Here is a 72,089-nt window from a genome sequence, read left to right as displayed (position 1 = left end):
GGCAGCTGTCAGTTCCGAGACACCTGGGAGCAGATCAGGCGAAAATACGTGTGGATCAGGCAGAGACATTTCCCCCTCTGGGTCGCCGGTCACGTCACACGCCCGGCCATCACGACACAAGGGGAGGCCATATGGAGGCGAGAACGGTTTCAGTCGGGAGGGGTGAACGTACCACCGGCGCTTTCCCCACTTTATCTGAACGCACTGGGGCCGTGCAACGCGCACGACCTCCACGGGTCCCCTCCACGGTCTCAACAATTTAGGCGACGTAGCCAAGGGTGCCTGAGGGCAATGCAGCCAGGCCCTGTCACCTGGTTTCCATTCGTGCATGGACACCTTCCGTGCCCGCAACCGTTCATTAGCAATTTGGCGAGCCCGCGAATTAAGCCGCGCGGCCTCCCTCGCCTCTGTCAGCTTGTGAATATTAAACTTAATATGTTCTGCCAAATTAGAATTAGTTCGTGGAGCGGACAGGCCAAGTTGCGTTTCTATTGGCGGGTCAGCTTCCCGACCGTACATCAAATAGAATGGGGAAAACCCCGTAGCTGCATGGGGGGCCATTCTATACGTGGCAAGGACTCCCGGGACCTGCAGGTCCCAATCTACATGTGCCTCGCACACCTGCTGGCACAGCATGGAAGTCAAGGTTTTGTGGAGTCTCTCCACCATCCCGTCAGTCTGCGGGTGGTACGGGGAGGTACGCACCTTCTTGGTACCCAACAGATCGCACACCTCTTGCAACAATTTACTCGAAAATTTTTTACCTTGGTCGGTCAGCAGGCGTTCGGGAGCCCCCTTGTCCAGGACATAGCCCTGGACGAAGGCATCCGTCACAGCCGCTGCCGACTGGTTAGCGAGAGGCCACGCCATAGGCCATCGGGTAAAGTATTCGACCCCCACTAACAAATATTTATTCCCTCTCGGCGTGACTGGGAAGGGCCCCAAAATATCGAGTGCAACGAGCTCGTTGGTACGCGAGACCTGAATAGATTGCAGCGGTGGATTAGCTGCCACGGCCGGTGGTTTACGCCTGGCGCACTCAACGCACCCCTTCAGAATATGCACCACATCACTTCCCATTCCCGGCCAGTAATAGTCACGCTGAAGCAGGGCAAGCGTCTTGTTAACTCCCAAGTGCAAGAGGCGTTCGTGTGCCGCCAAGACAACCCTCCCCCTCACAGCGGAAGGCACCACGAGTGCGTTCCGCCGGGACAAACTGTCCCATTTCAATAACACGCCCCGCTCAAGTACATAGGAGCCGGTACGCTCCTGGTCCCCCTCGGGACCCCCAACCTTGCGGCGCAATGCTAGCAGCGAGCTGTCCGCCATCTGGAGGCGGCCCCATTCGCTGAGCGACAGCGAGAGCAGCGAGTCCCGACCCTGAGAGGCAGTGGAATCATCCCCGATCGGTGCGCCCGCTGTCGCAGCCAGTGCCCCCATCTCCCCCGCAAGCGTCGGTTTACAGCGCGCCGATCCCGACAAACACGCGCATTCATCACAAGGCAACAACCGCGACAAGCAATCGGCATTCGTGTGTCGCAACCCCCTACGGTACGTAGTCGTAAACTGATAGTCCTGGAGGACTTCCAACCAACGCGACAACTGGCCCGAGGGCTGGGCGACCCTCAATGAATACTGTAGCGCCGCGTGGTCCGTTCGGACTGTAAAGTGACGACCATAAAGATATGGCCTAAACTGCTGCACAAAAAAAACAATGGCAAGCAGCTCGCGACGGGTGACACAGTAGCGCTGCTCCGCCGGAGACAACACCCTACTACCGTAGGCGACAACTCTTTCGACACCCCCAACGACTTGGGATAGCACCCCCCCAATGCCCGTGTTGCTAGCATCCGTGTCCAGCAAAAAGGGACTGGCAAAATCGGGATAACACAAGGGTGGGGCACCCACCAAGGCGTCCCGGAGGGAGCGAAACGCGGCCTCCTCCTCCGGTCCCCATTTGAACTTCACTCCCTTCGCCGTTAGAGCGTGCAAGGGTTTTGCAATAGTGGCGAAGTGCTCAACGAACCGCCGATAATAAGAAGCAAACCCGATGAAACTACGCACGTCGGAAACGGACGTAGGTGTCGGCCACGAACCGACACAATCCGTCTTCGCGGGATCGGTGGAGATCCCCGAAGAATCGACAATGTGACCCAAGTATCTAACGGACCTACGAAGGAGGTGACATTTGGCCGGTTTAAATTTCAACTTAGCCGATCGCATTCGCAAGAACACCCCTCTCAATCGCCGGAGGTGTTCCTCAAACGTTTTACTGAAAACAATGACATCGTCCATATAAATCAAGCATGTATCCCACTGCAAGCCCGACAAAACCAGCTCCATAAGTCGCTGAAACGTCGCTGGAGAGGAGTGAAGTCCCATGGGTAACCGGTTAAACTGGAACAGCCCCCCTGGAGTCCGAAATGCTGTCTTAGGTTTCGACTCTTCGTCGAGCGGCAACTGCCAAAACCCCGATAACAAATCAAGAGTCGAAAAATATCGCGCACCCGACAATGCATCGAGGGACTCATCCATCCTGGGGAGCGGATACGCGTCAGCCACAGAGATCTTATTCAGGCGACGGAAATCAACGCAGAATCGCAGGGACCCGTCCTGCTTCTTAACCAGCACAATAGGCGCTCCCCACGGGCTAGAGGAGGGCGAAATAATATCGGCTTCTAGCATATCGTTAACAGCCGACTGAACATGTTCCTTCTCCACGGGACTCAGTCGGAAGGGATTTAGCCTGACCGGCGCCGCATCGCCCGTTTCAATGTGATGGTGCAACAAATCCGTGCACCCAATGTCATACTTATGTTTACTGAATACATCAGAGAATTCAATGAGCAACTCGCGCAGCGCACCCAACTGCGCCGCCGACAAATCGTCCGAGGCGGCACATAACGAATGGACCCACTCAAGGTCTTCCCTTGGCTCAACGTTCCGCGCGGGGCTCGAGCCCACCTGCGCAACCAACCCATCATCCCCAGGGACCTGCGCCGCGTGAGCCAGCACGGTGCCCTGCGGAATGACAGCTGGTCGCGACCCCGCGTTCAAAACCATCACAAACGGATCCCTGTCAGCCCGCACCAAAGTGTGAGCCACCGATAAATCAAGACCCCCGACAGCCTTGTTAGAAGGACCCAAAAGCATACTCTGTCCCGAAGCCTCCCTCACCCATGGTTTCCGCAACCGGAGGGGAATCAACATCTGTGAACCCGGGGGCACTTGCACTGTCTGCGTCGCCACCGCTTGTATCGTAGCGCACGCCGTCCGAATGTCAGTAGGGCCCGTCAAAAATGAAATCCGGCGACCCGATGGCAGTTCAATGCATCGTTGATCGATAAGAATTTTAATGGGCATTTTAGCCAAAAAGTCAGTGCCCAAAAGACACGGAACTGCCAAAGAAGACGAAACGAAAACGGGTCCCGACAATTTGATATCTCCAATGCAAATGGACGCCCTAACCTGACCGATAATGCCCAACGATCCCCCATTAGCGGCGTAAAATGGCACATCCACTGGAAGCAGCGGACGACATTGGACCGGAAGAATATTATAAATGAGGTCCGATATAATAGTTGCCGATGCCCCCGTGTCCACTAACACCCTAATCTCAACCCCATCAATAGATCCCGTAACAACGGACGAACCCGCCGAAGCAGCCACAATTCTATGCCCCAATTCCGCCCATTCAATGTCTCCCTGGTCCCGGCCGAACCCCCCTCGCCGAACCGAATCCCCGAACCTTAACCGGCCCTCCTCCGCCGCAACGCGGCGTCCCATGTGTGCCGAATAAACAGGCCGAGCGTGTGAGGTGCCGCGACTTGCCGGGGATTGTAGAGATGACTTGGGCTCTCGGTCGTCGTCCAGCCGAGCTCCCATGGCGCGCTGCCGCGGAGCGCGGCACCCGGACGCCACGTGGCCCCGGAGGCCGCAGTTATAGCACGTGACGAGGGTCGGAGTAGATCTTGGTTGCTCCGACTTTCGGCCCGATCGCAGAGGCGACCGGGCCCCCGGCCTCCAGTCCCCTGGTCGTCCCGTGGCGAACGCCTCCTCTCGTGGGCTGACGACTTGGGGTTCGGCGACCACCAAACCCGGGGCTGCGACGACAGCAGCGTTGCAACCAACGCCTTGCTTCCGTTGTAGGGCCTCGTGCGCTTGAATACTCGTGGCGACTCTCAAAGAAGAAATATCAATCTCGTCAGCTGTGTTGATAGGGACCCCCAGGTCCTGCGCCAACTTGAGCAGCTGCTCCAAAACCATCGCGTCTTGGCCCTCCTCGTCCATCCGAGGGAACGCAGCATCAGCAAGAGCCAGCAACGCCGTGCGATAGGCCAGCGCGGTCTCCGTGGCCGCTTTCCGTCTTGCGTAGAACTGATGGCGGCACGTAGAGGGAGGCCCGTAGACCCTGGCCAACAAACCCAGCGCATCCTTCAGCGTGGAGCGGTCCGACTTCCGTGCAGCCCTGAAGGCCGCGAGCGCATCGTCGTCCAGCATGGCGGGCAATGCCCGCAGCGCCGTAGCATCGGACCACGCTGACATCTCTTGATGCGCCAAAAACCTTCGCTGAAATTGGCCCCAGTCTCCGCCTTCCGCCTTGAAGGCTGACAACGTGGGCAGGCGCTGCTGAAAAATGAAGTCATCCGCCTCGTGGTTCCTCTCCGCCTGTCCGTCGGTGTCTAAGATGGCGGCTCCAGCAGCAGACGTAAGATGGCGGACCCCCTCGCGCGCTGATGACGTCGATGCGCGCGCTTGGGAACCCACCACCACGTGGCGCTCGCCGTTCCCGCCAAAAGTAGGCCCAGGCGCAATGGCGGGAATCCCCCATTCGTTTTGGCGGGAATCTGCGGGGCGACCTTGTAAAATGTCCCCCACCGTCCCCGCTCCTCCCGACGAGCTGATCTCCGCCAAGATGGACGCGGCGGCGAGCAGCAGCTCCGCCAGTCGGGAGTGCGCCTCACGAAGCCCGGCGTCTGTCCCCGGTCGCTCGGCCGGCGCCGTCGACGGACCCTGCAGCGTGGGCAAGTCCTCTTCCTCACCCCCCGCCACCAGCGGCCCCGAGTCGTCCAGGTCTTCCTCGCGGTCAATCCCGTGGGTCCTACGGGTCTTCCTCGTCTCCATACTTGGAAGCCCGTTTCACTTCTGACGCCAGATGAAGTATTGGAAAATGACGGCAGGAAACTCCTTGACGGGAACACACTTATTTTATTAAATCTTGACTTGTAACAATACAACGCGTGGCCTCTCTTCTTCACAATGCGCTTCTCTTGACTCTGGATTCTGTGCTGCCGGCTCTCTGTGCCTCGTGTAGACTCCGCGCCTCGGCTACACTCCTCTCTCGCCTCGTGTAGACTCTGCGCCTTTGCTACACTCTCCACTCGCCTCGTGTAGACTTTGCATCTCTCTCTCTGGCTACACCGTATGCATACTCGGCTCGTGTAGACCTTCCTCTCTCGCTGGCTACACCGTATGCATACTCGGCTCGTGTAGACCGTTCTCTCTCGCTGGCTACACACTATACATTACTCAGCTCGTGTAGACCGTTCTCTCTCGCTGGCTACACACTATACATTACTCAGCTCGTGTAGACCGTTCTCTCTCGCTGGCTACACACTATACATTACTCAGCTCGTGTAGACCGTTCTCTCTCGCTGGCTCCTCTCTCGCCTCGTGTAGACTCCGCGCCTCGGCTACACTCCTCTCTCGCCTCGTGTAGACTCTGCGCCTCTACTACACTCTCCACTCGCCTCGTGTAGACTTTGCATCTCTCTCTCTGGCTACACCGTATGCATACTCGGCTCGTGTAGACCTTCCTCTCTCGCTGGCTACACCGTATGCATACTCGGCTCGTGTAGACCGTTCTCTCTCGCTGGCTACACACTATACATTACTCAGCTCGTGTAGACCGTTCTCTCTCGCTGGCTACACACTATACATTACTCAGCTCGTGTAGACCGTTCTCTCTCGCTGGCTACACACTATACATTACTCAGCTCGTGTAGACCGTTCTCTCTCGCTGGCTACACACTATACCTTACTCTCCTCTACTCTCCATTACTCTCCTCTCCGGGCTCTATCTCTGCACCTTCGTCTTCATTCTTAGATGGTTCCACTTCTGCCCCTGCTCCTCTGTGCATCACCTTATATACCCCTTCTTCCCGGGAGACGGAGCGGATGCGGACCTCAACGTCGGCACCGCTCCTCAGTTACCCAATCCCCACGCGCTATCCCTACGATCCGGTTCCGCTCAGCGCGTGTTTCCACTCCCCGACCAATCACACCGCGCTGCTACCCGATCACTCCCTCTGGGCGCGTCACCGGCACACAGCCAATCAGCAGCACTACCCCCACCCGCGCACTGACGCCTGCTCCTCCCCGTCAGCGCGCGTCACCACACACACACCCGTACATACGCGCTGGCACACGACATATACACCCAGCGTGTATCACCACTACACATGTATACAAATACACACTCTACATGTCTATGTTGTGGATGTGTTTGCGGATCAGTCATATCATGGCCAGCGCATTGTGACACTAACCACGATGCCCAAGTTAAATTTCCGCTCACGGATAACATCCGTCACGAATATCTGAAACGGTGCTGGTCCTCCCCTAGGTTGATCCAGACTTACTTGGTGCAGTGTATCAATGTTAGCACATGGGAGACACGCGGCCAAGCGTAGTGCTGGCCATCTTCATGCGTTGTTCCGGTCAACATAGGTGCATTGAGGACATCTCCTTATTTGTATTGTTGTGTACACACACACGTACATGGGGAATTTATATAGTGACACACGCGTAGAACATGTTAACAACTCTATTTCGTGTGTGAACACATGCACACATGAGGTATTTGACAATCGTGTACATGTGCACCAAATCACGACACGGAATATTAATACACAGCAGTAAACTGTACAAGCGAATTGTTACCCAATAGCAGTGAGGGCGCGGAAGTTAATTGGTTTCACTCACAAAGCAGGGTCCAGCCTAGAGCTCTGCATTTCCCAAAGTGTCGCGTTGATGGTGAAGCGGATAAAGAATGGCGAATTAAGCAGTCGGTGACTTATTTCTACGTTTACACATTCAGATTTAAAAATACTCCACATGTACCCTCCCCGAGCGAATGTAAGTAATTAGAATAAAACAAAAACAGCACTATTCTACTTTGCAGTCGCGAAAGTCTAATGTGACAAGTGTTGATAAAATCTCATCGGCGTCAAAAGTAAACATTCATGCATAAACACGTGTGTGAGTTCCAAAAAATAAACGGAAATAATCCTCCACAACTGAAAACAATTGCGTTGAGAAGAAGTGCGCACGGGAATATTTACGACAAGGCCTAAAGTTGCACGACTTGGGGTCTACAGCTGTACACGCTGCCACACAGTTGACACCAACTGAATTGTAATGTAAAGTCACGCGCGGTGGTTAAGGCCCCGTGACATTTACCTGCGATGCTTTGCGTGTGTTCGTGTACATGTGTGTGTGCATAAACGTGTGTGTGTGTAAACGTGTGTGTGTACATGTGTGTGTGCATGTGAGTCCGGCAAAACAACCCCCTACCTCCTCGCGGTGCCGGACAGGCAACTCTGTCGTGGACAGTGCTGTGGGGGGGAGGGCCAATTCTGATTGGCCCTCTCCCCTCATGGCGTCTGTGGCCACCACAGTGGCTAAATTGGGGCTCTGGACGGGTGCGAGGGGCTGGTAACCCCTCCACCTTCAATTAATATTAATTACCACGAAACCACGACTTAAACATAAATATGTAACTAATAAGCTTGTGCCGGGGGGACAGGCATCTATGACGTATCCTGGCCAAACCCCAATTGGCGGAGCCAGGAGATTGAATCTTTACCCTCGGGGCTCCTCCAGAAACAACGAAAAACCACTTCGCGTGGCCACGTGGAATGTTCGAACGCTCACTGCGGAGGAGAGGCTGCCACTCCTCTATCGGGAGCTGGACCGGTACCACCTGGATCTCTGTGGCATTCAGGAGGTCTGGTGGACCGGCTCTGGCTCCAGCCACCATGAGGGGTGGACAGTCCTCTACTCGGGGCAGGAGACTGTGAAACAACAGGGTGTGGCTCTTCTTTTGAACAAAATAATGAAGGGGGCGTGGGAGCGTGGCGGTGAGGTGTGGGAAGTTGTAAGCCCCAGGCTACTTTGGGCTCGCCTTCCCATCAACCGGAAGTGAGGAGTGGTGGTCGTGGTTACTTATGCCACCACCGAAGACGAACATCCGTGGAGGGATGCAGGCAAAGCCGATGAGATACATGCGTTCTATGACCTGTCACAGGTGCTGGCTAAAGTGGCCACTGGGATAGAGTCATCTTGTTGGGTGACTTCAATGCCCGAGTTGGTCATGATTCTGGCACCTGGTCTGGAGTGATTGGAGGGCATGGGCCATTTCAGCTCAATAACAACGGTAGGAGGCTGGTAGATTTTTGTGCAGCCCATGGGCTTGTAATTACCAACATGCTTTTCCGGCATCGGCGCATCCACACAACATCATGGATGCATGCCGGGTCCAAGCAAGAACATCTTCTGGACTACATAGTGACGGACCAGCTGATGCGAGCCCATGTTTTTAACACCAGGACCTACCGTGGAGCTGATCTGCCCTCTGACCATCGACTAGTCATCTGTAAGAAGCGCCTGCCATTCTTCCACTCCGGTGGTGGGTGTACACCCAGGACCCCATTCCAACCTAAAGTGGCCTGGTCACGATTAGCTGATGAAAGTTGCAAGCGCTGCAAGGATGGGTGGTGGTTGCGGGTTGCTGTGGAGATGGAGTCTGCCTCAGTGGCCCACGATCACAAATCACTATTTAACTCCATCAAAAAAGTAACCTGCATCGCCACACCTATTACCATCAGGGGAAAAAACGGTGATCCAATCTCCGACCCCCAGGAACAGGTTTGCCGATTTGCTGAGCATTTCTGTGAAGTCCTGGGGGAGGAAGAATCACTCAGCCTGGAAAACATCGTGGCAAAAAGTGGGGATGACCCTGCTGAGGCTGTGGTGCCTCAAATATTGGAGGAGGAAGTCACCCCCTGTGAGTGGGTGGCTGAGGTGCCATCCGTTGAAGTACTGAAGGCGATCCAAAGTCTGAAACCAGGTAAGGCACCGGGCAGAGATGATCTCCCAAGCGAAATGCTGCGGGAGGGTGGCGTTTGTGCACAGACTGCCCTACATGACATCATAACAACAGTCTAGGCCACTGGACGGGTTCCGCAGGATTGGAAGGATGCCCTGGTGGTCCCCCTCTTTAAGAAGGGGGACCGCACAGACTGTAACAACTGCAGGGGCATCTCACTCCTCAGTGTGCTGGGAAAGGTCCTGGCAAGGATTATTCAACATCGCCTTGCTAGGCACGCTGAGGAGAAGCTTGCTGAACCCCAATGCGGTTTCAGGAAAGGGCGGTCTGGCACAGATGCCATATTTTGTGTCCATCTGCTACAGCAGAGGTGTAGGGAATTCGAACAAGACCTACATCGCTGCTTAATTGGCCTGGTCAAGGCCTATGATACCATCAGTAGGCCTGGGCTCTGGGTTGTTCTTCGTGCTTTCGGAGTCCCTGACCCTCTGCTCACGCTCATTAAGAACCATAAAGATGGTGAGCAGGCCCGGGTAAAACTACGTGGCCGGGAGTCAGAGCCATTCCCTGTACACCTTGGAGTGCGACAGGGATGTCCTCTGGCACCCACATTATTTAACATCTATTTCAACCACGTAGTTCGTGAAGCCTTCAGTAGCTGTACCGGAAGAATTTCCATCTGGTTCAGATACAATGGGAGGCTGATCGACGCCCGGGTGCGGTAAAGGGATGGCTCCCTATTGGTCAACCACGTTATGTATGCCGACGACCTGGTAATTGCGGCTCACTCAGAGGAGTTGGAGGCGCTGCTGCTGAAACTGGAGTGTGCCACTAAGAGGTGGGCCTTACCATCAGCCCCACCAAAACGACGCACCTGCCTGGGTATTTTGTACCATCGGGCACTCCACCCCCACAACTCCCAATCAGTGATGGGGCAGTTGCGGAGAGAGTGGAGAGTTTCCTATACCTGGGCAGTGCGCTCATGACCGGCTCTGGTTTAACAGCAGAGGTCTCACTCCGAATCAGTCGACGGGCATTATCTTTTCGTCGGTTGCGTAATGGTGTGTGGAAGCTACCTGGTCTGTCGCTCCGCAAGAAGCTTCGGGTCTTCTCGGCCACAGTCATTCTCTCCCTTCTCTACTCTTGCGAAACGTGGACTCCCCTAATGGAACATCTTCGCCGGTGAAAAACATTTAGGCTGGCCTGCCTACGATCAATCCTGCGTTTAAGTAGGCTGTATTGTGTGAGGAGCTCACACATTCTTGAAAGATCTGGACAAAGTCCCATCGGTGAGTACCTCCGGCAGGCAAGGCTGCGTTTTCTGGGCCATGTAGCCCGCATGCCCAATCACCGCATGCCCAAACAGCTTTCGTTCGGCCGGATCGAGGGGGATAAACGCACGTGGCACGGGCTAGAGAAGAGATGGAGTGACGTGGTACAGGAGGATGTGCAGCTGAGTGGACTTGCCGATGACTGGTACCAGCGGTGTCAAGATCGGCCTCTGTGGAGGAGGCTCGTGAAAGATGCTACTGGGCAGTTGGAGGCAGTCGCCCTCCAACAACAGCAGAGTGCGGAGGAGCGATGCTCACAACAACGAGCGGAGTGCCGGGTGGATAAAGCACAGCAAGTTGGCACTGAAGGGGGCACAGGTGGTGCATCAGCCAGTTATCTCAGTCAGTCAACCCGTGGCACTTAGGTCTGCCCCGTGACCTCCTGCCAGCGGGCGTTCGACACTTCACATGGCCTCAAGGTGCACATGGCCTGGCACAAGCGTCGTGGTGACATCACCGCCACTTAGTGGCGAATGGCGGTTGTGTCGAATCAGCCTCAAATAAGTACCTGGTACAGGGTGTAAACGACGCCATTAGGGAGATAAAGGCGACCGGGCGAGGTGTTGGTCACCCAACCCATCGTGTGCCTTGTAGGCCTTCATTGGTGCTCGCTAACAGCATCCCCAGCTTTCCCAGCCTCCCACTTCCAGCCCTGCCCACTTCCCCCCCTGTCCTCACGTCCTCTCTCCTCTTAGCGCTCACGCAGTGCTCCCCCTACCCCACACCCCCCCTCTCCCCCCTTTCTTACATATATAACATCTTGCCACGGCATCTCTCTCTCTCTTTCTTGCTGTGGTTTTCACACCTGATGATGATTGCTTGTGTTGCAATCGAAACGTCGTGATTTGTTTTATTTTATTTCTAACTACATGACTTTACCGAATGAACCAAAGAGTATCGACTCAGCATATTATCACAATTGAGGAGCCAAAGGCGGCTTGGCGCGGTGCTAGCCAGGAACCCCCTCGTTTGCCATTCTCTACTTCATATATACTCACTACTCTACGGAACGTCTGTCAAAATATTACCAAGCTGCTGCATTTACAAAACTCTTTGGTACGTGTCGTGACCGGTAGTCCAAGATCTGACCATGTGTGTCTAGTGCTCGCCGATCCGCATTGATAAGGTCGCGCTCATTATACACAAAGTGCTTGCCACAAATGAACCACAATACCTTGCTGATCTCGTTAAAAGCATAAACTATCACGCGAACCCCAGTCACCATCGCAACCGTTTTTGACTCGCCATCAAACAAAGACAGTCGATGCATCTCGCGCTTTTAGATGCGCTTCTGCTGCCGTCTGGAACGCTCTTGTTTCCGATATTATGAAGCCACTGGGAGCTATACACTTTTAAGTTTAGATTGAAAACTAATATATTTAGAACTGCTTTTTGTGTTTAGTTTGTTGTCCTTACACCACACCTCTGATTATCACGGTTGGCTGCATACGGTGCAAAAAAAGTTCAACATATATACATTAACACTCACGAACTGAACTTTCTGCAATAACCTGTTCAAGTTATACGGGCTATCTTTGTCTTTTCTAAATGTTTGCGTGTGTCTAAATGAGTGAAGCGAGTTTACACTTACACCACTGAGTGATGTTTTTTGAGTTGTTAATCATAACTGCAGCTGCCCCCCGACTCCTCACTCGTGGGAGGGCTGCTGCTCCTCGACTCCTCTCCCCCTTCCTCCTCTTCCTCCCTCCGCGCCGCTGCTGCTCATAGCTTCGGCCTCGATGCCTCCGCGTCCCCCCTGTGAGACATGACTCTTGGCTGGCCCTCGGCCACCTCAGGTTATCCACACACACTCCCAATGTACATTCCCCCCCCAAATGTTCGGAGAAGACTCCTTGCACGTGCGTGCCCGTGTACGCCGCTGCCCAACCTCGGACACGCGCAGCCACCCGCGCCTATTTTGCCACCTCGTGCGGCGGAGCTCTACACACAAGCAACAACCACCACAACCACAATAACCACCACCACAATAACCACCACCACAACCACAACCACGTGCTTGAATCTCGCACACGCCGACCCACTTAACGCGCGCGTCACAACGTAAACACACTGCGCAAGGCGCGCTGTGTAAATACGCCCTCGAGCGCAAACATCGGGCACCGACGCGTGACAGCTATATCAATGAATACGCACGCTTTCCACGTACGCACGTACCCACACCGCGTCCACACTTTCTCCACCCCCCTCAGAAATCACACGGCGCTGTTATTTTTATACTAGAGGTTTAGTCTCGGCGCAACTGTAAGTAAATATTACGTGACCCAGAGCCGAAATCCGTAGGGTAACACTAATCTATCTCATGATAGACTAAACCCAACCCACCTCGCCTGTTTCGAATTACGCTCCCGAGGAGTCCTCACGCTATTCCCTACTAAGTCCTTCGTCCGTACTCACGATTTTTCCCGGCCGTGTTGGGGGTTGGAGGGACGAAGATGGTGGAGATTTCTCCCTGCCTGGGTCTCGTGTCCCAGCTGCGCTCGTAGCGTCACTTGGACGCTCGAAGGCTAATCGCGTGGCTCGCTGACTTGAGAAGTACCCGAACTCCCCATTGTGCCCTCTCGTTCGCTTTTATTGTTCTCTACATCAAAGAAACCCCTCGGCTAATCCGACGGCCTTCCCGGCCAATCAGATCGCTTGCCCGTACCGGAGTCCCTCTATCCCGTCAGCTTACCTCTTTCCATATCAAAGGGTTCACCGCTAAGCTCGGGGGGTTTTCCTAGCCAATCAGAGCGCTTTCCCCGGGTGCTCAGTCAGCGTCCCTTCAACCCCCCCCCCCTACCTGTTGTGCTGTGTGTGTCCTCACTGCGGTGGCTGAGTGGCCTCGCCGTGACCATGTAATTGCAAGGCAATTCACGGCGCCGCAGTGCAACGTAACCTGGGGGAAATCTGTCAATTCCCTGGCCCCAGGAAACCGTGGAGACATTCCTGCGAGGGGCTCCTGGGTGAAAATCTGGAGGCCAGGTGAGTTCCACACGACGTGGGGGTGTGTGTGTGTTCATGTGGGGGGTGGTGAGGGGAAAGCAGCATCGGCCAGGCTGCTTTGTTGTGGTGGCATCGCAGGCGCGGCGCCGGCATCGCAGGCGCGGCGCCGGCATAGCGCCTTCGCTGCGGTGGCATCACATAACCCCTGCCGGACAGATTAACACGAGACCCACTAACAGAAGCTCTCGCAGTAACGCTCACTAAACGCCACGCTTATAATGAGGGTTGTGAAATACGGAGATGTAAATAGCAATACATGCGATGTAACTGGGGGTAAAAATGTAACCGTTACACAGGGAGTGGTTTTGCACTGGAGTCGTGAGCTGTGCACGTGGGGGGGAATTTATAACCGTGCACGTGTAAGACGCATACACACCTACACGTATAACAGTGCACACACTCACACAGTGTGGGGGTGAGACTGCTTCATAGCCAATAACAAATCGGCATTTTGTTATAAATCGCGGTTACCGAGTGAAGGCACAATGGCCAATAACGAAAAGCGGCCAGCAACAAACAGCACGATTCAAGTTGTAATAGATGAGTTAACACGTTTCTAGACATTGACCCATGATGTATCAAAGAACTTGGGACAAAGACGATGGGAGGGAATTTCCGAGTGGAGCAATGCGAGGGAGACCTGGACTATGGTGAGGCCACGTTGGTCGAATGCAGATGACATCAGCCGGGATACAAGTTCTGTTTTGTGGAGGCACAACGGGCTCAGATATTTCACATTTAATATGTAGCATGATTTTAAATATGTTAATAATGATATGTTAACTAACTGGCCTGGTATCTCAGTAGTAGAGGAAGCAGCTTTGCAATCAGAATGTTGAGTTCAAACCCTGGTTGGGGTTGACTCATCCCATCATCGTTAATGGGTCGATAACGTGAGCACTACTTTGTGGGGAAGTCCAGTCAGGTGAAGTCAAGCTAGTCTCATTGGCAAGTCGCTCGGGGTCAGAAATATAATAAAATCTCATTGAGCAACGATCGCTACACTGCCGCTGTCTACCAGCCATAAAAAGCGCCACGTGATATCAATACTGCTTGTCTTGAAAATAAACTCATTCCCGTCATAAGAACGTGGAATTACCACCACCGGATCAGGGCTGTAAGCAGGAGATAAGCACCACCTCAATGTTTATTTTAGGAACAAATTACTTTCACTTTAGACATCTAATGAGTGTCGCAGACTGAATCAGTGCATCACACGAGTTGCGTGACAGGTGAGATGATCACATTGGTGGTTATCGTGAGTTGAGCTCACCGACGAATGACAAGTCACCTGGTGAGGAACTCGCAATCAAATTAACCAACATTGTCTCAGTACAATTCTAAAACTGGCGTGTCTCACTTAACGAGCGAGATACGTTCCGTGGAAAATGCTCGATTAGCAAACAATCATACCATGCTAAAAGGTGAGCTACGTTTCAGCCTTAACATGTTTCACTCTTGAGTAACTTTGTTACCGTGAGAGATACAACATATAATTTGAAAAATAAAGTAATAAAACAACAAATGTAACACTTACCACACATAAATAACCAGTGCTTGCAGAGTTGCAGGTGCCACCGTTCCCCTCCCTCCACCCCTCCCCCCAACCTTCCCCTTACCCCTCCTCTAACCCCTCCCTCACCCATCCCTCCACCCTCTCCTTCGTGCACCTGCTGGAGGAGACTTCTTGATGCCACTGCTACTGTCAGCCTGAGGCTGAGATAGCGGCAGTAGCGGCGACACGGGGAGCCGGGCCGCGTCTGCGTCTGTCAGGGGCGAGAGACGCGGGGCGACTCAACACTTCACAGCGTGGGTGAGTGTGGTGAGTTTGTGGTGCGTAGGGGCGGTGGGTGGTGTGATACTTCACGGCGTGGGTGAGTGTGGGGAGTTTGTGGTGCGTTGGGGCGGTGGGTGGTGTGGTCCAGACTAAACCGCCTGTGTAGTCTACACGGGGTCTTTTTATTTTGTGTTTGAATGTCTGTGTGAGTGTGTGTGCACGGTGGGCGGTAGGGAGGTCAGTGTGTGTGTAACTCAAATGAGTACCTGGGGCGGTGTGTAAACATCGCACACAAAGGCGGTCTGTCCTTGTTCTGACCACCGACCCCCTCGTGTACTATTCCGGCCTTCATTGGGGCTCGATAACAGCATTTGCCCCACCAGTCTGTGGAGCTACATGGGGGATGTTTGTGTTGGAGCTCGTGCTGTAGGTACGGAGGAGGCTCGTGAAGGACACTGCTCCTGGGCAGTTTATTTTACTATCCAGTCCCTCCAGAAAAACGCGGAGTTTTTTGGTGATTGTTGCGGGCAAAAATCGTTGATTATGCGGCACGTTTTCTTAAAAAATGCGATGGAATATGCGGGATATTTATGCAATTTTATGCGATTAAATTGCGGGAACTTGCAAAAATTGCGGGAACTTGCAAAAATTGCGGGAACTTGCAAAAACTGCGGTTTGATGAAAAAGAGAAAAAAAGTGATTCCCCCAACACCCTATTCACTAGGCTACTACTTTAATGTAAAGAGTCATTTCTTATTACTTCCTATGATAAGCAAGCATACTACATCACAGAAAGTGCTGGGAATATTTAAGTTCTCATCTTGTTTTATTTCAGACCTTAACAAACAGATGGCTCAAACTTACAAAACATTGAGTCGAACAAGTTCTGTAGCTTTACAAAATGAATAAATAAAATATTTAAAAAATGTGTGCTTCCTGTCAGTGCACAGTAACGTAAGCAATATAGTAACAGTACAGTCTTACAGTAATGTAAATGTACATACTACTAACAAAAAAGTGCAATCTTACAACTGTAAAGTTGCATAAACTCTTCATCATGGTTTCATTGGCATCGCGGGGTTTGCAGCTTTTCAATGATGTCGCGTAATGAGTGACGTCACTTCATAACGTTCCCATGGCAACAGGGGAAATGGCTGCGCTTGTGCGAAGTAAACGCAACATTTTTCAACTTTCTGCTAAGATATATGTGACTTTTTGCAACGAAAATGCGGGGATTATGAAATCATGCAAGCCCGCATATTTTGCGCGCGGAAATCTGCAATTTATGCGGCGAAAGTGCGGCGTATTTGAAAAAACGCGCCCCCCGCATAAATATGCGGACTTTGGCTGATTTTGCGTGGAATCTTGCGATCGCATAATCGCGTTTTTCTGGAGGGACTGTACTATCATATCCAGGACTGGTTGTGGATTTGATTATTTTTCTTTAGTTGTCTCTTTGATCCATATACGACTTGGCGAGATGTTTCCTGCTTCATTCTGGTGCATTTACTGCTTTTTTCAATGCGTCTGCACTGGGCGTGTTGGTTGGATTTGATGTTTGTCACGTGAGGTTCAAAACGAACAAACGACTTTATTTATTAGGTAAAATCCACTGAGCTATTCGCATTTTTAGAAGCAACCTGGCCACAAATGATAGCCCAACGAAGTGGCTTGTCATGTGGACATTTGTAACAGCCAAATAATCAAAAGACATGTTTCTAAATGTGGAGGGGAAACCCGGAGGACCCAGAAAAAAATCCACGCGACCACGGGGAGAATCTTCTTGGTTCTTTCGGTAATGTCACGTAGAAGGGAAATAATAAAATAATACAAATTAAACATAATACTATTTAATTCTCACGGGGAGAACTTGCAAACTCCAATGGAGATAACATCTCGCCACTGCGGCGTCCCATATTAATCTGACGTGGTATACTGGTACAGCGCCTGGTGGCCTTGGTCACTTTACTGCCCTTTGCATCACCGTATTATATAGTCAATCGTATTTTTAAGGAAAACTGCGTATTTAAAAGTCACGGTTTTTGTTGCAGACTCGATTGACTCCCACCTCCCTATTTACAGACATTGTCAATGGGGGCTGAAGTCTGTTACTCGTGCCCAGTCAGTCAAGTGAGGGAGTGACAGACACCCACTGTCCCGTTCACCCCGTGGTGTTGCCTACGAGACTCATTCCCACGTAGAAGCCTGAGTTTACAATTAAGTTATACTGGAGTGGAACCCACCTCGCTGTAATGTTTGAATGCAATTAAAAAGTCGCTTTTTATCAAGTGTGCCAAGAAACTGGGAGTTGTCTTTCATAGTACAGTACTCGATTTTTTTCTGTTTCCCCTCTTTTGTTGGTAAAGCTACAGTCTTGTTTATGATCCCTCGACTGGCTCCCAATTCATTTGTGGATCAAATACAAGATCGCCCTCGCCGTCTTGAAAATCTTCACTGGTCTCACTTCTGCCTGCCACCCCCTCTCTCATGGGTCCCCGTGGTGGCGAGATGTGAATTCTCTAGACTGGTATGGAGGAGGTCGTGGGGTCGGTCCTGACCCTGATGCCTGTTGTATATTTGATAGTTTGAAGTTCTCCCCGTGGATATTTGCTCCGAGTCATCCGGGGTTTCCCTCCACATTTAGAATCGTGTATCGAAATTACTTAGATTATTTCACTGCTGTAAATGTCCACATGGTAAGCCACTTCGTTGAGCTATCTTTTAGTGGCCAGGTCACTTCTGAAAAATTAGTTAATACGTAAGTGGGCTTTTATATGTTCTCTCCTCGTGGTGGTAACGTAGAATTTTCTTCTGGCCCTTCGGTTTTGCCCTCCACATATAGAAACACAAGTGTAAATTATTTGCCAATGATAAATTCCCACGTGATGATAAACCACTTCGATTAACTATTACGTGTAACGTGGTAACTTCTGAATATATCTATATAGCTCAGTGGGCCTTGCCTGCTAAAATAAAAATATTTTATCGTTTTACTTGGAGGTCTACAGCTGTGTGAACTGCCACACAGTTGCAATCCATTGAATTGTAATGAAAAATCAGATGTTATCTTCCTTGCTTAGTATGAAGGAGGTGGTGGATCAGTTCTGATCCTGATTCCTGTTCTATATTTGGAGTTTGCAGTTCTCCCCATGGTCGCGTTGAATTTTCTTCGGATCCTCCAGTTTTTCCCTCTACATTTGTAAGCATGCGTTCAGATTATTTGACTGTTATAAATTTACACGTAATAAGCCACTTCGTTGGGCTATCATTTGTGGACATTTATTCTACCATGACTATGTTTTCCCTCCTTCTGGTATAGTTCTCTGAGCCTGTCTCTCTAGCCATCCACCCACTTCTCCTGTACCCATCACTGTCTGTTCTCTCTGTATAAATGTACAGTGAGGGAAAAAAGTATTTTATCCCCTGCTGATTTTGTACGTTTGCCCACTGACAAATAAATTATCAGTCTATAATTTTAATGGTAGATTTATTTAAACAGTGAGGGACAGAATAACAACAAAAAAATCCAGAAAAACGCATGTCAAAAATGTTATAAATTGATTTGCATTATAATGAGGGAAATAAGTATTTGACCCCTCTGAAAAACATGACTTAGTACTTGGTGGCAAAACCCTTGTTGGCAATCACAGAGGTCAGACGTTTTTTGTAGTTGGCCACTAGGTTTGCACACATCTCAGGAGGGATTTTGTCCCATTCCTCTTTGCAGATCTTCTCCAGGTCATTAAGGTTTCGAGGCTGACGTTTGGAAACTCGAACCTTCAGCTCCCTCCACAGATTTTCTATGGGATTAATGTCTGGAGACTGGTTAGGCCACTCCAGAACCTTAATGTGCTTCTTCTTGAGCCACTCCTTTGTTGCCTTGGCCGTGTGTTTTGGGTCATTGTCATACTGGAATACCCATCCACGACCCATTTTCAATGCCCTGGCTGAGGGAAGGAGGTTCTCACCCAAGATTTGACGGTACATAGCCCCGTCCATCGTCCCTTTGATGCGGTGAAGTTGTCCTGTCCCCTTAGCAGAAAAACACCCCCAAAGCAAAATGTTTCCACCTCCATGTTTGACGGTGGGGATAGTGTTCTTGTGGTCATAGGCAGCATTCCTTCTCCAAATACGGCGAATTGAGTTGATGCCAAAGAGCTCCATTTTGGTCTCATCTGACCACAACACTTTCACCCAGTTGTCCTTTGAATCATTCAGATGTTCATTGGCAAACTTCAGACGGGCATGTATATGTGCTTTCTTGAGCAGGGGGACATTGCGGGTGCTGCAGGATTTCAGTCCTTCACGGCGTAGTGTGTTACCAACTGTTTTCTTGGTGACTATGGTCCCAGCTGCCTTGAGATCATTGACAAGATCCTCCCGTGTAGTTCTGGGCTGATTCCTCACCGTTCTCATGATCATTGCAACTCCACGAGGTGAGATCTTGCATGGAGCCACAGGCCGAGGGAGATTGACAGTTCTTTTGTGTTTCTTCCATTTGCGAATAATCGCACCAACTGTTGTCACCTTCTCACCAAGCTGCTTGGCGATGGTCTTGTAGCCCATTCCAGCCTTGTGTAGGTCTACAATCTTGTCCCTGACATCCTTGGAGAGCTCTTTGGTCTTGGCCATGGTGGAGAGTTTGGAATCTGATTGATTGATTGCTTCTGTGAACAGGTGTCTTTTATACAGGTAACAAGCTGAGATTAGGAGCACTCCCTTTAAGAGTTTGCTCCTAATCTCAGCTCGTTACCTGTATAAAAGACACCTGGGAGCCAGAAATCTTTCTGATTGAGAGGGGATCAAATACTTATTTCCCTCATTAAAATGCAAATCAATTTATAACATTTTTGGCATGCGTTTTTCTGGATTTTGTTGTTGTTATTCTGTCTCTCACTGTTCAAATAAACCTACCATTAAAATTATAGACTGATCATTTATTTGTCAGTGGGCAAACGTACAAAATCAGCAGGGGATCAAATACTTTTTTCCCTCACTGTATGTATGCGGTCTATACATGCCTTCTTGTTCCCCATGATGTTTGTGTCTGACTGTTGTGCAGTTTCTTGAGATGCAGATGCATTTGAGAAGCTCCGTAAATGCGTTCTCTCTTGTATTCTTTTCAACCCTGCTCCGTCGACTGCCTTTGTTTAATAAGAGTTGGACTCCCTCCACTCCCTGTGTTTGACAAGGCTGGGCTCCCTTCACTGCCTGTGTGTGACAAAGCTGGATGAGCCACATTCCGAAAGTGAAGCCAAGAGAGTTGTTGCTGCGTTAGGGCGTAAACATCAATGGATGTCCATTGGCCAGATGTCAATGTTTACTCTTTTCATAGTTCGTGTGGAGATGTGTGCTGTATGAGAGGGGAGGACGGTGCCTCCTGCGACTACCTCGTCTCCAACTGAGGTGTGCGCGACGCATGCCACCTGCACACACACACAAGCCTCAAGCGAGAAGGAAGAAGACACCTACGACACACATGTTTACGTGGGATTTTTTTAGCTATATTTACTGTAGTTTAAATTATGGCTCTTTTGTAAGAAAGATATTTAAAATGAAAAGTTTACCATGACTAAAGCTATGGCTTGCATGAGTTCTTCAGATGGGTATGACAGAGAGTGATTATGCAACTGGGAGTATAGTTATTTCTAAAGTGAGAGCAGTGCAACATCGATCACCTTACCCTACAAACTAGTCTCATTTATTATCTGTGCAATAAAAATATCAATATTTATTCCTTTAATGATTTCATTCAACCTGCAATCATGAGCAAAACAGAGGGTAGACCGATTTGCATGTGGTGATTGGGAGCCGTGCCCTCTGGGTATTTATTCTCCCCTTATTTGGGACTGATTGGGGTTTGTTGGTTTCCTTTCCCTCCTAAAGGTCGGGCTAAAGATCAGAAGAGTATTATTAGAGTGGGAAGGGTGGAGGGCATATACTAGGTGTGGGGGGGGGGATATAACCCAAGCAATGAATGGAAAAATAATATAAAGAACAATATAAGCTGTGAGTCTGCTCTGCCTTTTTCCTTTTTCGGGACAACTCTCGTTCAGAGTCTGGGTGAGTGGTGTGATTCCTGTCGCCCTTTCTTCCTCCTCATCCCCCGTTCACTGGTTACTGTCTTTCCTCATTACGTCCAAGTGTTTCATGTTACGTGGGATTCTCAAGGAATGCGGTCCATATCACCTCATATTCTCGTTTTTTGTTCCCTTTAAGCTTGTAGCTGAGGTGTTCCATTGCTCCTAAGGCATATAGAGATCTATACCAAGGTCTGCAGTTCCCAGGATAGTGTTCCTTGCCATGGTGTAGAAGGCTTGGAGTAATGTATGTGTTGGTGTTTGGATACCCCCACCAGTTTCACGCCCCACAGGGATGAATCCACTGAAGGGCTGACCTCTATGCTACAGATCAAGTTGGAGTATTTGGCAATGTTCCAGTAAAAATCTCCAATCCAAAAAGCATGCGGTTCTGTCTGTGTAGTGCATTGTGGGCATTTGAGACAATCTGGAGAAGAGTTAGATAATTTCGTACACCGTTTGTTAATTAGATAAACTCCATGCATGCATTTTAATAGGATAACTTTCAAGGGGAACAACAAAGGACCAGCTGCCAAGGCACGCTATGTCTGGGGTGGGATGCCAGACCCCAGCAGTGGTTCCCACAGTTTCTTGGTTTTTAGTCTGATCTGCTTTTCCCCTGAGTCGATGTGATGGCACGCCTTCACGCCTTTGCTAGTTTGTGCTTTTTTATCCACGAGCCAATCCATTGTGGGGTGGGTGCTCTCAGAAAGTTTTTGTACGCAGCCTTGGCGATGGTGTCCCTGGCTTGTAGCTACTTGTAGAAGTGTGACTGCGGGATATCATATCGTGTCTGTATCAGATGGAAATAATCAATTTTCTCTTCTTGGGTCAACAGGTCCCCGATCTTATCAATACCAGCAGCTTTTCCATGCTGGCCAATTAATTAATTTACCCTCTATTTTAATGGTTGCAGTGCCTCATAGAGGGCACTGTGCAGAGAGGGAAAGAACGGGATCTGTCTTTCTGTAGACTCGGAGGATGGTGGAAATGGCCTAGAGCGGCTTGAGGCCCCGTGGATTATCTTTGATGGGGGGCGAGAGAACAATTCTGGCAAGCTACCAGGGGCTGATGGAACATGCTTCTCACTCATTCCATATCACCCTCTTTTCTGAGTTTATCCAGTGTTTGATGTTCAGTTTTATCCTTAATGGTTATTTGATGAAGAATCTAATTACAAATCTCAGAGAGCATAGATGCAGAGAATCGCGTGGCAGAGAATGGCAGCACAATATTTTTCAACGACCATCTTCTGGAAACCCCTTGGGGTGGCCTCACTATCCGTAACCACGAGGAACCACACTGCCCCACACTCTGTTGTGAAATGGGTACTTATCACTAGATGGTAAAAATACGTTATAATATTTTCTATATAATACATGATGATATAATTTCCCCGAGGATAATCATCAAAGTGAGAGTGGTGTTGCAGGAGATGTTGCACTGAGCGATGAACCTGGTCACATGAGTTTGATTCCCTGCCATGGTTAATATCAGTGGCAGGTGATATCTAAATCAATCCTGCTTCCCCCCTCAACAACCCACACGGTGAAGTATGGTCAAGAAACATCCACGACTTGAAAAAACATGTGGACTCCTGCATGAGTTTCACAAAATAAATAAAGCTGTCTTATTAGTATAGGCTTCAATCACCTGCGATGTGATGACTAGACTGGTGGCCTTTGATAGGTGCTTGAGCCACATTGTTTATGAATGTTTTATAAAATCGAGCAACTGTTTTTAGTAAATTGCTGATGAATACGTTCAGAATAGATCCTATAACTTGAACCGGATGATCTCGCACAGTGGAGATGTTAACGAGAGACAATTGAGGCTCAATCCTCGCTCATTTTCCACAATGTGTGAATTGGCACTCACACGCGGCTCCTCATGGGTGGCGCCGATATCACAAATCGAGGAGGCTGAAGTACTGTGACTTAAGGGCTATTTTATTTGAAAGTGGTGTTATCGACGAATGTAAGTTTTTCTTTTTCAGAAGATAAATAATATCACGATGGGGGGAGGGGAGATAGGGGGGGGGCTATAGGGGCAGGGCCGAGGCGGCGCTGCCGATGTTGAGTAAAATGTCATCAGTGTCTTGTGCTCGAGCCTCGGGGCTATGGCAAGGGGCTAGGACATTTGGAACACGGATTAGAATGCACGTCTCATCTTGCCACATGCTTTTTTTTTTACTATCTCCATCAGTGACAGAATCAATCTACGAAGCAATGCTGCTTATAATATGGGTATAGAACTCTGAAGCATGTAAAAATGGTAACGTACTGTCAATCGTATTTTAACAGGAACATTGTCTATTGAAATGTTACGGTTTTTGTTGTTGAAACGAACTCCATTGGCTTCCACCTCCCTCTTCACAGAGATCGTCAATAGAGGCTGAAGCCTGTTACTCGCGCACAGTCAGTCGAGGGAGCGATAGCCCCCACTGTCCTCTTCAATCCGTGGTGTTGCCTATGGGACTCATTGTCCCGTAAAATCCAGAGTTCACAATGTCGATAAAAGCGACACCTTTGTTTAATAACGATCCATGACATAAGTGGGACTTTATCGAGTGTGACAGTCTTGTCTTTGGTAACAATCTACTCATCTTTATTTCTGTGGCCTGTTTTGTTAATTGGTAAAGTTGTGATCGTGTTTGATCCCTCCACTGGGACCCGATTCATTTCTGCATCAAGCACAATATCCCCTTTACTGTCTATAAGATCCTCCATGGACTAGTTCCTGCTTGCCTCTCCCATCATCTCATTCCCCTCCACTCCCAGTGTTCTCCTATATCGTCCCTACCATCTCGCTTTACTCCCCTTAACTCATTCTCCGCCCAGGAACCAAGGCTTCCTGTTGGAACTTCTAGTCAACCTTTACTCAGTCGGAGGCCACTCATTCCATTTTCTTTTGATGCAATTATTTTGGTCTGTCTCTTACCATCCACAGATTTCTCCTGCGATTATCACTGTCTGTTCTCTCTTTATAAATGTAGTCTGAATGTACACCTCCTTGTTCCCAATGATGATCGTATCTCACTGATGTGCACATCACCTTGACAGAGGCTCTGTAAAAGCACTATGATTGATTATTTTTCATTCCGCAGCCTCTACTTCCCTACCATTCCCGTCTCCCCTCATACAATTTGACTGCTCAGCAGATTATTTCAGTCATACCCCACTTTGTCGTCAAGACTTGCTTGAGGGCAAATATAGGTATGGTCCAACAGCTTCTACGACTGACACAGCACGAGTAAGACTGCATGCAGTCCAACCAAAAAGGCTTCATCATTGAAAGCTGGTTTCAAGCCTGCCCTCCACGTGTGTTAAAAGATCCTACTCACCCATGTGATGATAGTTGAGCCTCTGTGTTTCAGCATTTCTGCTCTGATTTTGCAAATGTTGGATACTTTGATTTTTTTTCATTTTTCTTAGGGTACCTCTCACTTTATCCTCAAATGGTTCAAAGCAGGTGTAGGGGCTTCGGTTGCTGTGGCTTGCATGAGCTCTTCAGAGGGATATGACGAAGAGCAATTCTGCAATTGGGAGCATAATTACTTATAGCATGCTAGTTTCTGCCTTCAACTGCTGAGGAGTTTGCCACTGGCATTTGTAATTGCGCAGGAAACATTTAAGTAGGCTCCCCTGAGCTGACTGAAGTTGCAAAGTCCTCCTTGATTTGACTGTTTTGAGAGTTATTATTCCACTGCTGCAGCTTTTCCATCAGGCCCCCTCTGGTCATGCCAGATCTGAGTTTTGCATTGCCTTCTTAGGTCCTTGTAGTCTTCGATGGGCCCTTGAAGCAGTTTTTACGTTCTTTTTTCAATTCAACATCACGTTTAATCACTAATCCATTCCTTCCGAAAATTGCAACGGGTTGTTGGGCACGTCTTGGCGGCGTTGTTAACAGAATCTTCAAATTGGTCCCAAACTGTCGGTTCCTCATTAGACAGGAGCGTACATTACCACTGCCCACCTCCACATTACAACCATCCCCACCATCAGAATTATATCCAGTATGAGCTGGATAAGCTTTTGTTGAACTTCGAGCGTACTACTAAGAAATGGGGTTGACGTTCATCCCCACATAAAACAAAGCACCTGCCTAGGCATTCTGTGTCATCGTATTCTCCCCTCCATCCACTCTCCATGAGTGGTGGAGCAGTTTTTGACAGAACAGAACAATTTTCCATACCTTGAAAGGGTGCTAATGACCAGCTCCAGTTTTGCAGCAGAGGTAATGCTCCGAATCGGTTGAACATAATTATCTCAGCTGTGTAACACACTGTGAATGCTGCATAGCCTGTCGCTCCACAAAAATATCTGGGTGTTCTCAGCTAGATATCCCCTCCCTTCTCTACATTTGAGAAACGTGGATCCCTTTTAAAGGAACATCTACACGAGTTTTGCAGATTCAAATTGTCTACGATCCACCGTGGATTTAAAAAAACTGGATTGTGTGAGCAGCTTAAATCCTTGAAAGATCTGGACAAATTTCCATCAGTAAGATCCTAAGGTAGATGCGGCAGCATTGGCTGGGTCATGTAGCCCAACTGGCCAGTCACTGCGTACCCAAACAGCTTCTGTTTGTTCAGATATAAGGGGCTAAATCTATAGGCAAGAGTTTGACTGCTGTGTAACAGAAGGATGTGGAGCTGCTTGGGCTTGCGGACAGCTCGTACCAGTGCTGTCAAGGTCAGCCTCACTGGAGGAGTTTTGTGAAGGATGCCCACCTCCAGCAATAACGGAGGGTGGGGGAGTGATGCTCACAACAACGAACGGAGTGCAGGGCGAGTAAAATACAGCAAGTTGGATCAGTAGGGAGCACACGTGGTAGATTTGCCAGTCATCCCCGTAACTCAACCCATGGCACCTTTGTCTATCCCGTAACCTCCTGCCAAAGGAGTCTTCCACAGTCCACATTACCGCAGTGTGCACTTAGCCTGGCACAAACACCTTGCTGACGTCACCAATTTTCAGTGGAGAATGGCTCTTATTGTTATTGTGTGTATGTATCCACCCCTTCATGTGCTGTATCAGCCTTCTGAGGTGCTCGATATCAGAAGTAATTCCAAAATCTTCCATTGAGTTTTTGACTGATTATAATGTCAAAAACTCTGGAATATTTGTCTTGTTTGTATCTGTGCATACCCTATGTCTGTGTGTTTTTGGCGAGCCATGCTGCACAACAAACACAGCCACAGTTATCAATAGCGCATTATATCTACACTGGTGTTGGGTCCTCTAGGTTGTCTGCATTAAATGAGTGCCTGATACAATTGTTAATCAGCAGAAACTATGAGACAAAGATGGCCAGGTGTGGTACTGGCCATTTCTACCCCTCTTTTGCCATGCCGGCCTTCAAAGGTGCTCAATAATAGCACTTGCCCCACCAGTCTGTGGAGCTACATGGGAGATGTTTGTGCTGGAGCTCGTGCTGTAGGCGTAGAAGATGCTCGACCGTGGATCCTCTGTAAGGAGCGCGCGTCTGCTGTGGGTAGCGTGGAGCTGCACGAGAGTGAAGCCAAGAGAGTTGTTGCGCCTTGGGCGTAAACATCAATGGATGTTCTTCTTAGGTTCTTTCGGTAAAGCCACGCAGAAAGTAAAATAAAATAAAAACAAAAATCACGACGTTTCGGAGGCAACACAAGTCTCCGTCATCAGGTGGGACCGTCACAGCCAGATTAGCTGTATCAAGTGAGGCAATGATTCAAGATGTAATCCCTTAAAAGCGAGTTGAGGGGGGAGGGAGAGGGAGGGGGGAGCTCATCAGACTATGGTAGCCAATGAAAGGAACGTATCGAGAGGGAGGGGGGGCGAGGCCAAAAGGGTGGGCGATGGACGTGGAAGCGCTTGTGCGCAAGCGGCCAATTACTGCACACGCCAACACAATGGAGCGATTGTGCGCAAGCGGCCAGCCACTGCACCCGCCAACACAATGGGCAGAGAGGAGGAGGGGAGGTCTAATACACATGATAGACAAAAGAACGAAAATGATGATGGGTACAAACTTAGGGGGAGCTCATCAGACTATGGTGGCCAATGAATGGAACGTATCGGGAGGGAGGGGGGGGCCGGGGGGGGGCGAGGCCAAAAGGGTGGGCGACGGACGTGGAAGCGCTTGTGCGCAAGCGGCCAATTACTGCACACGCCAACACAATGGAGAGAGAGGGGGAGGGGGGGGTCTGATACACATGATAGACAAAATAACGAAAATGCCCATGTTTATACCAATGCTGGCTGAACAATGAAAAGAGTACTGTTAAAATAACTGGGGATGTTAACACTCGGTAAAGTACAGTAAAATAGTGCCTGTCAGATAAGATGGTCCAAAAAATTTGTGATTAAGTCTTTTTTGCGTGGTTGATAACATCTTTCCAATGATTACTAAGTTTGTACCCATCATCACGGTTGAAATTATGTCTGTGTTTGTATATTTGTATGGCTTCGTGTACAAACCTTTGATGGTAGCCGGGAGGTTTGCAGAGAACCTTGGTCTCGGAAAAGACAATTTCATGAGAGCCCACCGAGTTGTAGCAATGATCGGCCACGGCAGAAGAATCAGTTCTGCCGTGTTTCAGATCTGACTTGTGCTCGCGGACACGATCAGAAACATGACGTTTCGTTTCTCCAATGTAGCAATCACCACAAATGCAACTCAATTTGTAGACTCCAGGATACTGTAAGTCAGGAACGACATCCTTCACAGATGGAATCAGATCACGGATTTTATGCACTGTACTGAATCGGACTTGGATCTTATGTTTGTTTAGAATTTTGGAGATCTTTTTGGTCACGCCAGCTATGTATGGTAACGTAATGGTTTTGGTCGGAGTTTCATGTGGCTGTTTCTGTGTGGTGGGAGAGACAGCTTGGCGGATAGTACGGTCAGAGTATCCGTTCATCCTGAGGGCCTGATGTACATGTCTTAATTCACCGGTCAGGTGGTGTTTGTCAGAAATGCCATGTGCTCTGTGGTATAGCGTTTTGATGAGAGAGTTCTTTTGAGATGGGTGGTGGTGGGAATCCGGTTTCAAGTAGGAGTCTGTGTGGGTGGCTTTTCTGTAGACAGAATGTCCCAAGGAACCGTCAGGACTCCTCTCAAACAGAATATCCAAGAATGGTAGTTTACCGTCTTTCTCCACTTCCATGGTGAATCTGATGGATGGGTGTCTAGAATTGATGTGGTCCAAGAAGTGGTTCAATGCTGGGAGGCCATGTGGCCAGATGACGAAAGTGTCATCAACATATCTCTTCCACAGGGAAGGACGCAGGGTGGATGTCTGGATGGCGTCTGATTCAAACTTTTCCATGAATATGTTGGCTATAACTGGTGACAAAGGGGAGCCCATAGGGGTACCCTCATTCTGTTTGTAGAAGGTGCCATTCCAGGTAAAATAGGTGTTGGTGAGGCAATGCCTAACCAGCGCAGGTGCATCAGAATTCAATCCATGTTGGACTAAGTCCTCAATTATTGTTAGGGTGTCCGGTACTGGGACTTTGGTAAACAAAGATACTACATCAAAGCTGACGAGGATGTCATCAGGAGATAGTACCATGTCCTTAACCATAGAGACTAATTGGGTTGAGTTGAGTACTGCTGAAGAGGTCTTGCCTGTGAAAGGGAGCAGAGTATCTGATAGAAAACGGGCTAGTTTGTACGTAGGAGAGTTTATCGTCGACACAATGGGTCGTAGCTGTACTTTACCGAGTGTTAACATCCCCAGTTATTTTAACAGTACTCTTTTCATTGTTCAGCCAGCATTGGTATAAACATGGGCATTTTCGTTATTTTGTCTATCATGTGTATCAGACCCCCCCCTCCCCCTCTCTCTCCATTGTGTTGGCGTGTGCAGTAATTGGCCGCTTGCGCACAAGCGCTTCCACGTCCGTCGCCCACCCTTTTGGCCTCGCCCCCCCCCCGGCCCCCCCCCTCCCTCCCGATACGTTCCATTCATTGGCCACCATAGTCTGATGAGCTCCCCCTAAGTTTGTACCCATCATCATTTTCGTTCTTTTGTCTATCATGTGTATTAGACCTCCCCTCCTCCTCTCTGCCCATTGTGTTGGCGGGTGCAGTGGCTGGCCGCTTGCGCACAATCGCTCCATTGTGTTGGCGTGTGCAGTAATTGGCCGCTTGCGCACAAGCGCTTCCACGTCCATCGCCCACCCTTTTGGCCTCGCCCCCCCTCCCTCTCGATACGTTCCTTTCATTGGCTACCATAGTCTGATGAGCTCCCCCCTCCCTCTCCCTCCCCCCTCAACTCGCTTTTAAGGGATTACATCTTGAATCATTGCCTCACTTGATACAGCTAATCTGGCTGTGACGGTCCCACCTGATGACGGAGACTTGTGTTGCCTCCGAAACGTCGTGATTTTTGTTTTTATTTTATTTTACTTTCTGCGTGGCTTTACCGAAAGAACCTAAGAAGATGATTCCTTGCAGTCACGAAAGCTTCAAATCTAGGGTACATATGTCCCCGGGCGCCAAGGTAAAGGGGCGCCAAAATGAGGCTTACAACGTGACATTTTAACTTATTGCGGCGGGCGCGGCAGCCTGAAATTACTGCACAAATCTACACCTCAACCTAAAAGTTTATATATCCCGCCACACACAGCCTACATGTCATGTAATTACATTTTGGTACGCCTATTAAGAACTTACATGGAAGAACGTCCCAAACAACAAACAGGCGCAGTCTTTCAGCCTTAGTCACTGGCCTGTTTTTTGGTGGCGGAAACTATGACATGATGATGAACTTGTTGACAGTAACGGGGAAGATGAGATAGAAGAATCTTCTGATAGAGACGCTGAAAATACTCATTATGATGCTGTTCCTGCTGTACTAAGGTTTCACGATGTTGGCTACTTAGAATTTGATAAAACGACAAAGCTATCGAAAATATCACAACCTCTTCGCAATGAAATGATTACTCTCGGATCCTTGCCTTTTCAGCACAGAGACAATCTATCATCAGTATCCAGAGAACGGTCAATTACATCAGCATGGTTTAAACGCCGACTAACGAACGGAGAGGAAGTGAATCGTTCGTGGCTATTATATTCACCAATCAATAAAGCTGCTTACTGTTTCTGTTGTCTATTATTTACATCATCGAGTTCAAACTCACAAGCTTCGTTTGAGTTAACAAACGGTTTCAACAAGTGGAGAAAGCCAGAAAAACTAAATTCTCATTAAAACAATCCTAGCCACAGTACGGAAGGAAGTCGAACGAAGGATAATTGATGGTACTGGAATTGACGCAGTGGTTCAAGCTCAGATTCATTTGGAAAAACAACGTTGGCAAGATATATTGCAAAGGATACTCACCTGTATTAAGTTTCTGGTTTCACAAAATTTGGCACTACGTGGCCATGAGGAAAATTTGAATGCGGATGAGGATAAAAATGTTGGAAACTTTCTCGCGCTGATCAAACTCGTTGCTCAGTATGACCCATTGTTAGCAAAACACGTACAGCACGCAGGAGAAAATCCGGGATCAGTTTCTTATTTGTCACCGGAAATCCAGAATGAATTTATCCACATACTTGCGTCGACTGTAAAGAACCAATTGTTGAGTGATATCAGGAAAAACAAGTACTACGGTATCTTACTTGACTCAACTCCTGATCTAGGACATCGGGAACAGCTTTCTCAGGTCATAAGATTTGTGGATGTGGATTTTCTAACTTAAAAAGTAACTATCAAATAATAATTTTTAGGTTATATCGAGATACATGCAAAAGATGCAGCAAGCCTAAAAAGAGTCATCGTCGAGAGACTGAAATCTGACAACATACCTCTAGCCAAATGTCGGGCACAATGTTATGACAATGCTGCTGTGATGACTGGGCATATATCCGGCCTTCAACAACGAATATGTGACAAAAATTACAGAGCATTGTTTGTCAACTGTGACAACCACAGCTTAAACTTAGCAGGAGTACACTCAGCTAAACAGGATCCACTTGTCGTCACATTTTTTGTAACAGTTGAAAGTATATATTTGTTTTTCTCTCGTTCAACAATTCGTTGGGAAGAGTTAAAAAAAAGCTGTGCCCATCACAGTAAAGCGGGAGTCTGAAACACGCTGGAGTACACAATCAGAAGCTGTTAAAGCTATCTATGAAGAACTGGATGAACTAGTATGGCTGCTAGACAAATTATCGGAGGACGTAACTATGACGCCTGAAACCAGAAGTGATGCAGACAAGTTACAGGCATGCGTATTAAATTTTAACTTCATAGTTTTATTACATTTCTGGAATGTCATTCTTGGAAAAATTTATCGTGTTCAGAAGCGCTTACAGGATCCTACTATGAATTTCAAGGAAGCAGCAACTGATCTTGAATCTTTGGAGCATGAATTTGTCAAGTTTCGTGATGATTTGAGCCAAGTTGCTGTAGAAAACGCCAAAATAAGATGCACAGCCTGGGGATCGATGTGGACAGAAGAATTAGGCGACGTCGGAAGATGCCAGGAGAACTGGCAAGAAATGCAGGACTTTCAGCAGAAGAACAAATTGTGCACGTTATGAAGAGCGTTTTTTATCGACTTCGACAAGAGATGTCAACACGGTTTTTACGACTAAAAGACCTGAACACGAAATTTGGATTTCTGCTGGACGTCAAAACTCTTCTATCCGACACAGATGTTGATGCAATTCGTTGAAATTGCACAGATTTTGGAAATTTCTAAGACACCGACATCAATGGCCGCGAATTTTTCACAGAAATTGGAGATTGCAAAATGCTGCTCAGTAACCAGAATGAAGTTCTACCAGAAACTCCTTTGGATCTTCTTGGTTTTATTGTGTTTTATGGAGACGACATATTTCCCAATTTCACTGCAAATTTTATTAACAATAGCAGTTTCAATTGCAAGCTGTGAGCAGTCGTTCAGCAAATTGAAACTTATTTTGTCGTATTTGCGTGCTTCAATGGGACAAGATCGTCTCAGCGATCTTGCTCTTCTTAGCGTTGAAAGAGAAACATTGGAAAAAACAGATTTTGATTACGTGATTTACCAGTTTGCGACAGTGAAATCAAGAAAAATTTATATTTTGTAGACTATGTCAACCAGTCTACGACAGTGACTGAGTGAGCCATGTAATATAATTTCTATGAATTTGCTTCTTTAAATACAATGTTTCATTAAAATTTTAATTGTTATTCCTTATTCGATGTAATAGGAAAATGTGATTAATGGGGGGGGGGGGGGGGGGGGCGCCAATTTTATAGTTCGTCCCCGGGCACAAAATATCCTAGCTACGCCTCTGTTGAGATGGGAGAGGAAACACAGCCCCAATACCAGTGAAATATAAAAAGTAAAATTCAACATCCTAAACAACACAAATAAATAATTGTAGGGCAGGGCAGCAATACAAATTTACACACAGATTGATATAATTAGGTTGTGATGATGCTGATGTACACCGTAATGCTAAATGTGGTGGTACTATCTTTTTCACAACCAAAACAAACAAGACGAGTGGTGGGAACATTTTTGTCAAGATAAAAAATATATTTTACAAAGGTACAGTGTTTATACAAATTGCATTTGTAGAATACACATCGGAATAACTTTCCACACAGTAATTCGTGATGTACATGATTTTGCTACATTATCCATGGTGAACGAATTCGCTATGCTTTTTTAAATTATGTAGTTGATTTCAAACATATTTGTCTGCTATAGGAATGTTTTTATAGTGTAAATGAAACTAATTTGTTCGTTAATATATTTCTGTTTAATTTAGATAACCTTGGTGATGATTACAGAGAATTCTTGCTGAAGTGGACATCATTAACACGAGACTACAACGCACGACCTGGAGAACCTGCAGTGTTTTTACTAGAGAGGATGGTGAAGCCAATTCTGGTTCCCTACTACCGCCAGCAAGAAACCAAGGAGCACGAGTTACTAGCGAGAGGCAAGCAGCACGAGGAGCTGATGAAGAGAGCACAGAGAGAAGGGATGACTTACAAGAAGCTCTTTGATCCCATTGGTTCCATTGGGAAAAAAACACACCCCCGACTTGTTATTGTAGTGGGGATTCCAGGCAGCGGTAAAACCATGTTGAGCAAATTCATTGTGCACAGCCTGCTGTCAGGTGAGAGAGTGTTTGCACAACGCTTTGAGCACATTGTGCTCATCACGTTCAGAGAGATAAATGATGTTGGAGAGGTGTCACTCGTAGAGCTGTTTTCTGTGCTGCACTCATGTTTGGGAAACAAAGCGGTTGAGGTTTTCGCAAACCAAGAGAGAACCCTTTTTGTTATGGATGGATTGGACGAGTTTGGAAAGTGCCTTCACTATGCCAATGCTTGCACTGATCCACGGAAGACAGCAACAGTAGAAGCCATCATTGCTTCCCTAGTGAATGGAAGTCTCTTGCCCAAGGCCTCGGTCTTGATAACGACCAGACCCATTGCCATGGAGCAGCTGAGGGAAGTGAATGTTGATCGAGCTGTTGAAATCACTGGGTTTTCCAACAAAGATAAAATAGCATTCTTTAACAAATTTTACCAAGATAGGAGTCTAGCAGAAAGGGCACTCAAGCTCCTGCAGGAAAATGAAACAGTGAATACATTGTCCCAGAACCCTTCATTCTGCCATATGGCAGCCATTACACTGAAGGAACATTTACAAAAGTCTGATCATTCTGAGATAATCCTCAAATCAATGACTGACCTCTTCACACAATACGTCTCTGGGCTCATGGAACACCATGGACGTGGCAGCCGCACAGCCAAGGGAATCGTATCATCTATTTGCAATATGGCTCTGAAGGGGGTTCAGCAAAACATCCAGATATTCAGCCAAAAAGATCTAGAAGAGTGTGTTGTTAGTTCTTCTGAACTCGGAAGTACATTCATCAACAAAGTGTTCACATATGAGGGCATTCAACCTGGGAGTTGTTATTCATTTTTACACTTGACAATGCAGGAATTCCTTGCAGCAATAGCCGTGCATCTGTCAGATTCAACATGGCCAGTGAGTGACGTCATCAAGGCTATTGAGGACAGCAAAGATGGGAGGTTTGATGTGTTTCAGAGGTTTTTTTGTGGACTAGCATCAAGCACTCCATGGAAGTTCTTTGAGGGTATTTTGGATCCTCCATCTGCAGATTCTCAAAAGGAAATAATCGAGTGGCTCAATCGCAGAATGGAGACTCAGAAGTTTAACAGGCTCCTCAGTCTCCTGCACTGTGTGCACGAGCTGGACGACAGCAAGTCTCTGAGTGATGCCACTCGGTCCATGACTAAGATAAACCTGCCATGCATGAGGCTGTCTCTGCCAGACTGCACTGTCATCTCCTGGGTCCTGCTGCATCGAGAGGAACCTGTGGAGAGACTCAACCTGTCAGGCTGCGGCATCGGCACCGAGGAAATGAAGAGGCTTCAGCCTGGACTGCACAGATGTAAAGAGCTATGGTAAGACTGGCACACCTCGCATTCACTACTTCACAAATTGCGTGTGTCCGTGTGTGATATCAACTCGATCAAATGAGTACCAGGTGCAGTGTGTAAAACATCGCTAATTAGGAGACAAAAGCAGTCGGTCATGATGCTGGCCACCCACCCCATCATATGCCATGCCGGCCTTCATAGGTGCTCCCTAACAGCACTTTCCCCAGGAGTCTGTTAAGGCTGTATGGCAGATCTTTGTTTATAACACTCCTCGCTTAGTAACTGTGCACACACAGTACAATGTAACGCTATACTGAAGTAAACACTCGCTCTTGCATAGCCCAAGCATGAATACAACTTTTGACAAATTCTTCCCCTTGCCACTGCCATCATTGTCCTCACTCCTCACTTCACTCCTCTCTGGGCACTCCACGCTCACCCCTCCCCTTATACCTCCCATTAACCCCCCAACCTGCTCCTGCTTTCACTTTTCCCATAACCCATCACCCACCCTTGCCCATCCCTTCACTCTTCTCCCCCCATACTCACGCCCACTCATCCATTGAGGGATAATGTTTGGTGAGTGAGTGCGTGCCTGCTTGAGTTGGTGGGTGACTTGGTGGATGTGTAGAGGTGTATTTGTAAAGGTGTATTGGCACGGATGGGTAACAAACACAAGGGGCGTGGTTATGGCCGTACACAGAGAAGGTGCTCACACCGACGTCCGCACCTGCATCCCCCACGCCCCCCCCCGGGGGCCGATTGCTATAAAAGGTGGTGAGCCGGAGGGCACGAGGTCGAGTGTTAGCTTTAACCAGCGAAGATTGAAGACCAGCTAGAGTAGGCCCCGGAACTCCCCTGGCTTGCTGTCCTTGTCAGGACCGACCAGGGAAAGCCGGTGGCGTGGCCCCGAGAGCCCAGACTGATGTTCTTATAAGAGCCGGTCTGGAGACTCAGGGTGCCGGGAATCCCAGCTTGACCAGGGCTGGGATAGATAGCCTCCCTTAGCTCTGTAGTGGAGGACCTGGGAGTAGGCTAGCCGGGGTAGACGTTGGGTCTCCCTGTTAGACGGGTGAAGGGGCCGATACCCCTTCAAGTGTTGTGTATCCCCGGCTCTGTAAATACGTTGGTGTTAATAAATACGTGTGCCTCCAACTACGTCGTCCAAGCCTCCTGCAACTTACTACAGATGGATCGATGAGTATGTTGAGTTAGGTGAGGATGTGAGTGAGTTGGTGAATGAGTGAATTAGTGTGTGAGTGGGTTGGTGAATGAGTGAATTAGTGTGAGTGGGTGAGTAAATGTATAGTAAGTAGGTGGGTCCACAGTGAATGCTGCACTCGCTGCACATTAAAGTACAAAAGGAAGAAAAAGTATGCATATGCATGGCTGCATTAACGCTTTCTATCATCTTCAGCAACATTTAATTAGCGATAATGATAGCCCTCACACTAGGTGCAGGAAGTGAGGCGACCGTCGGCCGCACTGAAAAAATGGAGCCCTGATAGCGGCTCTGCAGTGGAGAGTGAGGGTAACGGTGTGATCCACGTGGCCGATTAAAGCCCCTGGTTCACAGTGGATCATGGTCATTGATGGTGCCCCCCACTACAGAGACAGCTGATATGTAATGGGTGTCAATCTTAGTTGTAAAGCATTAAAGAGACAAAGATCCCCCAAGTAGCCCATACAAACTGTTGGGGAAAGTGAAGCTAGTGTCAGAGAACAAGCACACTACTGCACTGCACTTTAGAGCACAAAGACAATCTCCCAGTGGAGCCTGCATACACTTTTGAGGCAAGTGCTGATCGCACTTTCCTGACCAGTACCGTCATTGGCTGTCTTTCTCTACCCATTGCTGATGTTTACACACCATACCAGGTACTCATTTAAGGCTCAGTCACCCTACGGGAGTTCCAGGACCAGATTTTTTATCACTCACCACTGATGCTGTTACCAGATATTAAACCCAGGTCACTTAGTTCGTAATGTAATGTGCCAACGACTTTCCCACCATTCCCAAAAACGCATAAAAATACACAAAGACACTCGTATATACACACACAGACATGTACACACACAAACGTACACATAGTGTACATATAAACTTACACACTCCTACACATCTTCTTGGTTCTTTCGGTAAAGTCACGTAGAAAGAAATTAATAAATTAATAAAAATAAAACATAATTAAATAATTCTCAGGACGTTTCGGCCACAACGCAAGTATCCGTCTTCAGGTGAAGAACAGGTCTGTCAAGGAGACAGAATCTGAATGGAACGCCCCAGGCTTGAAGCGACTATTTATGTTGGGATGGAGGGGCGAAGAGCGTCTTGACAAAATAATTTGCATATCAAGAGGAATTTAGCATATTTATGGGAAATGCAGAAATGCGATTAGTGCTACTTGGGAAATGCGTAGGGGGTCTGGCGGGGGGTTTAAAGTCACTATGCCCATGCATTATGCAGGATTTGCAGCATCAAAGGGAGGAAGTGAGGTCAGAATTAATAAAGGGAAGGAATGTTAATAATATGGCGCAATGGGAGACTAATGGTAGGAGGCTTGTAGTGGAGCAAAGAATTCATTCCTTGCGGAGAATACAAGATATATAGTCAATGTCAGTGAGTGGACTGCGGTCTGAAAGTCACCATAAACGTGAACACAATCAGTTAAGATCCGAAATGGTTTATTACGTCCTTCCAATGATTGCTGAGCCAGAATCCATCTTCTCGGTTGAAATTGTCTCTGTGTTTGTATATGTGGATCGCCTCATGGACGAATCTCTCATGGTAGCCGGATGGCTTGCAGAGAACCTCTGTCTTGGAGAAGTCAATATCATGTGAGCCCACTGAATTGTAACAGTGATCTGCCACGGCTGAGGTGTTTGTCCTACCGTGTTTCAAATCTGCTTTATGTTCACGGATGCGGTCCGAGACATGCCGTTTGGTTTTTCCAATGTAACTGCTACCACAGAGGCAACTTAGTTTGTAAACGCCAGGGAACTACGTCTTTTACAGACGGGACCAGATCACGGATTTTGTGTACTGTGTTGAATCGGACCCGGATCTTGTGTTTTACCAGGATTTTGGAGATCTTTTTTGTGACCCCAGCAATGTAGGGTAAGGTGATGGTTTTGAAGGGCTCCTCAACAGGATCCTTCTTGATGGTTAGAGTGATGGCTTTGCGGATTGTGTAGTCGGAGTAACCATTAGCCTTAAGAGCTTGGTGTACGTGTTTGAGTTCACTGGCAATGTGTTCCTGGTCGGAGATGCATTGGGCTCTATGGTATAGAGTCTTGATGAGGGAATTCTTCTGGGATGGATGGTGGTGGGAATCCGGTTTTAGGCAAGCATCCGTATGGGTGGGTTTCCTGTAGACAGAGTGGCTCATTGAACCATCAGGTCTCCTTTTAATTAGGACATCCAAAAAGGGTAGCTTGCCATCTTTTTCGACTTCCATGGTGAATCTGATCGTCCATGAGGCGATCCACATATACAAACACAGAGACAATTTCAACCGAGAATATGGATTCTGGCTCGGCAATCATTGGAAGGACGTAATAAACCATTTCGGATCTTAACTGATTGTGTTCACGTTTATGGTGACTTTCAGACCGCAGTCCACTCACTGACATTGACTATATATCTTGTATTCTCCGCAAGGAATGGATTCTTTGCTCCACTGCAAGCCTCCTACCACTAGTCTCCCATTGCACCATATTATTAACATTCCTTCCCTTTATTAATTCTGACCTCACTTCCTACCATTTAATGCTGCTAATCCTGCATAATGCATGAGCATAGTGACTTTAAACCCCTCGCCAGACCCCCTACGCATTTCACAAGTAGCACTAATCGCATTTCTGCATTTCCCATAAATATGCTAAATTCCTCTTGATATGCAAATTATTTTGTCAAGACGCTCTTCGCCCCTCCATCCCAACATAAATAGTCGCTTCAAGCCTGGGGCGTTCCATTCAGATTCTGTCTCTTTGACAACCCTGTTCTTCACCTGAAGACGGATACTTGCGTTGTGGCCGAAACGTCGTGAGAATTATTTTATTATGTTTTATTTTTATTATTTTATTAATTTCTTTCTACGTGACTTTACCGAAAGAACCAAGAAGATGAATCCCTGCAGTCACGAAAGCTTTAAATCGAAACTCCTGCACATGTACAAGTAAAGCCTTTTGCCACTCTACTGCTGGAAAAGGCACCCCCACACCATGCAGGTCTTGTGGGTTATTTGACCATACATCACCACTCTTCAACCGAGAAGATGGACACAAATTGAACAATCATTGGAAGGATGTTATCAACCAGGTAATGCCTTAACTGGTTGTTGTTGTTTCCATCATTACCTGTCGGTTTACTGCTCGCTCCGCCCACGTCCCCCCCCCCCCCCCAGCCTCACGTCCTCTTCCCTTAGCGCTCACGCGGCTCCCCCTACCACATCCCCCTTCTCTCTCCCTCCTTGCCTGCTCCCCCCCTCTCTTACCTATATAACTTCTTGCCACGGCAGCTCTCCCGCCGACTTCAGCATTTTCTTGCTGTGGTTGTCCCACCTGGTCAAGATCGCTTGTGTTCCGATCGAAACGTCGTGATTTATTTATTTCTACCTACGTGACTTTACCGAAAGAACCAAAGAGTATGGATTCCTGCAGTCACAAAAGCTTCAAATCAAGATTATCACCACTCTTGTCTGTGTGGGTTTGTGTAGAGCATAGATGAATGTTGTTCCATTGCCATCACGCAGCTCCGCAGGCTACACCACCTGTTGTTATGCATTCTAGTCACGGGTAGAAGCACCATCCAGACTCGATTCTATTTAGATTTTCAGATTTATTAGATCTTACATGTACACTAATATGCACACTCTCATATATGAATATACACACACTCACATGTGCATATACGCTAATATCCATATACACGAATACTTGCACATTACTACACACTCACACACACTTATACACACCCCTGTTTGAGTCTGCAGTTGTTTTAATGTTACAGTATTTTTTACATTAAAATAAATGCAAGAAATCTTCATATAATAAGAATTGACATAAGGCGCAATTCATCCAGTGATCTGAGTGCGCCATGGACAAAATTAGTCAATACACGCATGTATGTGCAGGCAGTCCCAGGTTTATGGAAGTCCGAATTTACGGAAATGCTCCCATAAATCATGTAAAAAAATCAACGTGTGGAAATGTTTGCATTAGTTACATAAGTGCAACTAGTGCAGCGAGTTGAGGTTGCGGATGTTTACTGCGGAGCGAGGCTTAAGCCCTGCCTCAACCGAGCCCGAGCTTTACGAGGATTAAGGTAAATTTTTGTATTGCATTACGTAATTATTTTCCTTTTGTAGCATTACGTAATTGCTTGTTGTCTATGCTTAGAACTATATGTTCCCATGTTTCTATTGCTGGTTTTCATTTTAAGTTTATTTAATGAGCTATTTACTTGAGTTACTGTGTGCGTGTTGACGAGATCTGGCAAAACAACACCCTTATAAACACAAACACGTTTCAGATTATAAAGGTACAGTGCAGTATAAATGAATGGATGATTGTGAGTGAACTGATATTTGTGAATGCCACCTATTATATATAAGATGTATAACACAGAAACATTAAACAATGAGCAGCTTTGCTCATGAACGTGTGTGCTCTGGTCATGTGCACCGCCATTGTGAGTGTCCCTCACTCACCGCGTGTTTGACTCCGCGGTTCCCGTGGGCTCAGTGAGTCAGCGCTGTCCCTTCTCCCGTCCACGCGGGTTTAGTCTGAGTGGCAACGAGATCGGAGACAGCGGCCTCCGACTTTTAGCGGACGTGATGTTGGGGAGAGAAGGGAGTTTGGAGATGTTAGCGTGAGTAATGCCCTGATGCATTCACACTTATATAAGTACACCTAAACATATATATACACACACATGTGGACATAAAACACAAAGATACTCAGTATAGCATAATAATTTTGTATTTTCACGTCGATTCTAACTTTCTTTTTTTATGCACTCATCAATGAAGTTATTAACCACACTTATTATAGCACTTTTAACCACTATTAAATAACAATGCAATTACATTTCGATTTAAAGCTTTCGTGACTGCAGGGATTCATCTTCTTGGTTCTTTCGGTAAAGAAGGGAAGTAATACAATAATAAAATTAAAACAGAGTCTGTCTCCCCGACAGACCTGGTCTTCACCTGAGGACGGCTGCTTGTGTTGTGGCCGAAACGTCGTGAGAATTATTTTATTATGTTTTATTTTTATTATTTTATTACTTCCCTTCTACGTGACTTTACCGAAAGAACCAAGAAAATGCAATTACAATTGTCACATTACCTACTCTAACGAATTATATTGTTTTAAACGATATTATGTTAATACAGTAGATCATCGATTATATTATCCAACGGCTTCGGAGGGAAGGGGGTACTGGATAAAAAAAACACCAGATAATCGCATCATTATTTAAAATAGATTATTTTTGCACATTATTAAATAAGATGTTTTTCGGTGTTCTGTATATATTTAGTGTTTAAAATAGTTTGCGATATGAAAATCGCTTAAATAAATATACAAAGACAATAAATATCCTGCTGTAAACAGTGACTGTATTTACTGTACCGCATTCACCACTCCAATGTCGAAGACTCTGTATAGGGTGATGTGTGTACTACGCTGTTGATCAACAACTTGTGTTAGACAACAACAACTTGTGTTTAACAACAACCTGTGTTTGACAACAACTTGTGTTTGACAACAACTTGTGTTTGGCAACAACTTGTGTTTGACAACAACTTGTGTTTGACAACAACTTGTGTTTGGCAACAACTTGTGTTTGACAACTTGTGTTTTACAACAACCTGTGTTTGACAACAACTTGTGTTTGACAACAACAACTTGTGTTTGACAACAACCTATGTTTGACAACAACTTGTGTTTGACAACAACTTGTGTTTGACAACAACCTGTGTTTGGCAACAACTTGTGTTTGACAACTTGTGTTTTACAACAACCTGTGTTTGACAACAACTTGTGTTTGACAACAACAACTTGTGTTTGACAACAACCTATGTTTGACAACAACTTGTGTTTGACAACAACTTGTGTTTGACAACAACCTGTGTTTGGCAACAACTTGTGTTTGACAACTTGTGTTTTACAACAACCTGTGTTTGACAACAACTTGTGTTTGACAACAACAACTTGTGTTTGACAACAACCTATGTTTGACAACAACTTGTGTTTGACAACAACAACTTGTGTTTGACAACAACCTATGTTTGACAACAACTTGTGTTTTACAACAACCTATGTTTGACAACAACTTGTGTTTTACAACAACTTGTGTTTCACAACAACTTGTGTTTTACAACAACCTATGTTTGACAACAACTTGTGTTTGACAACAACAACTTGTGTTTGACAACAACTTGTGTTTGACAACAACTTGTGTTTGACAACAACTACTTGTGTTTGACAACAACTTGTGTTTGACAACAACTTGTGTTTGACAACAACTTGTGTTTGACAACAACAACTTGTGTTTTACAACAACTTGTGTTTTACAACAACCTATGTTTGACAACAACTTGTGTTTGACAACAACAACCTATGTTTGACAACAACTTGTGTTTGACAACAACTTGTGTTTGACAACAACAACTTGTGTTTGACAACAACAACTTGTGTTTGACAACAACTTGTGTTTGACAACAACAACTTGTGTTTTACAACAACCTATGTTTGACAACAACTTGTGTTTGACAACAACCTATGTTTGACAACAACTTGTGTTTTACAACAACCTATGTTTGACAACAACTTGTGTTTCACAACAACTTGTGTTTTACAACAACCTATGTTTGACAACAACTTGTGTTTCACAACAACTTGTGTTTTACAACAACCTATGTTTGACAACAACTTGTGTTTGACAACAACAACTTGTGTTTGACAACAACCTATGTTTGACAACAACTTGTGTTTGACAACAACAACTTGTGTTTGACAACAACCTATGTTTGACAACAACTTGTGTTTTACAACAACTTGTGTTTCACAACAACTTGTGTTTTACAACAACCTATGTTTGACAACAACTTGTGTTTGACAACAACAACTTGTGTTTGACAACAACTTGTGTTTGACAACAACTTGTGTTTGACAACAACTACTTGTGTTTGACAACAACCTATGTTTGACAACAACTTGTGTTTGACAACAACTTGTGTTTGACAACAACAACTTGTGTTTGACAACAACAACTTGTGTTTGACAACAACTTGTGTTTGACAACAACAACTTGTGTTTGACAACAACTTGTGTTTGACAACAACTTGTGTTTGACAACAACTTGTGTTTGACAACAACAACTTGTGTTTGACAACAACTTGTGTTTGACAACAACAACTTGTGTTTGACAACAACTTGTGTTTGACAACAACTTGTGTTTGACAACAACAACTTGTGTTTGACAACAACTTGTGTTTGACAACAACAACTTGTGTTTGACAACAACAACTTGTGTTTTACAACAACAACTTGTGTTTGACAACAACTTGTGTTTGACAACAACAACTTGTGTTTTACAACAACAACTTGTGTTTTACAACAACCTATGTTTGACAACAACTTGTGTTTGACAACAACAACTTGTGTTTGACAACAACTTGTGTTTGACAACAACAACTTGTGTTTTACAACAACTTGTGTTTTACAACAACCTGTGTTTGACAACAACTTGTGTTTTACAACAACCTGTGTTTGACAACAACTTGTGTTTTACAACAACTTGTGTTTTACAACAACTTGTGTTTGACAACAACAACTTGTGTTTGACAACAACTTGTGTTTGACGACAACCTGTGTTTGACAACAACTTGTGTTTGACAACAACCTGTGTTTGACAACAACCTGTGTTTGACATCAACTTGTGTTTGACGACAACTTGTGTTTGACAACAACTTGTGTTTGACGACAACCTGTGTTTGACATCAACTTGTGTTTGACGACAACTTGTGTTTGACAACAACTTGTGTTTGACAACAACCTGTGTTTGACAACAACTTGTGTTTGACAACTTGTGTTTGACAACAACCTGTGTTTGACATCAACTTGTGTTTGACATCAACTTGTGTTTGACAACTTGTGTTTGACAACAACTTGTGTTTAACAACAACTTGTGTTTGACATCAACTTGTGTTTGACGACAACTTGTGTTTCACAACAACCTATGTTTGACAACAACTTGTGTTTGACGACAACTTGTGTTTGACGACAACTTGTGTTTGACAACTTGTGTTTGACAACAACTTGTGTTTGACAACTTGTGTTTGACATCAACTTGTGTTTGACAACTTGTGTTTGACAACAACTTGTGTTTTACAACAACTTGTGTTTGACGACAACTTGTGTTTCACAACAACCTATGTTTGACAACAACTTGTGTTTGACGACAACTTGTGTTTGACGACAACTTGTGTTTAACAACAACCTGTGTTTGACAACAACTTGTGTTTGACATCAACTTGTGTTTGACAACTTGTGTTTGACGACAACTTGTGTTTGACATCAACTTGTGTTTGACATCAACTTGTGTTTGACAACTTGTGTTTGACGACAACCTGTGTTTGACATCAACTTGTGTTTGACATCAACTTGTGTTTGACAACAACAACTCGTGTTAGACAACTTGTGTTTTACAACAACCTATGTTTGACAACAACCTGTGTTTGACAACAACCTGTGTTTGACAACAACCTGTGTTTGACAACAACTTGTGTTTGACAACAACTTGTGTTTGACAACAACCTGTGTTTGACAACAACCTGTGTTTGACAACAACTTGTGTTTGACAACAACCTGTGTTTGACAACAACCTGTGTTTGACAACAACCTGTGTTTGACAACAACCTGTGTTTGACAACAACCTGTGTTTGACAACAACCTGTGTTTGACAACAACCTGTGTTTGACAACAACCTGTGTTTGACAACAACTTGTGTTTGACAACAACTTGTGTTTGACAACAACCTGTGTTTGACAACAACCTGTGTTTGACAACAACTTGTGTTTGACAACAACCTGTGTTTGACAACAACTTGTGTTTGACAACAACCTGTGTTTGACAACAACCTGTGTTTGACAACAACCTGTGTTTGACAACAACCTGTGTTTGACAACAACCTGTGTTTGACAACAACTTGTGTTTGACAACAACCTGTGTTTGACAACAACCTGTGTTTGACAACAACCTGTGTTTGACAACAACCTGTGTTTGACAACATCAACTTGTGTTTTACAACAACCTGTGTTTGACAACAACCTGTGTTTGACAACAACCTGTGTTTGACAACAACTTGTGTTTGACAACAACCTGTGTTTGACAACAACAACTTGTGTTTGACGACAACCTGTGTTTGACAACAACCTGTGTTTGACAACAACCTGTGTTTGACAACAACCTGTGTTTGACAACAACCTGTGTTTGACAACAACAACTTGTGTTTGACAACAACTTGTGTTTGACAACAACCTGTGTTTGACAACAACAACTTGTGTTTGACAACAACCTGTGTTTGACAACAACAACTTGTGTTTGACAACAACCTGTGTTTGACAACAACCTGTGTTTGACAACAACAACTTGTGTTTGACAACAACCTGTGTTTGACAACAACCTGTGTTTGACAACAACAACTTGTGTTTGACAACAACCTGTGTTTGACAACAACCTGTGTTTGACAACAACCTGTGTTTGACAACAACCTGTGTTTGACAACAACAACTTGTGTTTGACAACAACCTGTGTTTGACAACAACCTGTGTTTGACAACAACCTGTGTTTGACGACAACCTGTGTTTGACAACAACTTGTGTTTGACGACAACCTGTGTTTGACAACAACCTGTGTTTGACAACAACAACTTGTGTTTGACGACAACCTGTGTTTGACAACAACCTGTGTTTGACAACAACCTGTGTTTGACAACAACAACCTGTGTTTGACAACAACCTGTGTTTGACAACAACAACCTGTGTTTGACAACAACCTGTGTTTGACAACAACCTGTGTTTGACAACAACCTGTGTTTGACAACAACCTGTGTTTGACAACAACCTGTGTTTGACAACAACCTGTGTTTGACAACAACAACCTGTGTTTGACAACAACCTGTGTTTGACAACAACCTGTGTTTGACAACAACCTGTGTTTGACAACAACCTGTGTTTGACAACAACAACTTGTGTTTGACGACAACCTGTGTTTGACAACAACCTGTGTTTGACGACAACCTGTGTTTGACAACAACCTGTGTTTGACAACAACCTGTGTTTGACAACAACAACTTGTGTTTGACAACAACCTGTGTTTGACAACAACCTGTGTTTGACAACAACCTGTGTTTGACAACAACCTGTGTTTGACAACAACAACTTGTGTTTGACGACAACCTGTGTTTGACAACAACCTGTGTTTGACGACAACCTGTGTTTGACAACAACTTGTGTTTGACAACAACTTGTGTTTGACAACAACCTGTGTTTGACAACAACTTGTGTTTGACAACAACCTGTGTTTGACGACAACCTGTGTTTGACAACAACTTGTGTTTGACAACAACAACTCGTGTTATACAACAACTTGTGTTTGACAACAACTTGTGTTTGACAACAACTTGTGTTTCACAACAACTTATGTTTGACAACAACCTGTGTTTGACAACAACCTGTGTTTGACAACAACTTGTGTTTGACAACAACTTGTGTTTGACAACAACCTGTGTTTGACAACAACTTGTGTTTGACAACAACTCGTGTTATACAACAACTTGTGTTTGACAACAACTTGTGTTTGACAACAACTTGTGTTTGACAACAACTTGTGTTTCACAACAACTTATGTTTGACAACAACCTGTGTTTGACAACAACCTGTGTTTGACAACAACTTGTGTTTGACAACAACAACTCGTGTTATACAACAACTTGTGTTTGACAACAACTTGTGTTTGACAACAACCTGTGTTTGACAACAACCTGTGTTTGACAACAACTTGTGTTTGACAACAACAACTCGTGTTATACAACAACTTGTGTTTGACAACAACTTGTGTTTGACAACAACTTGTGTTTCACAACAACTTATGTTTGACAACAACTTGTGTTTGGCAACAACAACTTGTGTTTGACAACAACTCGTGTTAGACAACTTGTGTTTTACAACAACCTATGTTTGACAACAACTTGTGTTTCACAACAACTTATGTTTGACAACAACAACTTGTGTTTGACGACAACTTGTGTTTGACGACAACTTGTGTTTGACAACAACTTGTGTTTCACAACAACTTATGTTTGACAACAACAACTTGTGTTTGACGACAACTTGTGTTTGACGACAACTTGTGTTTGACAACAACTTGTGTTTCACAACAACTTATGTTTGACAACAACAACTTGTGTTTGACGACAACTTGTGTTTGACGACAACTTGTGTTTGACAAAAACAACTCGTGTTATACAACAACTTGTGTTTGACAACTTGTGTTTCACAACAACTTATGTTTCACAACAACAACTTGTGTTTTACAACAACTTGTATTTGACAACAACTTGTGTTTGACAACAACTTGTGTTTGACAACAACTTGTGTTTGACAACAACTTGTGTTTGATGACAACTGTATTTGACAACAGCAACTTGTGTTTGACAACAACTTGTGTTTGACAACAACTTGTGTTTGATGACAACTTGTGTTTGACAGTCGTCGGACTGATGCAGCCTTCAGACCCGTGCTCTGGCAAACGCCGAATTGCACGCAATTTTCTCCAGATCGCACTGTATATTTTCTGCTTCTATTACTGTAATTATTAGTCATGAAAAATGTATATACGTTCAGCATTTCATTGTTTAAGTTGTATGTAGTGTGTAATGTACTGTATATAGTATTTGACACTGAAATAAAGCATAGCTACTTGTTTTGTCACGCACATGGTGGCGATCGCCGGACTGGTACAGCCTTTGGAGAGGTTTTACCGGTTTCACAAGATGTTGGAAGCCAGATAGGCACGAACTGGATTTAATCGATGATCATCTGTGTTTAACGTCATAGATTACATTTTGTTTCAAAACTTTCGTGATTTCAGGAATTCATATTCTTGGGTCTTTCGGTAAAGTCACGTAATATGGGTTCAAATAAAAAAAAACTACGACGTTTCGATCACAACACAAGCGATCGTCATCAGGAGAAAAAAGGGCGGGGAAGCTGCTGAGGCAGGCTGTTTTAAAGGTTTGAAATGGGTGCAGTCCAAGGGTCATATGGTGACTACACCCATTTCAAACCTTTAAAACAGCCTGCCTCAGCAGCTTCCCCGCTAATTTTTTCTCCTGATGACGATCGCTTGTGTTTCGATCGAAACGTCGTAGTTTTTTGTTATCTTTGTTATTTTATTTGAACCTATCTACTTGATTTTACCGAAATACCCAAGAATATGTGCAATGTCTCCACAAACACGACCCTCAACCACTGTTCCGTCAACCACCACCACCTCTCACCATCCCTCACCATCCCCCACTCTGTGCCCAGACCCTCCACCCATCCCCTCTGCCCCCACTAATCATCTCTTCACTCCCTGCAGCCTGTTTGAGTGTTCACTGAGATACAAGTCGGGTTCCTCTCTCAGTGTCATCCTCAAGGCCAACACAGGCTTGAGGATTCTTGGGTAAGCTTTGCTGTTCGTTTCTCACATGTGCTCTGTGCACGAACTGTGCTAATTGTTGGTGCAATGCGTCGTGAAGTAAACATTTAAATGTGAACACATTTAATCTTGCTGTCCTGCTTAATGGAGTCCACTTTAAAAATGTTTTACTGTAATCTTAACACATTTGTTTAATTTAACATGTCGGCTAAAGCAATATTCATATTGTTAGTAGATACATTAATTAATTGTAAACATCTCCGTGTTCCTCGATGAAAATGTACTTGTGTGTGATCCTCTGTTGTAATTTTGTGTTGAGAAAACAAACACTTTTTTATATTATAAAAGGTACAGTGCAGTATAATTTAATGGATGATTGTGATTAAACTGATATTTGTGAATGGCACGTGTTATATATAAACTGTATAACACAGAAGCATTAAACAAGGAGCAGCTTTGCTCATGAACGTGTGTGCTCTGGTCATGTGCACCACCATTGTGAGTGTCCCTCACTCACCACGTGTTTGACTCCGCGGTTCCCGTGGGCTCAGTGAGTCAGCGCTGTCCCTTCTCCCGTCCACCCGGGTTTAGGCTGAATGGCAACAAGATCGGAGACAGCGGACTGCGACTTTTAGCGGACGTGATGTTAGGGAGAGAAGGGAGTTTGGAGATGTTAGCGTGAGTAATGTCCTGATGCACGCACACTTATATAAGTACACCTAAACAAATATATACACATGTGGACACAAAACACAAAGATACTCGGTATAGCATAGTAATGTTGTACAGTATTTTAACATTTATTATAACTTTCTTTTGTGTGCATCAATTAAGTTATTAGCCACACTTATTACAGCACTTTAAACCACTATTAAATCACAATACCATTACAATTGTCACGTTACCTACTCTAACCATGATATTGTTTCAAACTATATTATGCTTATACAGTAGATCATCGATTATCTGGCGGCTTCGGGGGGAAGGGGGTGCCGGATTTTCAAAAACACTCGATAATCGCATCATTGTTTAAAATAGCTTATTTTGCATATTCTTGAAAATTATATTTTAAAATGTTCTGTATATATTTAGTGTCTTAAAATAGTTTGCGATGTGAAAATCTCTGAAATAAATCTACAAAGAAAATTATATCCTGTTGTAAAAAGTTACTGTATTTATATTCTTAGGTTTTTTCGGTAAAGTCACGTAGGTAAAAACATTAAAAAGTAAAATAAAAAATAAAAATCACGACGTTTCGGAGGCAACACAAGCTTCCGTCTTCAGGTGGTACCGTCACAGCCACGACAGCTGTATCAAGTAAATGAGAGATTGCAGGAGTTACCACTGCGTTTATATAATGGTTGGAGAAGGTGGTGGGGCAAGGGCCGCATACTTATTATTAATATGGTAAGGAGAGGTTTGAGACTAAGAATAGACTGCATAATATAGGCTGAGCCTTTGTTATGGAGAGGTGCGGTTTGTGACTCAACCTGTAACAAGAAGACCACCACTAAACATGGTTAAACAGTAATGGTTGTCTGTCAAATAAGATTGGCAAATAAGTGTAGTTAAATCTTTTTTGCATGGTTAATCACATCTTTCCAATGATTACTCAGTTTGTAACCGTCATCACGGTTGAAATTATGTCTGTGTTTGTATATTTGTATGGCTTCGTGTACAAACCTTTGATGGTAGCCAGGAGGTTTGCAGAGAACCTTGGTCTCGGAAAATACAATTTCATGAGATTCTAGATTTGAAGCTTTCGTGACTGCAAGGAATCATCTTCTTAGGTTTTTTCGGTAAAGTCACGTAGAAAGTAAAATAAAATAAAAACAAAAATCACGACGTTTCGGAGGCAACACAAGTCTCCGTCATCAGGTGGGACCGTCACAGCCAGATTAGCTGTATCAAGTGAGGCAATGATTCAAGATGTAAATCCCTTAAAAGCGAGTTGAGGGGGGAGGGAGAGGGAGTGGGGAGCTCATCAGACTATGGTAGCCAATGAAAGGAACGTATCGGGAGGGAGGGGGGGCGAGGCCAAAAGGGTGGGCGATGGACGTGGAAGCGCTTGTGCGCAAGCGGCCAATTACTGCACACGCCAACACAATGGAGCGATTGTGCGCAAGCGGCCAGCCACTGCACCCGCCAACACAATGGGCAGAGAGGAGGAGGGGAGGTCTAATACACATGATAGACAAAAGAACGAAAATGATGATGGGTACAAACTTAGGGGGAGCTCATCAGACTATGGTAGCCAATGAATGGAACGTATCGGGAGGGAGGGGGGGGCCGGGGGGGGACGAGGCCAAAAGGGTGGGCGACGGACGTGGAAGCGCTTGTGCGCAAGCGGCCAATTACTGCACACGCCAACACAATGGAGAGAGAGGGGGAGGGGGGGGGGTCTGATACACATGATAGACAAAAGAACGAAAATGCCCATGTTTATACCAATGCTGGCTGAACAATAAAGAGAGTACTGTTAAAATAACTGGGGATGTTAACACTCGGTAAAGTACAGTAAAATAGTGCCTGTCAGATAAGATGGTCCAAAAAATTTGTGATTAAGTCTTTTTTGCGTGGTTGATAACATCTTTCCAATGATTACTAAGTTTGTACCCATCATCACGGTTGAAATTATGTCTGTGTTTGTATATTTGTATGGGTTCGTGTACAAACCTTTGATGGTAGCCGGGAGGTTTGCAGAGAACCTTGGTCTCGGAAAAGACAATTTCATGAGAGCCCACCGAGTTGTAGCAATGATCGGCCACGGCAGAAGAATCAGTTCTGCCGTGTTTCAGATCTGACTTGTGCTCGCGGACACGATCAGAAACATGACGTTTCGTTTCTCCAATGTAGCAATCACCACAAATGCAACTCAATTTGTAGACTCCAGGATACTGTAAGTCAGGAACGACATCCTTCACAGATGGAATCAGATCACGGATTTTATGCACTGTACTGAATCGGACTTGGATCTTATGTTTGTTTAGAATTTTGGAGATCTTTTTGGTCACGCCAGCTATGTATGGTAACGTAATGGTTTTGGTCGGAGTTTCATGTGGCTGTTTCTGTGTGGTGGGAGAGACAGCTTGGCGGATAGTACGGTCAGAGTATCCGTTCATCCTGAGGGCCTGATGTACATGTCTTAATTCACCGGTCAGGTGGTGTTTGTCAGAAATGCCATGTGCTCTGTGGTATAGCGTTTTGATGAGAGAGTTCTTTTGAGATGGGTGGTGGTGGGAATCCGGTTTCAAGTAGGAGTCTGTGTGGGTGGCTTTTCTGTAGACAGAATGTCCCAAGGAACCGTCAGGACTCCTCTCAAACAGAATATCCAAGAATGGTAGTTTACCGTCTTTCTCCACTTCCATGGTGAATCTGATGGATGGGTGTCTAGAATTGATGTGGTCCAAGAAGTGGTTCAATGCTGGGAGGCCATGTGGCCAGATGACGAAAGTGTCATCCACATATCTCTTCCACAGGGAAGGACGCAGGGTGGATGTCTGGATGGCGTCTGATTCAAACTTTTCCATGAATATGTTGGCTATAACTGGTGACAAAGGGGAGCCCATAGGGGTACCCTCATTCTGTTTGTAGAAGGTGCCATTCCAGGTAAAATAGGTGTTGGTGAGGCAATGCCTAACCAGCGCAGGTGCATCAGAATTCAATCCATGTTGGACTAAGTCCTCAATTATTGTTAGGGTGTCCGGTACTGGGACTTTGGTAAACAAAGATACTACATCAAAGCTGACGAGGATGTCATCAGGAGATAGTACCATGTCCTTAACCATAGAGACTAATTGGGTTGAGTTGAGTACTGCTGAAGAGGTCTTGCCTGTGAAAGGGAGCAGAGTATCTGATAGAAAACGGGCTAGTTTGTACGTAGGAGAGTTTATCGTCGACACAATGGGTCGTAGCGGGGTGCCTTCCTTATGGATTTTGGGAAGACCATAGAGTCTGGGAGGTCTTGCCGCCGATGGTTTTAGAGAGGGACGTTTGCTTGGTTCGATTAGGGAAGTCGAACTCGTGATGATACTGTTGGTTTTCGTCGTTAGCCTTTTAGTGGGATCGTTTTTAATTTTGGAGTAACTCCCATCATTAAGAAGGTCCAGGATTTTGTTGTTGTATGAATCTTTATCCATGATGACCGTGGCATTGCCCTTGTCTGCCGAGAGGATGACTATATCATCTCTCTTTTTTAGGTCCGCGAGTTCAGAGCGTTCGTTTTTGCTGATGTTACTAGTGGGTTTCTTAGCATTCTTAAGAATAGTAGCTATTTCAGCTCTTGCTACATCCGCATGGATGTGTCCTATGCCTCTGAGGGCTACATCAATCTGGGAAATCATATCCTCTACTGGTATATATTTAGGGGTGACGGCGAAATTTAGTCCTTTGGCCAGTACCGTTTTTAGAGTGTCAGAAATTGGGATGTTACTCTGATTAATCACGGTCTTGTTAACATCCAGCTTTGTGATGTGTGGCTCTGGTTTCTTCTTAGATAGGAGGTTGAATTTAGAAATCAGGTTAGCTTTGCATTTGGCTGACAGTGAGTCAGCAGAAGCAGAAGTCATGTTATCAACGTGGTTCCAATCAGAAGGTGACATTTTTTGTGTTAACATTAAATGTGTTTGTAAGAGAGTCTTGTCTAAATTATCGAGTTCAGATCGGAGTAACCTTATTCTCTCCGAGATTAGTGATAGGCTGGCTTTAAATAAGATCTGTTTGGAGTTCGGTGAGGACACAGCAGCGGATGTGAGTGTGAAAGCGATGGGTATTACCTTGTTATCTCGGCATCTCTTGAGGAAGGCCAGCGTCTCGAGAAGCTGTGACTTCTTGTCTCTTTGTCTGTTAAAAACTCTAACAGATAGGTGGAATTCCTCCCCGTAGAGGGCATTAATTCTAGATTTGAAGCTTTCGTGTCTGCAAGGAATCATCTTCTTAGGTTTTTTCGGTAAAGTCACGTAGAAAGTAAAATAAAATAAAAACAAAAATCACGACGTTTCGGAGGCAACACAAGTCTCCGTCATCAGGTGGGACCGTCACAGCCAGATTAGCTGTATCAAGTGAGGCAATGATTCAAGATGTAATCCCTTAAAAGCGAGTTGAGGGGGGGAGGGAGAGGGAGGGGGGAGCTCATCAGACTATGGTAGCCAATGAAAGGAACGTATCGGGAGGGAGGGGGGGGCGAGGCCAAAAGGGTGGGCGATGGACGTGGAAGCGCTTGTGCGCAAGTGGCCAATTACTGCACACGCCAACACAATGGAGCGATTGTGCGCAAGCGGCCAGCCACTGCACCCGCCAACACAATGGGCAGAGAGGAGGAGGGGAGGTCTAATACACATGATAGACAAAAGAACGAAAATGATGATGGGTACAAACTTAGGGGGAGCTCATCAGACTATGGTAGCCAATGAATGGAACGTATCGGGAGGGAGGGGGGGGCCGGGGGGGGGGCGAGGCCAAAAGGGTGGGCGACGGACGTGGAAGCGCTTGTGCGCAAGCGGCCAATTACTGCACACGCCAACACAATGGAGAGAGAGGGGGAGGGGGGGGGGGTCTGATACACATGATAGACAAAAGAACGAAAATGCCCATGTTTATACCAATGCTGGCTGAACAATGAAGAGAGTACTGTTAAAATAACTGGGGATGTTAACACTCGGTAAAGTACAGTAAAATAGTGCCTGTCAGATAAGATGGTCCAAAAAATTTGTGATTAAGTCTTTTTTGCGTGGTTGATAACATCTTTCCAATGATTACTAAGTTTGTACCCATCATCACGGTTGAAATTATGTCTGTGTTTGTATATTTGTATGGCTTCGTGTACAAACCTTTGATGGTAGCCGGGAGGTTTGCAGAGAACCTTGGTCTCGGAAAAGACAATTTCATGAGAGCCCACCGAGTTGTAGCAATGATCGGCCACGGCAGAAGAATCAGTTCTGCCGTGTTTCAGATCTGACTTGTGCTCGCGGACACGATCAGAAACATGACGTTTCGTTTCTCCAATGTAGCAATCACCACAAATGCAACTCAATTTGTAGACTCCAGGATACTGTAAGTCAGGAACGACATCCTTCACAGATGGAATCAGATCACGGATTTTATGCACTGTACTGAATCGGACTTGGATCTTATGTTTGTTTAGAATTTTGGAGATCTTTTTGGTCACGCCAGCTATGTATGGTAACGTAATGGTTTTGGTCGGAGTTTCATGTGGCTGTTTCTGTGTGGTGGGAGAGACAGCTTGGCGGATAGTACGGTCAGAGTATCCGTTCATCCTGAGGGCCTGATGTACATGTCTTAATTCACCGGTCAGGTGGTGTTTGTCAGAAATGCCATGTGCTCTGTGGTATAGCGTTTTGATGAGAGAGTTCTTTTGAGATGGGTGGTGGTGGGAATCCGGTTTCAAGTAGGAGTCTGTGTGGGTGGCTTTTCTGTAGACAGAATGTCCCAAGGAACCGTCAGGACTCCTCTCAAACAGAATATCCAAGAATGGTAGTTTACCGTCTTTCTCCACTTCCATGGTGAATCTGATGGATGGGTGTCTAGAATTGATGTGGTCCAAGAAGTGGTTCAATGCTGGGAGGCCATGTGGCCAGATGACGAAAGTGTCATCCACATATCTCTTCCACAGGGAAGGACGCAGGGTGGATGTCTGGATGGCGTCTGATTCAAACTTTTCCATGAATATGTTGGCTATAACTGGTGACAAAGGGGAGCCCATAGGGGTACCCTCATTCTGTTTGTAGAAGGTGCCATTCCAGGTAAAATAGGTGTTGGTGAGGCAATGCCTAACCAGCGCAGGTGCATCAGAATTCAATCCATGTTGGACTAAGTCCTCAATCATTGTTAGGGTGTCCGGTACTGGGACTTTGGTAAACAAAGATACTACATCAAAGCTGACGAGGATGTCATCAGGAGATAGTACCATGTCCTTAACCATAGAGACTAATTGGGTTGAGTTGAGTACTGCTGAAGAGGTCTTGCCTGTGAAAGGGAGCAGAGTATCTGATAGAAAACGGGCTAGTTTGTACGTAGGAGAGTTTATCGTCGACACAATGGGTCGTAGCGGGGTGCCTTCCTTATGGATTTTGGGAAGACCATAGAGTCTGGGAGGTCTTGCCGCCGATGGTTTTAGAGAGGGACGTTTGCTTGGTTCGATTAGGGAAGTCGAACTCGTGATGATACTGTTGGTTTTCGTCGTTTCATGAGAGCCCACCGAGTTGTAGCAATGATCGGCAACGGCCGAAGAATCAGTTCTGCCGTGTTTCAGATCTGACTTGTGCTCGCGGACACGATCAGAAACATGACGTTTCGTTTTTCCAATGTAGCAATCACCACAAATGCAACTCAATTTGTAGACTCCAGGATACTGTAAGTCAGGAACGACAGCCTACGTGACTTTACCGAAAAAACCTAAGAATATGAATCATTGCAGTCACGAAAGCTTCAAATCTAGAATTACTGTATTTACTGTACCGCACTCACCACTCCAATATTGAAGACTCCGCAAGGGCTGATGTGCGTACTACGCTCTTGTTCAAAAACTTGTGTTTGACAACAACGACTTGTGTTTGACAACACGACTTGTGTTTGACAACAACGACTTGTGTTTGACAACAACTTGTGTTAGACAACAACCTGTGTTTGACAATCGTCGGACTGATGCAGCCTTCAGACCGGTGCTCTGGCGAACGCCGAATTGCACGAAATTTTCGCCATATCTCACTGTATGTTTTCTGTTTCTATGACTGTAGTTATTAGTCATGAAACATTTATATACGTGCAGTATTTTCATTGTTTAAGTTGTATGTAGTGTGTAATGTACTGTATATAGTATTTGATCCTGAAATAAAGCATAGCTACTTGTTTTGTCACGTACATGGTGGCGGTCGCCGGAATGGTACAGCCTTTGGAGAGGTTTTACCGGTTTCACCAGATGTTGGAAGCCAGATAGGCACGCTCTGGATATAATCGATGATCATCTGTGTTTAACGTTATAAATTAAGAATTTAATATAACGAACGGCTGCAAGCTTGACATTAATTGCCCACCCATACGTTTACATTAATAACACAACAATATGATCCTTATTAAAGCCATAAGGTCACCAATGACTCTTATACGCCGACCCTATACATTTTAACATTCTTTTTATCCTTACCCAATGTACAGTTTAAACCAGCCTTGGCCTCGTAATGGGTAGCGTGGGCTTCTGTGATAATGAGCTTTATAGCTTTTCGGATTCTCCAATTTAAATATTAAGATTTTGATTCTGACTGCCTGTATCTACAGTGTCCTTTCATGGACCAACGCAATGTTTAATACAATATATCGCACAGGCAGACCTCGCCGAATGCGAGGTGTGATGTTCCTGGAAAATGCCGTGTTGGACAAAGCCGCATTAAACAAATAATAGACAAGTAGGGTTGCGTTGCTGGGTCCGCAATGATCACTCCCTACCTCTTTGTTTAGCTGATTCTACGAGATTTACTCCCTTGTAATTGTATTGAAGGATGTTGAGTTGCTCTCCATTTCTTGTGAGTGTACACTTTTTATTTTCCAATTTCACCCCACTCAGTGCCTCATTCTCTCCCTGTAGCCTGCAGGGCTGCTCACTGACGGACAAATCGATCCCAGCTCTTCATGACATCATGATCACCAACAAAGCATTGAGGGAACTCTTGTAAGCTCTGCTACTCGTGTCTCACATGTACTCTGTTGCTACAGACAAAACAACTTAGATATCCAATTTAAAGCTTTCGTGACTGCAGGGATTCATATTATTGGTTCTTTCGGTAAAGTCACGTAGAAGGGAAATAATAAAAATAAAGCATAATAAAAAATAATGAAATAAAACAATAATACAATTATTTTTATTATTTTATTATTTCCCTTCTACGTGACTTTACCGAAAGAATCAAGAATACAACTTAGTAACACTGTGGCCTTAACAGAACAAATATGGGAAAGGCAACGTTTTGGGCAATGGGCCTCCTTCACATAACGTTTATGTGCTATCAGAGCCATTGTCAGAAGTGGGATTAGTAGTGGATGTATTCCAGTGCATGTAATATTCATTATATCAGATGCAGGCACATGGCCAAACCACTGGGAATGCCCCCGATCTCAAATCTTAAACAACTACGCTGGTTTGGTCTTCTGCGTGCGTGTCTGGATGTTTATTTATTTATTTACGGCCCCGCCCAGACAGCTCACTCTGATTCGATAAAAATAAAACAGCCGGAAGAGAGCGAAAGCTCAATTTGATTCGATAAAAATAAATAAATAAAACGCCCGGAAGAGAGCGAAAGCATAGGTCTGGCAAGGTCTGCGCCGCAGTGGTGCAGTGCACTGTGGGCGCAGACCCTGCGCTGTGTGAGTGTGGTGTGTATGCAAGTGTGCGAATGGTAGTTACACTAATATTACGTATATTTATGTAAAAAATGGGTGCTGCGTGCTGCGATTAGTGGAGTCCCCAAACAACTTTACCTTACGAGTAGGCAGGGGTCGCTATACAGTGAGTCTTAGCGGACTGAGCTGCCAGCTTCACCTGCCGGGACCACGGCCAGTTGCGTAGCGCCCCCTACAGTTTCGCCCATGGGTCAATACCCGCATGGGGCAACCGAGCTGACTGTTTGATGGGTACAATGGGTACTCTCCGACTTATTACCATTATTATGTATTGACGTTGATCACGTCTCCATGGACGGCTTGCTGCCTACTTCCGTTGTGTAATTGAGATTTTGTGCATGCTGGTGATGGTAAGGGCATGTGTTGCATAATATGCAGCATGTGTCTGCGTATCATGTTTGCCACGGATGTAGTTGGCGTTACTGTACATTTATCATCTTTTGGAGTGCCAATCCCATGCACTTTGAAATGTAATAAACTGTCTAAAAAGGTTGCAGCCCGGCCCCCGCCGCTGTCACTCTCTGGCCGTTGCACAAGCCATATCGGAATTTGTGACATGCTAAAACAATGACTACAGTGTGACACCACCCGGGTAACTCCCGGGATCAAAATGGGCATTGGAAAGTGATCGCTTTATTGAGATGATTATGGTACTACCACAGGGTATTGTGAACGGTTCAGGAGGAGGAGAGGTCTGGATTTGTAAGTCTCACAGTACCGGTAAGAAGCGCCGGGTGGGGGATGCCCTCCACTGGGGTACAAATTTTGTCATTATAGTATACGATCATGCCATGTTTCTATCTGCAAGCTGTCATAACTGAAACGATTCCCGTTATTGTTCGATTGAGAGTGACCCACACCTCTGATACCATATGTGAGGAACCCAAAAATCTGATGCATGTGTAATGTAGTAACTCGGCGGGAGACGACTTCACGGGTAACACACTCTTTATTTTATCAAACTCGTTCACAGGTGACTAACACCTACTTTGTATCTCGGGTGACAAACACCCACTTAGTATCTCGGGTGACAAACACCCACTTAGCTACTTGGCGACTAACGCCCACTGAGCTACTCGGATGACCAACATCCACTTAGTATCTCGGGTGACAAACACCCACTTAGCTACTCGGCGACTAACGCCACTGAGCTACTCGGATGACCAACATCCACTTAGCTACTCGGCGACTAACGCCACTGAGCTACTCGGGACACTCCCTGCCCGGGGTATCCGTCTCGACTGTGGGTCCCCAGCCCGACCCACGGGGGCGTCGGACCCCGGGTCCCACAGCCTCGCCTCCGAGCCACACAGGGCCCCGGTCCCCACAAGGACGGCGGGACTAGGGGTCTCGGGGCACTAGGTCTTCAGCTCCGTCTTCGGGTCTTCAACTGGGTAACTCTCTCCGAGTGCTCTCGCGCGTCCCCCTTTATACCCCACCTGCGGACGTCGCTGCGAGCACCCACTTATTCGACCAATCGCTGGGCGCTGGCTACGATCCTGTTTTCCCACATCTCATCGTGCCTCACCACCCACGCCGCGCCGCCCCGTCATCTGTCACTCCCGGCGCGCGCGTCCACACCACGCCCACAACGCGTGCCCAACCCCGCACCCCGCGCCGCCCCGTGATCCATCACTGTCACAGTCGGCGCACGTCAACACCACCACTACATCACCCCCTACCACATAGCTCGCAGCCGACCCGGCTGCTATAAAAATATACAAACCGCCCTGTGTGCCCCGTAACACAACACAACAACAAGAACAACAACTAACGTAACAACACAACACGACGCGAACACTACCATCCGCAACCATCAACCAATGCCACCGCGACAATAGAACAATATATACAAACCGGCGAGTGACAATAGCAATGTGTATGCAGAAAGGAAAATAAATGGAAATTTTTTTTTTTTCTTTCGACTCGTGCAGTGTCCCCTTTTTTCCGAGCGTCCCTACAACGGGACATTACCCCGGCAGAGGGGAACACCGGGCGAGCTCGGTGTAGAGAAAAAACGTCTTCATGAAAATTGTTGAGCCCTAGCCCGAGTCCGCCTTGCCGGTCCGTCGTACGGCACCAGACGCGGTTGAACGTCCGGTGGTGCCGGCGGTTCAGGAAGACATCGGCCAGGCATCGAGGACCCGTGCGTGCCCCGGGGTTCAGGCTCCCGACGGTCAGCAGCCGTCAAGCCCGAGGCACCTGGGGGTGGGTCAGGTGGAGACACGTGAGGATCAGCCTGCGACACCTCCCTCCCCGAGTCGACGGTCACATCACACGCCCGGTCGTCACGGCACAGAACGGGGTCACACGGTGCCGCATAGGGCTTCAGTCGGGAGGGGTGCACGTACCAACGGCGTTTCCCCCATTTAATCTGTATACTCTGGGGTCGTGCAACCCGCACAATTTCCACCGGACCCCTCCAAGGTCTCAACAACTTGGGGGACGTAGCCAACGGTGCATGTGGACAATGCAGCCAAGCCTTATCGCCTGGTTTCCAATCATGCGTATGCACCCTCCGCTCATGCAATTTCTCGTTCGCAATTTTCCGCGACCGCGAATTCAACCTCGCCGCCTCCCGCGCTTCAGTCAATTTGGCGATATTAAATTTGATGTGGTCTGCCAATTTAGATTTTGCACGTGGCTGGGAAATCCCCAGTTGGACGTCCATGGCCGGATCGGCCTCCCGCCCATACATAAGAAAAAATGGGGAAAACCCCGTCGCCGCATGAGGGGCCATTCGATAGGCCGCGAGTACCCCCGGCACCTGTAAGTCCCAATCAACCTGATCGTCGCAGACCTGTTGGCACAACATAGACGTAATCGTCCTGTTCAGACGCTCAACCATCCCGTCAGTCTGCGGGTGGTAGGGGGAAGTACGCACTTTCTTTGTACCCAACAGGTCGCACACCTCGCGCAACAAAACGCTCGAAAAATTCTTTCCTTGATCCGTCAGCAAGCGTTCGGGGGCGCCCTTGTCCAAAACATAACCCTGGACAAAGGCGTCCGCCACCGCCGCAGCCGACTGGTTGGCGAGCGGCCATGCCATAGGCCATCGGGTGAAGTATTCCACGCCAACCAGCAGGAACCTATTTCCCCTTGGTGTAGCCGGAAAGGGCCCCAAGATGTCCAACGCTACCAATTCGTTTATACGCGAAACCTGAATGGATTGCAGCGGTGGATTAGCTGCCAATGGTGGCGGTTTCCTTTTGGCGCACCCTACGCATCCCTTAAGAATATTCGCCACGTCGTTACCCATCCCCGGCCAATAATAGTCTCGCTGTATTAGGGCGAGCGTTTTGTGAAAACCCAGATGCATGAGCCGTTCATGAGCTGCCAGAACAACCCTACCCCGCATAGCAACAGGCACAACGAGCACGTGACGCCGGGACATGTTGTCCCACTTCATCAAAAGGCCCTGTCTGCACACTCAGGAACCGACCCGCGCCTCCCCTACCTCGGGAGCGCCAACTTTCCGACGTAGCGTAAGTAGGGAGCTGTCGGACATCTGGAGACGGCCCCACTCAATGAGGGGCAACGACAACAGCGAATCCCTCCCCGTGGGGGCGTCCTCTCCCGGGGTGTCAGTGGCGGCGAGCGCAACTCCCGGGGTGCCGGCGACCGGGGGTTTGCACCGCGCCGATCCCAACAAACATGTGCAGTCCGTGCACGGAGGCAACCGCGACAAGGCGTCCGCATTTGAGTGTCGCAATCCCTTGCGGTAAATCGTCGTGAATTGGTAGTCTTGAAGGACCTCCAACCATCGGGACAATTGGCCCGATGGCTGTGCCACGCGCATAGCGTATTGTAGAGCCGCATGGTCCGTACGGACCGTAAAATGACGGCCGTAAAGATACGGCCTGAATTGCTGTGTAAAAAACACAATCGCTAACAATTCACGACGAGTTACGCAATAGCGTTGTTCGGCGGGGGAAAGAACTCTACTACCGTAGGCGACCACCCGTTCAACCCCCCCGACCACCTGTGAGAGCACCCCCCCGATACCCGTGTTGCTGGCGTCTGTGTCAAGCAAAAACGGTTGTGTGAAATCGGGGTAACACAAGGGGGGAGCCTGCACCAAGGCGACACGAAGGGAGCAGAACGCAGCCTCCTCTTCCGCCCCCCAGTGAAACCTCACACCCTTAGCCGTCAAAGCGTGCAGGGGCCTGGCTATGGTGGCAAATTGCTTGACAAAACGACGGTAATAGGAGGCGAAACCAATGAAACTGCGAACCTCCGTGACCGAGGTTGGCGTTGGCCATGAGCTGACGCAATGCGTCTTAGCAGGGTCCGTCGAGATCCCTGAACGACTCACGATATGGCCCAAATACCTGACCGATTCCCGAAGCAGAAAACATTTAGCCGGTTTAAATTTAAGCTTAGCGGAACGCATCCTGAGGAACACCGCTCTCAGTCGCTGGAGGTGCTCCTCGAAAGTCCGACTAAAGACGATGATATCGTCGAGATAAATCAAACAGGTATCCCATTGGAGGCCCGACAAAACCAATTCCATGAGTCTCTGGAACGTGGCGGGAGCGGAATGTAAGCCCATGGGCAAACGGTTGAATTCAAATAGGCCACCAGGTGTCCGGAAAGCAGTTTTAGGTTTAGACTCGTTATCGAGTGGCAATTTCCAAAATCCAGAAAGCAGATCGAGTGTGGAAAAAAACTGTGCTCCCGCCAAGGCATCCAGCGACTCATCCATCCTGGGGAGCGGATACGCATCCGCCATCGAGATTTTGTTTAAGCGGCGGAAATCGACACAAAACCGCAAGGACCCGTCCTGTTTCTTTACTAGGACAATAGGAGCACCCCACGGACTAGAAGAGGGCGAAATGATATCGGCCGCCAACATATCATTAACCGTCGATTGCACATGTTCCTTCTCGGCTGGGCTGAGCCGGAAGGGATTCTGACGAATAGGGGCCGCGTCCCCTGTAGCTATGTGGTGGCGCAACAGGTCAGTGCAGCCGATATCGTACTTATGTTTGCTGAACACGTCAGCAAACTCGAGTAGCAAACCCCTCAATGCTCCCAATTGCACCTCGGACAAGTTAGCAGAACCGGCACACAACGAGTCCAACCACTCAGTCCCCTCATCACTTGGAGGATGCGACTTGACAGTGAAATCTGCTTGAGCCACGAGCCGTTCCTCAACGGGTAGCGGCGCGGCGTGAGCCAGCACCGTTCCCTGCGCAATTACGGCCGGCCGCGACCCCGTATTCAGGACCATTACGAACGGCTCACTGTCCCCTCTCACCATGGTTTGAGCAACCGCTAAGTCGAGGCCCCTTCTGGCTCTGTTAGACGGCCCCAACAGCACCCCCTGTGCCTCCGCACCCACCTCGAGTGGCTTCCTGAACCGAAGGGGTACTAACATTTGCGATCCCGGGGGCACCCGTACAGTGTGAGTTGCCAGCGCCTGCACCGTCGCACAAACCGTGCGCATTTTGGTAGGGCTCGTCAAGAACGCAACCCGCCGACCTGACGGAAGCTCTATGCAGGCCTGATCTATAAGAATTTTGATGGGCATTTTGGACAAAAAGTCCGTACCTAGCAAACAGGGAACGGCCAGCGATGATGATACAAAAATAGGGCCCGCCAATTTGATGTCACCAATGCAAATAGTCGCCCGAATCTGGCCGATGATCCCCAGGGATCCCCCATTCGCCGCATAAAATGGCACGTCTACTGGCAGAAGGGGTCTACTTTGGACGGGAAGAATGTTATAAATAAGGTCCGAGATGATGGTGGCCGACGCACCCGTGTCAACAAGCACCCGGACCTCAACCCCGTCAATGAACCCCGTTACCACGGACGACCCGGCCGACGCAGCCACGATCCTGTGGGCCAATTCGGACCACTCGACTGCTTGCGGGCCGCGTACGGACCCCCCTCGCCGAAATGAACCCCCGGCACCCAGCCGCGAACCCCCCACCGCCAAGCGGCGACCCGAATGTGCCGTGTTTGTGGACCGAACGTGTGAGGTGCCGCGACTTGCCGGGTTTTGTTGGGATGACTTGTGGCCCTGGTCGTCGTCCCGACGTGGTCCTGTGGCGCGCTGACGCGGGGCCCGGCACCCGGCTGCGACGTGACCCCGAAGGCCGCAGTTGTAGCAGACGACGGACGTCGTAGGTTTCGGTTGCTCCAGCTTGCGGGGTGAACGTGTGGGCGAACGACCTCCCGTTCTCCACTCCCCCGGACGCGATGCAGCGAAGGCCTGCTCCTGATCCGCAGCTGGCTGAGGTTCGGCGATCGTGGCGGCCAGTGCCGCGTTCCCCGCCCATTTGCAAACGACCCCCGGCTTGCGTTTGAGGACCTCGTACGCGTGAATGCTCGTGGCGATCGCCAGGGAGCAGATATCCATCTCGTCCGCCACATTGATGGGGACCCCCAACTCGTGGGCCAACGCCAGCAGCTGCTCCGTCACCATGGCGTCCTTCCCCTCCTTATCCATGCGGGGAAAAGCTGCGTCCGCCAAGGCGAGTAGTGCCGTGCGATAGGCGAGCGTCGTTTCTCCAGCCACCTTCCGCCGATCGTAGAACTGGTGGCGACACGTGGAGGGCGGCCCGAACACCTTCGCCATCAGGTGTAGTGCGGCCTGGAGCGTAGAGCGGGACGACCTTGCAGCAGATGTGAAGGCTGCAAGCGCGTCGTCGTCAAGCATCGCTGGCAACGCACGCAGGGCAGTGGTGTCGGACCACCCCGACATCTCCTGATGAGCGAGGAACCTTCGTTGGAAGGCTCCCCAGTCGCCCCCATCCGCCTTGAACGCCGACAGCGCGGGCAATCTTTGCTGGAGGACCCGATCGTCGTCGACGTCGGAGAGATTTTCCCGCGCTCCGCTGTAGTTGTGTAAAATGTCGGCTCGGTTGTCAGGCGCAAAATGGAGAGCTCCGGCGCGCGCTGATGACGTGGGCTGCGCTGAGCGGAGGTGTCCGGCCACGTGGCGTCCGTCTTTCCCGCCAATCGGTGGCGGCCCCCCAAAAACGGCGGCAACTTCCAGACTTTTGGCGCGAAGCGCCTTTTGGCGGGATTCCTCCAACGTCGCTTCCTCCACCAACCCCGCAGCCGTTTTTCCGCTCGCCGGAACGGAGATGTCGGCCAAGACAGCGGCGGCGGCGAGTAGCAACTCCGCCAACCGGGAGTGCGCGTCCCGGAGGCTGGTGTCGGAGGCAAGCGGAGCGTCGGCCATCACCGCGAAGTGCTGCATCGGCGGCAACTCCTCGTCCTCTCCTCCCGAGGTTGGTGTCCCCGGTACGCCGTCGTCGTCCCGACCTCGCTCGTGGGTACGGGTAGTCTTCCTCGTGTCCATACTTCTTGAAGACAGGTTTACTTCTGACGCCAGTTGTAATGTAGTAACTCGGCGGGAGACGACTTCACGGGTAACACACTCTTTATTTTATCAAACTCGTTCACAGGTGACTAACACCTACTTTGTATCTCGGGTGACAAACACCCACTTAGTATCTCGGGTGACAAACACCCACTTAGCTACTTGGCGACTAACGCCCACTGAGCTACTCGGATGACCAACATCCACTTAGTATCTCGGGTGACAAACACCCACTTAGCTACTCGGCGACTAACGCCACTGAGCTACTCGGATGACCAACATCCACTTAGCTACTCGGCGACTAACGCCACTGAGCTACTCGGGACACTCCCTGCCCGGGGTATCCGTCTCGACTGTGGGTCCCCAGCCCGACCCACGGGGGCGTCGGACCCCGGGTCCCACAGCCTCGCCTCCGAGCCACACAGGGCCCCGGTCCCCACAAGGACGGCGGGACTAGGGGTCTCGGGGCACTAGGTCTTCAGCTCCGTCTTCGGGTCTTCAACTGGGTAACTCTCTCCGAGTGCTCTCGCGCGTCCCCCTTTATACCCCACCTGCGGACGTCGCTGCGAGCACCCACTTATTCGACCAATCGCTGGGCGCTGGCTACGATCCTGTTTTCCCACATCTCATCGTGCCTCACCACCCACGCCGCGCCGCCCCGTCATCTGTCACTCCCGGCGCGCGCGTCCACACCACGCCCACAACGCGTGCCCAACCCCGCACCCCGCGCCGCCCCGTGATCCATCACTGTCACAGTCGGCGCACGTCAACACCACCACTACACATGCGTAAAACACCCACATTGGGAATACGTAAGCGTAAACGTAAAAACACCAACAAAATATAATTTTATAAGAAAAAAATAGGTGGCCCCATAGCGGATCTGTTTGTGTGTGTACATACAGACGGAGGATGCAGGGGCCAACCTGTGTGCGATCGGAACGGTGCAATTGCTGACCAATGTCACTGTGGATGGCGCACACGCTGACGCACACCGGAGCTGTGTCTTTGCGATGCAAGGGCATGGTGGATGGTGGAGCGCATATGGATGGTGCGTTACGAATAAAATAAAACAAAACGAACCGCTGGAAGCAGCCATGCGAGCAGGCTACCTTGAGAGCGATCGCGATTGGGTTGCGTGTCTGGAAGAAGCCTCGCTCTTTCAGATGCCGTACCAGCTTCGTCAACTCTTCGCTACGATTCTGCTGTATTCCATGCCAGCAGATACGAAGGCTCTCTGGGATAAATTCTACGACGAATTGGCTCGCGATTACGAGTACCAGTACCGCCAGCTGACCAACAAAGAAGAAATGCTCAATCTTCTTGGTTCTTTCGGTAAAGTCACGTAGAAGGGAAGTAATAAAATAATAAAAATAAAACATAATAAAATAATTCTCACGACGTTTCGGCCACAGCAGCCATCCTCAGGTGAAAACCAGGTCTGTCGAGGCGACAGCGTCTGAATGAAACAGCATACGTGCTTGGAGCATATATATAAGCTGGCTTGGAAGGGGGGGAAAGGGCGCCTTGACAAAATAATTTGCATATCAAGAGGAATTTAGCATATTTATGGGAAATGCAGGTATGTGATTAGTACTATTTATGCCCGTGCATTATGCAGGATTAGCAGCATCAAAGGGAGGGGATATGGGAAATGCAGGTATGTGATTAGTACTACTTATGCCCGTGCATTATGCAGGATTAGCAGCATCAAAGGGAGGAGATATGGGAAATGCAGGTATGTGATTAGTACTACTTATACCCGTGCATTATGCAGGATTAGCAGCATCAAAGAAAATAAAAGCAATGGTAAAGTTCCAGACCCTTCACAGCCTCCACGAGTTCCTCACGGCAGGTGGGATGGCTCTGTCGGACTTTGACGACCTCCCGCAGCTTTCCAAGTACCCACACTTGGTCTTGGACTCGCTGCTTGAGAACAACCATATCCGCCGCGAATTGGACATGAAGGACTTCCCATTTCGACTTCGGCGCAAACAGTTCCCCATTGTCCCAGCCTTCGCGATGACCATCAACAAGGCGCAAGGGCAAACTGTTCACAACCTGGGATTATATCTACCAACGCCATGCTTCTCGCACGGCCAACTGTACGTGGCACTATCGCGAATCACGGCAAGATCCAACATCAAGGCGCTTATTGAGGGACCTCACGACGAAGAGGAAGACGGAGTGTACACGAAGAATATCGTGTATCACCAGATATTTCAATAAGTTGCATTCTATTTTTGAATAAGTTGCATTCTTTAATATTGTCGTCTCATAAAAATGCATATAACCTCACAAAAATAAACATAAAACAATCACCAAAACATGTCTATTGTGTTCAGCCACTTTCAACTCCCCACCAACCAAGCATATACACACCGCCCGCGAAGCGGGCGGCGACTGCTAGTCTGCAAGGTAAGCAGGTTTGAGCCTGGATAGTGCTTAGATGGTTGACCACCGCACATAACCACAGGCGTTATAGGCAGCAGAGCTAAGTTGCGGGCAACAGACTGCGGTGTGCAGCACAATCTACCCTTGAACTATTCTATGATCCTAGATCTGCAGTCCTTGCCATCACAGACCTTGCCATCACAGACCTGCACTGACCTGCGTGGTGAAGTATGGTAAAGCAGCTCTCATGGCATGGGGAGACGTTCATCCAGCGTGGTTGTTGTGGGGGCTGCGTCGGTCTGGAACTGTGGGGAGCTGCCCGAGGCTCCGTGTGAACTCGCGTCAGCGTGAACCTCTCTCTGTGCTGCAGGGTGTATGACAATGGCTTCAGTAAGGAGGGGAAGCAGGAGCTGAGGAGCAAATGGAGTCACCGAGGAGGCCTGCATATTTTTGTTTAAGCTGAGAGGCGACACTGACGCTGCAGCAGACGGAGCTGCCCCACGCGCGACTCGCACAGCAGCCCAGCATTTTTCACCTCCACGGCTCCGATTGCCGACACCGACTCTGAGACGACAATGAGCGGGGAGCTCTCTGTGAGCTCCACACGGAGCCGAGGGTAAACGCGGCTCCAAAATGCTGATGAGCGTGGTGATTCTGATGTGTAAGTGTATTTATGAATGTGGTATATAGAAACGATGTTAGGGGTTGTGGGGGAGGGGTGGCGGGGGGCATGGGGGGATTTTAAATGGTCTGGCAGCTCACCATGGTTTCACTGTGTAGAAATGTTTTGCATGAATGTGCGTACATAGGGGTGTGTATCACACTCATGCACATATACTAGTCTATTTATGACTTCAATAGTCACCCTATATCTGTTTAAAATTCATGTATTTTAACTTTCAATTGTGCTATGATCGGTCTAAAAATAATCTTCCAAGGCGACTTCAGCTAGAATGAATTTATGAATGATTATTTGTGCAATGTTGTCGATTTCTTGCATTAAAGTTGTTTTTGCTTTGATTTGTCTTTGCTTCATTGCTCTAATTTATCAGTTTTCGATTTTGGTGTCTCAGATTACACTTGCAAATGAACTATCCAGGTTAAAAACCTGGATAAACAAATTCACTTGATATTTCTAATCTTTCCGTATACACATCTGTATACCAAATAACAGCACTTCAACAGCCTCGGAATGCTTAATTTATCAATTAAATTTTAATGTACAATTTTATTGCGAGACTCATTATCTGGGTGTGGTCTGGGAATGTTTATTGCTGTTGTTTTACTGCCTTTCCCAAGCTTGGGAATTGATGCAAGTTGAACTTGCATACTTTTATGTATTTATTTAAGTGACACCACGGTGGTATGATGCTATCTTCCTCGCCTGGTATGCAAGAGTTTGGGGGTTTGTTCCCGACCCTGACACCTGCTGTATAGTTGGAGTGTGCATGTTCTCTCCGTGGACGCTTGTATTTTATCTCTGGGTTCTCCAGATTTTCTCTCCACATTTAGAAACATCCATTTAGATTATTTTACTGCTATAAATTTTCACGTGATAATCCACTTCCTCCAGCTATTATTTGTGGCCAACTCGCTTCTGAAAAATTAAATAGCTCTGGGCCTTACCTGGTAAGATACAAAAAGAGTTCAGTTTCATTTGTATATCTTCAAGTAATTTGATCACCTTCACTCTACTTTGCACTCTTATCGTGTATTTGTGTTGGTTGTAACTTCCTGTCCTGTCTCGACTGCACTCATTGGATTTTACTCCAGTATAAATATTCATATTCTGCCATTTGGTGTAGCTTTGCTATTGCATATTCAGCCTTAACCAAGTACCCATCGCAGTGTGTAAACATCAGCACTAGGGAGACAGGTGGCCGAGCGTGGCACTGACCACACCACACCATCGTGTGCCATGTCAGCCTGAATAGGTGTTCACTAACTGCACTTTCCCCAACAGTCTGTGTAGGCTACATGGGGGATCTGTGTTTCCTTGTGTGTACTGTAGATGGGGGATTTGTGTTGTACATGTGTGTGGGGGTAGCCGTGGTGTATGTGGTGATGATTAAACACGGGAACAGAGAATAGACTTCCAGTGGCCCCACTCCTCCCTTCCCAGTGTCAGCGCATTGAGCTTTTGGTGCAGGAGGTTTAGGAAATTTCCATTTGGCACACTCCACTTGCTTCTCTTGCTTGTCAAGCATTCTAACTTTTCGAATGGACTACGTGCTGGAGAATACAAACTCGGTGTAACTCACAAGAGGAGTCTCCTGGTTACTCATGCGGCGTTGCAATGTACATGTTTCAATATTATTGAATCAAGGCCATAATTATAATATATAGAGGGGGACACATCACCCCCAATAATCAAATATGCTCAAAATCCCCCCCCCCCAATATATTGCTATAATAAAATATTTAAAAATACTTTTTTTTTTAAACACGCTTTAATTAAATGTACCGTACGAGTAATGGCAGAACTCCACGACTCCAGGAAGTGGCCCCGAAGCTTGCCATAGTGTGAGGGAGCCCCCCCCCCCCGCGGCCAACTCCGAGCTGCCCCTCCCCGTGCTCCCTTCCCCCATCGCCCCTCCCCTTCTTCCACATCTCCCACCCCTCGACGTGGCTCCCCGAAGCTTGCCATAACGTAAGGGACCGTGGTGATTTACAGCCAACGTGAGTTGAGCGTGGACAATTATACCCGTAAAAAAGATTGTTTAAAAATACATATTTTTATGATAGAATATAGTATTGTCATCAGTATGACATACCTATACCAAGTTTGCAGTCGATACGACATTGGGAAGACGGTTGAAATTGAGTTACAAGATTTGAGGATACGACAACAGTGAGTTAAATAAAATCGTGTAAGATGTTTAAATATATATTTTAATGATAGAATATAGTCTTGTCATCAGTATGACATAAGTATACCAAGTTTGCAGTCGATAGCACATTGGGAAGTGGGTAAAAATTGAGTTACAATATTTTTTGAGGATACGACAACAGACGGAGTGAGTTAAATAAACGCGTGTAAAATAGATTTCTGTTAATGATTGTGGTTATGGTTGTACTTTAGTAACCCCTAATCTCTGCCATTACATACATGAAACAAAAACAGCACCTTGAGAGAAGGCACTCTATAAATATACACCACCACCGCGGCCACCGCCACCACCGCTACCAAGAGGAACAGATTTATTTGTTGAGTCCGGAAGTGGCCGAAGTGCAAGTTGGCCATGAAAAAAAATTTACATTGAAAATTACACTGCCACAATTAAAACATTAAACACAAAGACAAAGGTTGTCTGTATAACCTCAACGGACTCTTGAGGCAAGTGCTTTTAGCGAGCACCTATGAAAGCCAGCACTGTACACAATGAGGTGGGTGGCCAGCACCATGCCTGGCCGCCTTTATCTCCCGAGTGGTGATGTTTACTCACCGCACTAGGTACTCTTTGGAGGCTGAGTCGACCTAGGGTTAGCCCAAAACCAGTTTAGTTCATCGGTACTGGTGTTGCCAAGTTAATCGCGCAATACGCGAAACACTATACAATTACCGGATGATACGCATACCCACACGCACACAGGCTTGCCCATGTGTGGGTGGGTGAATACAGCAGTATGCAGCATGGTGGTCAGTCGGCACCTTCCGCAATGCACGTTTGTTATTCATGAGGGTGCACATCCTGATGTATTTATTAGCTGATCACCCGAAGTCACCGTGTGAGCTGAGAGTTTCTCAATCTTTACCGGGTGCTCAATAGAGCTGAGAAATGCACTGCGGTCGATACTCAGAGAGTCATCGTTTAGAGATTAAGAGAATCCTTAGCAGCCCGTACATAATAATGGATAGCAATGATGGTCCCAGCTGCTGACTTGTGTAGTGACATAAGAAGGGAGGGGCTGCTGGGGGCTCTGGGACCCTGGGTGGGCCAGACGCTTAAGCCTCTTGGCACCAGGCATTGGGTTCCCAGGCGGGTCAGACGCTTAAGCCTCTTGGCGTCAGGCGTTGGGTTCCCAGGCCGCCAAGAGGGGGGCTGTGTGTGCTCTGTGGGATATCTGGGGGTGCCCACGGCCCCACCCCTCGTTGGGGACTGGGCATAAAGGGGGAGCTCCCTGGACGATCGGGCCAGTCGTAGCTCAAGACCCAAGACCCAAGACCAGCCATCGGAGGACCCTGGGACGCTGTGAGAGCCAGTGGTGGGACTCTGGAATTCCCGACTCTACGACCTTGTGAGGGCGAGTTCCAGAGCGTAGCCAGAGTAGTGTATCTAGGCTGTGTACCTAGGCTGTGTACGTGGGAGCTGTTACAGAGTATCAGGACAGTTGGAGTGTTGGACTGTTGGTTGAATCGTAATAAAGAAGTTACCTCTACAAGTGTCTCCGGAACCCGTTAGACTTGTACACCAGGAGTGAAGAATTGAGAGGAGGCTGTGGTCCCAAGAGAATTTCACTCCTTCCATTTGCTTTGTATTGAGTGGCATCCTGACAGGATACCACACGGTTCAGACATGG

At 47.2% G+C, this 72,089-nt stretch overlaps 2 protein-coding genes across 2 annotated transcripts; both read left to right on the top strand.

Moving 5' to 3' along the window:
- The first annotated feature begins 20,365 nt into the window (after window positions 1-20,365).
- Window positions 20,366-35,020, top strand: LOC144738259 (NACHT, LRR and PYD domains-containing protein 3-like). The gene is made up of 2 exons (XM_078621273.1): window positions 20,366-20,626; window positions 33,061-35,020. The coding sequence occupies exon 2, from the start codon at window positions 33,165-33,167 to the stop codon at window positions 34,740-34,742; it is 1,578 nt and encodes a 525-aa protein (XP_078477399.1). The 5' UTR covers window positions 20,366-20,626; window positions 33,061-33,164; the 3' UTR covers window positions 34,743-35,020.
- Window positions 35,021-39,109: 4,089 nt separating this feature from the next.
- Window positions 39,110-68,266, top strand: LOC144738260 (uncharacterized). Its single transcript, XM_078621274.1, has 5 exons — window positions 39,110-40,586; window positions 48,368-48,451; window positions 49,019-49,105; window positions 57,027-57,110; window positions 67,939-68,266. The coding sequence occupies exons 1-5, from the start codon at window positions 40,552-40,554 to the stop codon at window positions 68,024-68,026; spliced, it is 378 nt and encodes a 125-aa protein (XP_078477400.1). The 5' UTR covers window positions 39,110-40,551; the 3' UTR covers window positions 68,027-68,266.
- The last annotated feature ends 3,823 nt before the right edge of the window (window positions 68,267-72,089 follow it).

The sequence above is a fragment of the Lampetra planeri genome, chromosome 79 (assembly GCF_965212315.1).
Source record: "Lampetra planeri chromosome 79, kcLamPlan1.2.h2, whole genome shotgun sequence".
NCBI classification, from domain to species: Eukaryota; Metazoa; Chordata; class Hyperoartia; order Petromyzontiformes; family Petromyzontidae; genus Lampetra; species Lampetra planeri.
This window is presented reverse-complemented; position numbering and strand designations above follow the sequence as displayed.

Excerpts from the sequence above, each read along its gene's own strand:
- LOC144738259 (XM_078621273.1), top strand. The coding sequence starts at position 33,165 with ATGGTGAAGCCAATTCTGGTTCCCTACTACCGCCAGCAAGAAACCAAG.
- LOC144738260 (XM_078621274.1), top strand. The coding sequence starts at position 40,552 with ATGTTGGGGAGAGAAGGGAGTTTGGAGATGTTAGC. Across the intron at positions 49,106-57,026 it reads GGGAGTTTGGAGATGTTAGC|CCTGCAGGGCTGCTCACTGA; the intron begins GTGAGTAATGTC and ends CTCTCCCTGTAG. Across the intron at positions 57,111-67,938 it reads AAAGCATTGAGGGAACTCTT|GGTGTATGACAATGGCTTCA; the intron begins GTAAGCTCTGCT and ends TCTGTGCTGCAG.